The 72089-nt window shown below is 45.3% G+C and overlaps 3 long non-coding RNA genes across 3 annotated transcripts in view; all 3 read right to left on the bottom strand.

Moving 5' to 3' along the window:
* The window catches only part of LOC107966669 (uncharacterized), a 5219-nt gene extending 3998 nt beyond the window's left edge, over nt 1-1221 (bottom strand). The window contains exons 1-2 of the long non-coding RNA XR_001706570.4: nt 1121-1221; nt 831-947 (exon numbers count right to left, since the gene is read on the bottom strand). This is a non-coding gene — a long non-coding RNA (uncharacterized LOC107966669). The remainder of the gene's footprint in view (nt 1-830; nt 948-1120) is intronic.
* Nucleotides 1222-36211: 34990 nt separating this feature from the next.
* LOC129136099 (uncharacterized) lies at nt 36212-50269 on the bottom strand. Its single transcript, XR_008537374.2, has 3 exons — nt 50182-50269; nt 48574-48622; nt 36212-36298 (listed from the first exon to the last, which is right to left on the bottom strand). It is a non-coding gene; the product is annotated as an uncharacterized LOC129136099 (long non-coding RNA).
* Nucleotides 50270-59932: 9663 nt separating this feature from the next.
* Nucleotides 59933-65352, bottom strand: LOC129136100 (uncharacterized). The gene is made up of 3 exons (XR_008537375.2): nt 65150-65352; nt 64955-65024; nt 59933-60880 (listed from the first exon to the last, which is right to left on the bottom strand). It is a non-coding gene; the product is annotated as an uncharacterized LOC129136100 (long non-coding RNA).
* Nucleotides 65353-72089: the final 6737 nt, after the last annotated feature.

Raw genomic sequence — 72089 nt, 5'->3', positions numbered from 1 at the left:
TCCCAGCCAGCCTCGGAGCCGAAGCGTCCACCAGCTTTCCCGAAATAGCGAAGCTCTTCCTTCCCTGCCTCCCCTGGAATGACCCCGGGGGAAGGATACTCCATTTCCTACGCCCAGATTGCTTTATTTATGACCATCCAATGAGTCCATATTTGGAGAAAAAAATATCACCACCATGTGGAATGAAATCATGTAGCTGTAAATAACTGATGTAAGTGTTTAAATTAAAAGGAGCTCACGATAAGATTGTGTATGTATGGAACTAGGTATAGACGGGGAGTATGTGAACTGGACTCCATTCTGTGACAAGCAGGGTGACCCAGGACAGGACAAGTGGGGCTCTGACAACTTCAGGGGCCTTATGGCTGAGGAGCTGTTCAACACCATTCTTGGTCAGATTCTGCAAACCTGGATGAGGATAGCCAAGGAGTTCAGCTCCTTAAAAATACAAAGTCACCGCCGAATCACATTAGAATGGAGCCCATGCCACATATTGAAGGAAACATTTTCATGCTTTTTCTCCATTATCTACTTATTAAAAATAATTTATTAACCTTGCAGGTGACTTTGTCTTTAAGCACACCACTCCTGTCAAGGAGAGCCTTGTGGTCTCATTTTAGACCCTGTTGGCAGCCCTGGTAAAAGAGTCAATAATTTTTCCTCATAGGTACACATAAATGCATTCTAGAGAAGTCTTGTGAAAACCTAATCAAATTTGCAACACATCAGCATGTTTAGTATTTAAGATACTTTGTACAGTGAAGAATCACCTTATAAACCAATAATTATCCTGTGATCCTGCAATATTGCTTAAAATGAAACCTGCCTACCTGGGTTTCAAAGCTTATGTTTCCAGAACAGTTTAGACTTCACAATGAAGATCACTCCTTCTAAAACATGACCCTTCCAGGTCAAGCCATTCTCACTCCACCATGAAGCACTTATGCCTGAAATCCAAATGGAGAGTAAGAGTCAGTGAAAGTCACTCTCCTTCTGTTGGAAATGGAAATTACTCCAGAGACACTACATTTTGGTTCCACCATTGGCTGAGGCTCAACAATTGCCAGCTGGATGATGAACCAATGCTTGGGAGTCAGGAGATGGTATATTCACAACTGACCAAAACCTGGCTTCTTTTCTTTTCTCTTGAATGCATGTCAGTGGCCTCCCTGGGCTCGCCGTCTATGCCACCCTGCAGGGGCACATGTGCGTTGCAGGCTCTCAGTCAATATTTTATGATAACAATAGCCATCATTGTGAGGATCCCCCAACAGCACTGGGTGTTTTATGACACAACCAAAAACTAGGCACTAGTGCAAATTTTAACTGGTAATTGGGAAATGTGTTAAGATGTTTTTATGATCAATTTGTAGATCAATATTCTAAGTATATTTGGAAAAATACATTATCCATTTGTGCAATACAAATACGTGACATGGTTTGAATCCTCTACTCCCTTATTGGTTGTTGTCCACGTGATTTCTTGCAACACAAGTTTGTTAACATTACTACAACAACGGTGCTTCCCTTATTTTCTTTTGTATTGCTAAAACTTTTGTTAATTACATTTGATGCTTTTTTTTAATCACCACAGAAGTGTGCAAAATTGTCATTCTTTCATTGTGGATTTTTTCTTTTAGCTGTTTTGGCCTTGAGTTCCACCTTGTCTCCTGTTCATATTCACACTCCTGTCTCTTTTTGTTTGGATTCATTCACTATATCATTGCCCATTGCCTTATTTTTAATATTTTTGGATTAACTGGGTACACTAATGCAGTATTTAGATTTTACTCTTAACCAAATGTGAGTCTGTGATTCAAAATAAGAGTTCATCCTGATCATTTTATTAACATGATTTATATGCTTAATTTTATTTCTGCTATTTTGTTTTATGGTCATTTTTAATACACCTTTTATATTGAGGTTACTTTTTTAACCTGACTTTTCCCTTGTGATTTGGAACTCACATCTACTATTTTCATTCTGTTAGTAATGACATTTAATAAGTATGCACTGGAATCTACTTTCTCTAATTTTCATTATCAAAAATAGGCCTGGCATAGTGGCTCACACTTGCAATCCCAGTGCTTTGGGAGGCTGAGGCAGGAGGATCACTTGAGCCCAGGAGTTCAAAGTTACAGTAAGCTGTGATTGCACCACTGCACTTCAGTTTGGGCAACAGAGCAAGACCCCTCTTCAGGAAAAAAAAAAAAAAGACAATATAAATTGATCCTTCTCTGTGTGATATGAGGAATATACTCCACTTTTACATCTTGTCTTCTGGCCATTCAATTCCCAATTTTTAGTGATACAGTAGGTTATTTGAACTAGATACCTATTACTTAATTAATATTTTTAACCATGTGTCCTCTTTTGGAAATTATTTTTGGCATTCTTGTTGTGTTTTAATGTCCTATTGAGAATTACATTAATTTTGTTCCATAGTTTATGTTTGTTTTGGGGGAAGAGGTTATTTGTTTATTTTTATTAGTATTTTATATCATGAATTCTCCATTTTTGGATTTGATATTTTGATTCCTCACTCAGTTGGCTTAAAAATGACTCACTAAGATGTTTCTTGTTTGCATTTTTTTGTGGCTGTTGTCTGTCCAGACCCTCACATGGGGTCTGAACTTCTCAAGTTCACAAGAGAACGCAGCTCTTCTGCACTGGGATCTCAATGTCTGCATGGCAGCTAGGGGAGCCAAAATGGGAGAATGCAGGACAGACACTTCAATTTAAATTTCAGATAAACATGAAATAATGCTTCTGGTATAAGAATGCCCCCAATAGTGCCTGGGCATCCTGCATTTTATCTGGAAACCCCATGTGGGTCACCATACTTTTCTTGGTCACATTTCTGCAACTGATGATCATTGTCTTCGTGTTACAAAGAAACAGGAACCAAGTTTTATCGCCTTGACCCTCACTGAATTTGTAGGGGCTTTTTCTTGAAATTAAAATAAATTATCAGGGTAAGTCTAGGCAAAAAAAAGCCCTTCATTATTTTGTCTAGATTTCTGAAAAGTCTTTCTTTAACTTGGGAAAATTTCCACCAAATAGTTCTTTAATGATAGCTCCACTTTTGGAGGTTCTTTCTCTGGAATGCCTAATATTTATAAATTAAATATATCTCAGCCCATGCTTTTCCTATATTTTCTCTAATTAACCTTCTCTTATCCTCTTCCTCTGACTTCTGTGATGTCAAATTTGACTTCTCTCTTATAAAACCTTTTTTACTGAAAGGTCCATTTTGCTCTCCCCTTCCCCGTTTCCATTTCTGAAATGAACATTTTTTAAATCATCTCACAGCCTTCCCTACCCTGTTTGCTTTTTTTCTTTATGGTTCTCTACTCGAATTTCATAGAAGAAATGCTCATTTGAAGTTTATTGGAAACACAGATCAGAAGTGTTCTCAAAATTTTCCCATCTCTTTCAGAAACTATATTTTATAGGAAAATATTTCCCCTGATTCCTCAGAGTGCTTCCTCCTTTTGAACTGTGCTATCTTCTCATTGTCCTGGTGATTTTCATCTGTGTGCTCGACATTACAGAGGGAGTGCAATGTTTGTCCAGAACCATTAGTGGGGATCCCGGTCTGAGTTATTCCGACCCAAGGGAAGGGGCAGGGAAGAAGACCGAGTTCTCAGTTCTCTATGCTGATTCAGCAGCCCCGGGAGCCAGGAAGCAAGCCGTTCTGAGATGGCCTGAGTGGAGCGTCTCTGCCCTTGGTTCTTTTCTCAGTTTGGAAGCCACTGGGAGTTTCCTGGAAGTGCCCTTGTTCTCTGCTGAGCGCCAGCGAGGGTCACCCCTGTTCTTGGCCTGTTCATGGCTCACAGCCCATGACAAGTGTCAGCTGGGGTTAGTGCCTCCCTGGCTTTGTGAAAGGCAGAATCTCTACCTACAAATCTTACAGCCTCCCTCTTCCCCTCTGGGCCTCTCTTCCGGACAGCGCACATGCCAGGAAAAGCTACTGGGCATTGGAGAGAGTCTTCTAGACCTTCCCCGTGATCCTTCCCAACTACATTGTTCCTTCTTTACATGTAAGGAACTAAGCTAAGGGAACTCTCGACATTTCCATCATGCGGCTGTCACCCTACCCTTCCCTCAGCCGATTCACATTTCCCCATTCATACAGTAACAAAGCATGTCAGCATGTAGTTTGCTTAGGATAATTTCTCAGATTTCACAGTATGAATATTTCGCTGAATTTTCTCCCTTGAACAGAGTCCATTTTTCCTTTTTCTGGAACAAATGATATGTAAAAAACTGTATGAACCCCATTTTCATTTGGAAGCTGTTCCATGAAATATATTGTCTAATTTAACAATGGGTCCCATTGTCAAATTTATTCTCAATACCAAGGCCAGCCATAGATTATCAAAACTTGCAGGCTGGTCAGCGTTCTGTGGGCTTCTGGTGAGATGTTTTACAGATAACATTCTGTATAGGAAGCAATCATGGCTTCATTCTATGATAGGCAAGGTGCCAGGAAATGCTAAATCAAGTGGCAATCGAGTCCCTAAAGAAAGTCATTTCTGATTTATGGTGATAGCTCCAACAATTCTGCTGAACTTTTTACACACTGAAATGACTACTTAGTTATGTTTTCCATTGGAGCAGAGAACAGCTGGCCTGCCAGAGACCCAGCACAGCAGCTGGAATGCAGAAACTCTCATACCATTAACCCCAAAGCCTGAGAAAAAGATTTCTTATTTCTGAAATGTAAGCGCTTGTTTTCCCCCAGCACATCTGACACCCTGAGTCTGTGGTGGCATTCAGAAAGTGGGAAGCAGCCTGAACTGGGCTGGAGGCGAGGGCAGGAAAAGAGGAGTCAGGCGCTAGCGCAATGGGGACTGAGCACTAGCAGGAGCTCCCCAAGGGCCGGGGGTGGTCTGCGTTATTTTTTAATTTATCACAGTTTCAACAGACTTATCTCGAGCAGTCTTGTCTTCCAGCTGCTGGAGCTGCCTGAAACCCTCTAGAGTGTGTGTGTGTGTGTGTGTGTGTGTGTCCACGTGCACGTGTGTGTTTTCTTCTGTGTTTGTATATTTTGCTCCTGGAGCTTTAAGAAGAGCCTAGATTAGTATTGTCCAATAGAGTGTGATATAAAGCACATACATAGTTTCAAATGTTCTAGGAGCCACACTAAAAAAAAAAAAAAAAAAAAAAAAAAAAAAAAAACAGTAAAGAGAAACTAGTAAAATCATGTAATATAATTTATTTAACTTAATACATCCAAAATATTATCAGTTCAGCATGTAACCTTCACATAACTTATTAATGGGATCGGTTGCTTTCTTCTCTTCAGGCCAGGTCTTTGAGCTCGTGTGTGTCTGCCGTGCATTTCACACTCACAGCCCACCTCCTGTGGACTGGCCACACGCCTGGGTCTCAGTAGCTCGTGTGCCGGCAGCTGGGATGGGGGCAGGCTGGGCAGTGAAGAAGAACAACCTCCCCCTGTTCTAACTCATTCAGCTCTGCTCGGGTCTTCGTATTTCCCTGGCCCTGAAGCTCCCCCTCTCGGAGGCGCCCCTCTACCAGCCCCTTGAAGAATCGTGTGTGAACCATCACTCCTAGCCCTGTGCTACCAGCCCACCTCACTCACAGGTCATGCAGAACTTTGTAACTAAAATCCCAGGACCTGGAAAATACATGTCTGGGAGCTCCCAGACATAACAGAATCACTTCTGGACTCCCAGGAGAAGGCCATATCTTTCCCTTGGTCTTCCCTGCCCACTTCCAATCGTTGTCTCACCCTGTTTCTCCACAAACTCTCTCCTCTTTTCCTCTCTGCTCTCCCTTTCCAGATTGAGCAGGATGGTGGTGGGGCTGCTGGGGGAGCATTTCTGGGTCCTGTCCTGGGGAAACAGCTTGCAGAGGGGAGGCAGGGAAGGGCAAGGCATGCTCTCACTTCACTGTCAGTCCTGCAGCTAAGAGTCTGAGGCTGGACCACCGCCTCTGCAAGGGACAACAAAACCGGGCTGGCGGCACTCCCGTGACAGTTCCCAGACACCCACAACCCAGGCAGGTGGCGCACCTGAGTAAAGGTGTCTGGGTATCGGATGGGACTGGTGGGCCTGGAAAACACAGGCCCCACCCAGGACATTTAAATTCAGCTTTTAACCCTGTGCAAGCCAAGCAAAACCAGTGGGAGCCAAAGAGTCATCAGCTTGTGGTTCCCAAGAGAGGGACGGGTCCTGGGGACTCTGTTCACAGCTTGTAGGTATCGAGGGACAGCTACCTTGCCTCCTGCCCCACCCTTTTAGGGATCTGCTGTCTATAAACTGCCGGATGTCAGGTACCTGGTTCATCATCTTCATTTTCATGCACGTCAACAGCCACATCACTGACCTTCCAACAAATCTTCCAGCCTTCCCGACCCTCAGTCCTCGCCTCTAATGGCCCTATATTCCATCCGGAATCGGACCCTCAAGTGAAGTGAAATGCAGCCTGTAACTCAGAGAGTGGCAGGTTGTCTCCTCTGAACCGGTGTCAGGTGCTACTTTCTCCGCAACCCTAGGCTGTAGGCACTCAGCAGCCCCAGAATCTGCAGGCTTAGCCCTGCCATCCAGAGAGCAGTCCCTGCTGCTGCTCAGGGGGGCCATGCAGCCCAAGACGAGCCTAGACTCCCTCACAGTCTCTGCACTGTCAGGGTCCCCTAAGCTCTGCCAGGTCTCCCTAGTCGGAAGGCAACATGTCTGTCTCCATGTTCCGAATTGCATCCAGTCCACCCGCAGAGCCTGGAGCCCTGCCCAGAGGTCCAGGTGGAAGGCATGATGCCCTGTGCAGTCCTGCCCAGACCCCTTCTCAGGAGGTGAGACTCTGCCCTACACATCCAGCAAGGTGCTAAACAGATCAGGTGGAACGAGAATGTCACTTCACTGCCTCGTAGTCCACCTGCAGGTACTGGAAACTGCTACCATTGCCCAGACTAGCAGAATAGATTTCACCTTCGAAAGCGACCCTGGCCTGGATCCTGCTGCTTCTGCCACATCTATTTCCAGCTTCCTCTTCCTACTGGCCTCCTTCTGAAATCCCAACATGATGTCCTGCCAAGTCACACAGGTAATGGCCATGCCGGCTTCTTAAGCCATCCATTTTGTTTCATGTCTTTTCCTTCTTGGGATGCAATGAGCCCAAGTGAAGAGAGTAAGTGCTTTTGAGTCTGAGGAATTTCATCTTGAATCTGGCTCCAAGATTTAATCATTCTGTAATTCTTGGGCAAATTGCTTACCATCTTTGAACCTCAATGTTTTTTCATCATTAACAGGTAATCAATCCTACTTCATAAGGTTATCAGAATGATCAAAACAGATCATGTAGGTAAGACGCTTAGCACACAGCAGACACGGCTACCTGCTGGCTACTGTTTTGAGTGGACCTGCACTTTGCCCATGTTGTAATTGCCAGCCTCTTAGCTCTTCCCTGTTCCCAGTTGCCATTAGGAGACTTTGACCCCCTTTGATCCTGTTCACAGCCTAAACGCCACAAGTTGCTATTTTCCAATGGGCTTGTGTAGACGGTCCGGCAACAGTCCTGCCCATCCCCAGCTGCCTTGTCACAGCCTCTGCCTGTGGCTGGGACTCATCTGAATCTTTCGCACATCCCTCACTACCTCCTGCCAAGAAGCCACATCTCATGTTCTGGACGTCTGGATTTGGGGGTCATGAGGCTCAATCATCAGGAGGGCCAGAAGGCGATAAGGGAAGAATCCAGTTTCCGAGGGTCTCCAACATGGCATAAGCCACTGTGGGAAGGAAAAGATGGTTTCTCCAAATACAGGCTGGGTGGATGCTGTAAGAGCTCACTGTCAGGATGGTCTTTCCAGCGGTGCCTCTTAATGGGTGCATCATTTATTGAAACCCTATCTGAGCTGTCTGCTTTTGCAGCTGTTGGATATTGTTCTCTCACTCAGTGGTCATTCAAGAGCTGAAACCTTTTAGGTAATTGATGAACATCGCAGAATGACTGACACTCAACTAGCTCTTAAAACCAACCCCTGTATCACCATCGCAATATACAAAAGTTTATTTCTCACACAATATTCAATTTGAGTCAGGCAGCCTCCTTCACCTTGCTCTATGTGACCCAGGTCCATGGCCTCCCAGGTCAAAGCAGCAAAGACAAAGGAAGCTTGTGGGCTCCCACCTGCTCAACCTGGAGGTGACCCTTCTCACAGCCGCCCACAGGCCACTGGGCGGAACATCTGACCTGACTGTGAGGGAGGCTGGAAAATGGGGGGAGCACAGGGAACGTGGATGAGCCAAGCGCTCTGCTCTGGCATTCACGTGGGAGGGGGTATGGATGTTTATGGGCTGTGGGTGCATGCATTGTATGTGTGTGCTGTGCTTTTCACACTCCTAAAGTGCCAACGGCTGCTCCTCTACCATTTCTCTGTTTTTTGTTTTTTGGTTTTTTTTTAAATCATTGTGATGGTCCAAATCCCCACATGTCTTGCACAAAGCAGGTGCTTTATAATGTCTTTTGAGTCAGCTCACTCAGACTCTGATGAAAGTCTCTCATAAGAGGAAAAATAGAAATAGGTGTCATTTATCAACTCTCCTCAGTTTTAGGCTCAATGCAAATAAGCACATCACGTGTATTGTTTCATTTCTCTCTTACAGTTACTCTTTGAAATAGGTGCTATTTTTTTATCCTTATTTTACAGGTGAAGATATAGGTTTGGAAAGGGGATATAACTTTCCATGGTCAAAAGCAAATAAACTGAACATCTCAGCCAGCCCATCTGCTTGGAGCCCTCTGCCTTAAAGCCACATCACTCTCTGAGATGAAACACCAGCCAGACAGGGTGAAGACAGGAGCGAGCTCCAGGTTTACAAGTGATAGGATTCCTGTGGATTTCTAGTTCAGACTGAAAATCCATGAAATTTAGAATAATATGGGGATAGTTTACAGACATGTGAACTTTTACTGTGTATGTTTTACTTACAATGCAATACCTAATACTTCCACTGCGACATCAGCAAACATCCTTAGCCCTGTTTGCCACTGCACCACAGAGCTTTTCATGCAAACTAACATTACAGTATGATACAAAGAAAACTGTTTCTTCTTAAGATATTTACAATGTGATCAGGTTTATTTAAATAAAGTCCATTTTATACCAGCTTTAGAATTGTCATTAATTTTAAAAGGCAGTAATATGCCATCAAATTCGTTCCTAATCTTTTACAAGTGTTATTTTTCCTTGCTATTTTCATTTTATCATTATTCTCTCCAAAAGTCTGCAAATTGATTTTGGGGAAAATAAGTAGATATACCACACTAAAGTTGCAGACACCTAAACGCCCATGAAGACTTACTTTTTTTACTCAGGTCAGGCCTAATGTCAGCTGCACAAAACCATGAGGCTCAGCCCTGGAAAGAAGAATGTTTCCACTTTTGCCCTCAGTCCTTCTTCACTATTCAGCTTCTGCATGAATGTCCCTGTGTGCTTTCATAATCTCACATTATCCTAGTATTGTGCTTCTATATTTTTCTAATTTCTAATTTCTAAATTTTCTTTTCAATAAAACTTAAGGACTGCTGAGTTTTTATCCAGGACCAGGAAAAAATAAAAATCAGCACTCTGACAATAAAAGTTGCTTTGAGATTGCATCCCATAAGTCACGCTTGTTCGGTGTCCAGGGATACTGCTGTATTTCCAGTGATTTCCTTCAATCACTGTCAAGAGGAAGGCTTGGATTTCCAGCGTACATTTGCTCCCAGAAAGCCGGTGCACAGGGGAGCAGCTTGGCCCCCGACCATCTTCAACTATGGTGCAGCCCTGCAACAGAGCGGGGGAGGCCAGACAGAACTCACTCCTGAAGTCAAACCCCCAAGGTTTGCTCCTGGAGCCTCTTCCTGTGTCATTGTCATTAAACTGTTGTGATGCTCCGGTTGTCATTCCCAGAAATCCAGGCACTTGGTCATCTGTGCCCAAGTCAAATTGCTTGCTCTGGGGCACACCTTCTACTCAAGGAAAAATGAGACCTCAGGAAAATCCAATCCATCCCAGACCAAGCTTCCAGCCCAAAATAGTGTGCTGCTGCTGAGTTTCTAGACGACATCTTACCTTCTCCTCAGAGGTCTGCTCCAAGGGCCTTGACCTGGCAGCCCGCTTCATGGAGTGAGCAGGCCACGCATGCAGTACATGGAGCTTAGGAAGTGCTTGGTCATCTTTCCATTCAGGGTGAGTTTGGTTGCAGCTTGAGTAGGTATAGCTCCACCTAAGGGAACTACCAGTCAAATAATTAGGGCTTAGAAATCCTCCATTTCACCCTTCAATTGTCCATTCCAGGGCACCAGCTGAAATGTAGAGGAAGCTTCAGGACAGGCTCACCTGGATGGGAGCATGCCCCTGTTTGCCCTGTTCACTTCATTTTCAGGATTTTTCTGGCCCTGAGCTCTGTTAGTGGCAACCGTAACTCATGCCTTTCCCCTCCTTCAAGCCTCCAATCCCACCAAAAAAAAAAAAAAAAAGCAATGAGACATCTAGAACAGGATAATAATATCAATCATTTAATATTTGAGCAATGCTTCACAGTTGACAAAGTGCTTCCTGTGTATTTCCTCTTTTGACCCACATAATAACAGTAGGAGGATTGTAGGGAAGACATTAATAGTCCCATTCTTCAGATAGAAATAAATGCATTGTGCCTTGAGAACCCTAATGCTGGAAATCACAACTCAATTGACCTTTCCTCTAGAGGCACCCAGTGCAACCCAAGTCCTCTGACTTGGAAGCATGACATACTCTACTGGTATTCACAGCACATGAGGCCCAGAAGGTGGAAGCAGATCCCAAAGCAGTTTTGCCCATTGCAAAGTTCATAGGTCCGGTGGTCTGGGTGATGCTGGGACGTTTCTTCTGGGGTGAAAGACATGCTGTTGCACCTTGTACTCCCTACCACTAAGACGGCATCTGGTTTTGCCAGGCCTCGTGGATTTCCGATGCCATATAAACCACACCTGGAAGTACTGATCTGATCTATTTATCACATTACCTAGTCAGCTGCCAACTCTGCATGGGGCTCAGAGCCAGAAAAGGCTGTACTGCAGGCCCTGGCTGTATGTAGTTTGCCCCTAGGCCACACGGCATCCGATGGAGCATGCCTCTGCTCCAGTCTCTGGAAAGCCCCAGTAGCAGAGCTGCAGCATGGGCCCCTGGGATCTGGGCAGGGCTGCCTCTTCTGTGGCAGGAATTACTCATATTTGAAGAGCAACTCCAGGCACAACGCTGGGCTCCACAGGAGCTCCTAGGCACGGCTGCATGCAGTCGGATGCCCCCTGTGCCATAAGCTTGGGTGGGCACGGCAGCAATCCTTTGCACACAGGAACTGGGATGCTCAAGATCCAGCCCGAGCAGACCCAGGGGAAGAGAAAATGATGTGCACTGATGGCCCAGGCTCCCGCGCCCCTGCCTCCTGCATTGATACCTTGCTCTCAGCTGGCATTGGCCAACTCCAGGGTTTCCCTGCAATTAGCTGCCATGGGACGGAACTGGGCCTGGGCAACATAGGGCAGCCCTGTGCGTCAGCACCAACCAGCAAAAGTAGACTGCCCATGCCTGCTACTCACGAATCCCTGGAGGACGAAAGTGAAGGAAATTCCTCCCTGTTGGCAGAGCTGTGGCCACACTGGAAGTTGACCAATCTGTATGGAGAAGGCACATGAGGTGTGTACCCACACAGACTCCTGGAGGAGCCAAGGGGCAGGGCTGGCCACCCCCATGACCCCTGGGGAATGTGCACTTCCTGCCACAGCAACCTTAGGTTTGGGCTGATCAGAGGCCCTGGGTTAGGGGTGGCAGAGGGGGTGGAGGTGGTGGTCAAGGGAAAAGCTTCTACTAAGTGAGCACAACAGGGCTTCTACTCAGCTTAAATTCGTGACTCTCACCCAGTCACCTTTGGGCCACAGATGCCAGTGAACCAACAGGCAAGAGGGAACTGGTGAAGGGCCTGGATCCCGATGGCTGTGAGGAGCTAGAGTTTCCACTTCCTAATGGATTCAAGGAGGAGTCTTATATGGAGTGCAGTGATTTCCTGGGGTACCCTTTGTGGCCTCCATATCCAGTGAGGATGGTGAACAGGCAACTGCAGCCCCTGCCCCCTGACAAGGGCAAGACAACCAAGGCCTTAGATATTCTGGGTAAGAAGGTCGAAGGTCAAAGTTCCCAAATCCAGAAGCTACCCAGATCAGCCCAAGCACTGGCTAGTGTGGGGGACTTTCAGACCCAGACGTGGAGGAGAAGTCTGCAAACACTGGTTATTGCCACACAGTCAGCTGCACTAGTGGAGACGGGAGCTTGTTTCACCGATACTTTTAAGTTAAATGTTTGCAGAGGTTATAGCCAGGCACTGCCTTGAAACTGATGCTGTGGCAGATTGGACTTAACAGATAACGTGAGTGGGTGTGACTGTCCCTGGGTGGACTTCATGGAGCGTCTCTGGGGCACACCCCATCAAATGCCCTCAGCTGCACCTGCCACTCATTCCAGCTATGCTCTGTAGGAACCAGCCCCTCCATGCAATATGACCTGGAGACAGCCACCCTCAACTCCATGCCGTGTGCCTCTGGTGTTCTGCCCCAGGGTTTCCCTGTGAACCTGCTTAGTGCCCATAGGTGCACAACACAGAGTTTAGGGGGATCACACCCTATGTGGGGCTCTTTGAGCAATGGGGGATGGGAGCCGGTGCATAAACATTTCCTTCTTTCTCTTCTATAGAAAAATCCCTGAGACCCCTGTCATGTAGCTCCTTCGCTGTCCCTGGGATCAAGCACACAGTTGCCTGCAGCAGTGACTGACACAATGACAGACTTTGCACAGCTCTTCTTCTTTCCCTATTTCACACCCCCGCCTTGCTCCTGTGTCCTGGACACTGTGCTCCAGGACAGCACTTTCACTCCTGCCTCCGTTTCCGGCCATGCTTTCTGGGGAAACCAGATGTAGTCATTTAATTTTAGGTGTCAACTTGACTGGACTAAGGGATGCCCAGGTAGCTGGCAACATGTTATTTCTGGGGGTGACTGTGAGGCTGTGATTGGAGGAGATTAGTGTTTGAATTGGTGGTCTGAGTAAGCAGAGCCACTTCACCAGCGTGGTCAGGCACCAGCCAGCCACTCTGTTGAGGGCCCAAATGGGGCAGAAATGAGGAGGAAGGGCATTTGCCTACTGTTCTAGCCGGGACTCCCACCCTCTCCCACCCTCAGACATCAGTGCTCCTGGCTCCTGGCCCTCTGGGCCCAGACTGAATTGCACCAGCAGCTTTCCTGGCTCTTTAGCATGCAGATGGAAGATCAAGGGACTTCTCAGCCTCCACAGTCACATGAGCTAGTTCTCATAATAACTTTACCTATATGTGTACATATATCTCCTAGTTGCTTGTGTTTCTCTGGAGAACTTGACTACTGTACCAGGCCAAGTCATGTTACCCATTCCTAACTACCACTGAATTTGACGTTCAGGTCCTATACCTTGAGTTCTCAGTCCCTCCATCAGCTCATTTCCAGTGCCTTCACCTCCATTCCACTTTATCAGCTTGCCTCTGGTGCTTCCTAGACCACTGTCATCGCCCATGACTGCCGTATTCATGTGTCCAAATGTAGACATCCCTCTCTGTTCCTCAGCCTTCCCTCAGTCCTTTCAATCGGTCCTTCTGCACCAATGGCTTAGCATCACCAACACTTTCTGGCTTGGGAACCATCTCCTTTCTTGTTATCTAGCAGCCTCCTCTTGTCTTTTATTTGTTGGTTTTTTTAAGCCAGTTAAGATTCCAGAGAACAATATTTCTATCACGCTTGCCAATTTCCCAATCCCCTTATTCTCCTATCTCATTTCTCGACAAAATCCCCTCAGAATTAATACAACTGCTACATTAGTCCATTTTCACACTGCTGATAAAGACATACTCGAGACTGGGAAGAAAAAGAGGTTTAATAGGACCTACAGTTCCACATGGCTGGGGAGGCCTCAGAATGGAGGCAAAAGGCACTTCTTACATGGCAGCGGCAAGAAAAAGTGGGGAAGAAGCAAAAGTGGAAACCCCTAGTAAACCCATCAGATCTCATGAGACTTATCCACTATCATGAGAATAGCACAGGAAAGACCAGCCTCCATGATTCAATTACCTCCCCCTGGGTCCCTCTCACAACACGTGAGAATTCTGGGAGATACAATTCAAGTTGAGATTTGGGTGGGGACACAGCCAAGCCGTATCATCTGCCAATTGTTTTGTGCTTACATCCCAGGTGTAATCACTGTTAGAGAAAAACCACAAAGCTGAACAATTTGGAGCCATTATAACAGCTCGCCACGTCTATTGAAAGTGTAATCCTCACCAGAAATTATTCAAAGTGCATTACATATGATTATCTCTTTCTGTGCCCTGCATCCTGCTGGAAAGCTGCCCAGAAGCCCTGCCCTCCAATCTCTGAAATGCATTCTCAGAAAACTTTCTCTCCTGCTGCTCAGAGAAAATAGAAGTCATCAACTGAGAACGTGGTAGACGTCTTCCTTCACATTTCAGTATCATTCAATGATGATTCCTTTCTTCTAATCCAAAGACTCTCTTTGGCTCCCTTAACCCCATCCTCCACTAATTTTTATTCTGCCCCTTTGACACCCTTTCAGTTATCTCCCTTATCCCTCTGCTCATGCTTCTTTTACATTTTGAATGTAATAATATTGAGGGGAAAAACAAACTTAGTTTCTCCTATACTCTCACAAAGCAGAGTACTTCTGACACCAGGTTCTGTAGGGGATTTTTCCAGCACACCAGGCAAGTAACCAGTCTTGCAGCAGTGGACACCAGCTGTGAGTCCTCCAATTCGATTCCGACACTCTCTCCCTAGTGGTAGCATCAGATCCCACAGGGTGAGGGCTGAGACCCACAAGATTGCCCCCTACTTCTGATGGTGATTACAAGCCCCAGGTTATTTTACCTGTGCTTCTGACAGACTGGCTATAAATTGGATTTCCCATGATTCCCTCCTCAGTTTAGTTAATTTGCTAGGATGGCTCACAGAACTCAGGGACACACTTATGCTTAGCAGTTTATTACAAAGATATTTTAAATGATACAGATGAAGAGATGCATAGGGCAAGGCATGTGGGAAGGGATGAGACGCTTCCATGACTGCCCCAGGCACCACCCTCCAGGAACCTCCATGTGCTCAGATATCCAGAAGCTCTCCAGACCCAGTCCTTTGGGATTTTTATGGAAGCTTCATCACATAGGCATGACTGATTACACCACTGGCCATTGTTGATGGACTTAACCTTCTGCCTGTCTCTCCTCCCCAAAGGTCAGGGGTGTGGGGTATGGCTGAAAGTCCCAACACTCTAATTATGCTTTGACATTTCTGGTGATTGGCTCCATCCTGAAGACATCAGTCAATCATTTGCACATGAAAAGCATGCCTTTGGATATTCCAAGGGTTTTAGGTATGCCAGGACACAGAATGAAGACCCATATATATATTTCACAATATCACAGTTGTCCTTAGGCTAGTTCCCTCTCTTCTGAATCATTTTTTTTCTGTTGATTTATTTCAAATGCATGGATTCCATTACCATCTCTTAAGAAAATGATTCTCTGATACTTCAATAAAGCTGGAGAATGAAAACAAAAAGGAAGAAAATGATTCTCCAGTTAGATGTTCAACATAGATGTCTCTCCAAAACTCAGACTCACTCAGCATTTTCATTCACATCTAACAAACCCATATTGGAAAACAGAACGATCTTCCCATATAAACTACTTCTCTATCTCTATCAGCATCTAACAAGCCCTACAAGTCAGCAACAGGACCTCACCTTTGACTCTCTCTCACCTCCCCCTCTATCCCCATACCTTCCAGTCACTTACTTCTTAAATATCTTTGGAAACTAATCTTCTGCTCATACCCACTACCATTTCTGTAATCTAGATCATTATCATCTGCCTGCCTGACTGCAAGAAACTTCTAGTTAGTCTCCTTGCCTTCATACATGGCTGTGATGGTTAATATTGGGTGTCAATTTGATTGGATTGAAGAATGCAAAGCATTGTTCCCTGTGGCAGCTGGGTAGGGTGGTGGTGTCTGTGAGGGTGTTGTCAAAGGAGATTAACATTTGAGTCAGTGGACTAGGAGAGGCAGACCCACCCTCAATCTGGGTGGGCACCATCTAATCAGCTGCCAACGTGGCTAGAATAAAGCAGGGAGAAGAAGGTGGAAGAAACTGACTTGCTGAGTCTTCTAGCCTCCATCTTTCTCCTGTGCTGGATGCTTTCTGCCCTCGAACATCAGACTCCAAGTTCTTCAGCCTTTGGATTCTTTGACTTACATCAGTGATTTGCCAGGAGCTCTCAGGCCTTTGGCCACAGGCTGAAGGCTGCACTGTTGGCTTCCCGACTTTTGAGGACTGGCTTCCTTGCTCCTCAGCTTAGAGATGGCCATTGTGGGACTTCACCTTGTGATCCTGTGAGTCAATTCTCCTAATAAACTACCCTTCATATATACATCTAGCCTATTAGTTGTGTCCCCATAGAGAACCCTAACTAATGCAATGCCTGTATTAAATTTAAGTACTTCTTCAGGCTCATGCCAAGCCTTTTCTCATGTTTATCAACATATATTGACATGTGTCTTTAGGATTGACTCCTTATCCCTGAACTCCCCCAAAACATGCTCTGCCATGAGCTTATTTTCAATAAACTTTTGTTGAATGAATAGATGGCCATTAAATAAATTAAAGAATTACTCCATCAATGAATAAGTCAATCAGTGTTGTCTACTTTAAACTCCTTGAGACTGAATCAATTTCTATATTTTGTTTACTTCCCATCATAAAAGCAAGCATTAACTTGAAATTACAATCATTATTAAATTGATCAACTGAGTGCATGCATCTCGGGTCTGGATAATAATCCTAAAGTCTTTAGACATATTTTTGAGCCCACCAGACCAGAGGTTTCTATGCTCAAATTTGTTGGACTTCAAAAATGCAGATATCCCATATATCTTCATCTTCATTTTGTTTCCATAACTTGAGTTTTGTAGCCTACAAAAAGGGTGAAAGTAGAGCCTGAGCATCCTGAGACAATGAGTTTAGAGGCCTGGATTCTGGGCATGTTGGCTGAGCTGTGTCATAGACAAGATGTGAGGACATGTCCAACAAGTGTGGCCAGCAGCAAGGGCATGGTTACAACAGTCTTTAGGCTCTTGAGTCTAGAGGCCTAGCTGTTAAGAGGCAAGAGTGAAGGGCTATAGCAGAAATGAGAGGACCTTGGAGGAGAGGCTGAGAACGTCAAGTGTAGGGAGGCCAGGGGGCCTTAGGTCTGGGGCTCCGCCCTAAGATGACTGTGCTTCAATCTCAGGTTTTCATGGTCCTGAGAGTGAGAATGTGATTGGCTGAGCTTGGCTCAGGCTCCTCTCCCTAGAACCAATCAGCCATGGCCTGCAGTGGAGTGGCTAAGCACCACTCACACCCTGCAGGAGTTGTGAGCTGGATAATGCCCCACTTTCTGTATTCTGCACATCCCAGAAGTCTTAAGTTTTTATTGAAGCTTGCTTAGCCAATTCAAGCCCAATTTCAGTGATGCAAATCTCACATCTATTACACGCAAATAATGTGTGGGTCCCTTTTCTGTTGATGTATTTAGAAACACAGGATCATGGGCCAGATCAAGTAGCAAATGAGTATTAACACTGGAGGGTCAACCAAGCTCTGAGAACAGTTACAAGAAAACAGGATGAAGGCAAAGACTTTGCTCCAAAAGGAGCAGCTGAAAGGAAGGGGTTGCTGTCTGCAGTCCAGCACAGAAAAGGGCTGAGCTGGGAGCCTGGGAGCCTGAGCTGTCTCTCACATGTGCAAGTCTGCAGCAGTAAAGAATCCAGAGCATTCTCAGTGACACCAGATCAGCCTGTCACCATTTAGCTCTGACATGCCCGAGTGTGAATTCTCCATAAAATGTCACAGTGCAGAGGGAATAAGAGTGATAGCAGACCCGGTGACCTCCCCAAATCATACTGCCCATCTCTGGAAGCTGCTGGGAGGCATGGGCCTCTTAGCAGAGCACAGTTTAATGTACCTCATGGGATCTACTCCCACACAGCAGGGTAGAAAATGTTTGGGAAAGGAAGGCTTTTTACTGAGTGCCCAGCACAGATGTATTGCATCAGTGGCAGTGCTGCCTGGGGACTTCCCTCACCAGTCTGCACTCTGAAGGGCAGACATTGTCTGTCTGGGCCATGGAGTCACCCATCCCAGGAATTTGGTCACAACCACAGACTTCTAATTTGTAATAACTGTCATTGTTCTGTAGCCCTGCAACAGAGCCCAAGTGCATATGGCACGATTTCTTTTGGATAAAAAGTGTGGCGTCTCAGAGAAAGTGGGATGTTTTACCAGAAAGCACTGCCCTGCAGTGACCACCTTCACTAACTCTAAGAACCTCAGCTCAGTGTGTGTGTAGTAGTTGGTAATGCTCAAAGTGGCTTTTTTATTGTTGTTAATTTGGATTTTTAATTTTATTTTAGGTTAGATTTGGAGGTACCTGTGCAGTTTTGTTACATGAGTATATTGCATGATACTGAGATTTGGGTTTCTAATGAACCTGCCACCCAAGTGAACATAGTACCCGATAGGTAGTTTTTCAACCCTCCCTGCTTTTGGAATTCCCATTGTTTATTGCTCCCATCTTTATGTCCACGTGTAGCCAATGTTTAGTTCCCACTTATGAGTGAGAAATGCACTTGGTTTTTGGTTGGTATTTGGTTTTCTGCCTCTGCATTAATTCACTTAGGATAATAACCTCTGGCTGCACCCAGGTTGCTGCAGAAAACATGATCTCTTTCTATTTTATGGCTATAGTATTCCATGGTGTATGTGTACCACATTTTCTTCATCTAATCAACCCTTGATGGGCACCAGGGTTGATTCCATGTCTTGAAGTGGCTTTAGTCTTCTCACCTAACCTTGCACTTCTCTGTGAGACAGGTCAGGCAGGCATTCAGTGGTTTGCTCACTCAGTCAGCAAACATTTAGCTAGCATCTTTGTGGTTGCCTCCCTGGTTCTCACCTGAAGTAGAACCAAGGCTCTAAGTTCCCTCCCTTGCTCAGCATGCTCTATGCCCAAACACAAGGTCTAACACATTCGTTTAACTCATATCCTAAGGAGACACTCAAAATGATGGTTAAGTAAAAAAGGTGGAGAATCAAGAAAATTCTACCCACATTATTTTGGTTATCAAATTCAAACAGAACTGACCCTGTTAAAAGGTAAATAGTCATTCCTCAGTGTACACAGTGGGGGAGAATTGGTTCCAGGACCTGCCATATATACAAAAATCAGCACAGACTCAGGTCTCCACCATCAGCCTTGCAGAACCTGATTCTAGGAAAAGTCAGCCCTCCGTGAAATCAAGTTTCACATTCTGCAAATATTGTATTTTAAGATCTGCCTTTGGTTGAAAAACAAATTCACGTATAAGTGGACCCCTGTAGTTCAAACCTATTTTGTTCAAGGGTCAAAAGTATATTTAAAATCACATCATTCAATATTAAGTGAAATTTGAACTAAAGAAGGAAGAAGAGTAGAGAGAAGAGAAGGAAATAGAGGATGAGTAGGAGAGGAGGAGAAGGAGAAATAGAAAGGAGGGAAGAAAAGCATGCAAGATGCAAAAGATAGTTGAAGTGAACACTGTAGGAGATTGATTCCAAGAAAACAAAGAAGAAAATAATGACAAGAAAGACAAAGGAACATAAATAAAGAAATAAAAGTGACAAGGGTGAAAATAACAGAGACAATCAGAAAACTAGAAATTTAACATAAAAATAATTATATATCTAAAGAAAAGACTAGAAAAAAATTGTAAGACATAAAATTCAACTAGGATCTTTTCTACAGTGAAAGAAAAAATAAATATAATTCAAAGGTTTACTGTACCCTGATAAAAAGAATATAGGATGAAATACACCAAGATTTGTCCAAAAAAGAACCACAGATACTTTTGAGAAAGTAAAAGCCAGTATCCTAAAAGGAAAACTATTAACTGACTATCAGACACTCCTCAGAGTTTTCTTCTTACTGGAATGCAATGAAACAATCGAGATTTGAGGAAAGTAGGACTCAAGAGCTCTATTACTCACAGCTGTCACGTGTCTACGGCAATAGAAATACATTCTAAGATAGCTAAGTCATCCAAATGTGGATGAACCACCAACTAATAACATAGCTTCAAGACGCATGAGGCAAAAACTGTTAATAGAACTGTAAAGAGAAATAGAAAAAGTCACAGTTAGAATCTAAGATTTGCAAATTCCTATCTCAATAACTAATAGAACAAGTAGAGAGAAAATCAGTAAGGATATAGATTTGAACAAAACTATCAATCAGCTTTAACCTAGTTGACATTGATAGAACACTCTACCTGACAAGCATGCACATCCTTTTCAGGTGTACCTGGAACATTTGCCAAGGCATACTCTTAGCCATAAAGTCTCAGTGAACGTAAAATCATACAAGTCATACAAAGCATGTTCTCTGACCACATGGAACTACTTTAGAAATCAGTAAAATAAAGGTATCTTTTAAAATCCCCAATTATGTAGAAAAAATAAGTAACACACTTCTAAATAACTCAGGGATCAAAGAAGGAATTAAAACAGAAATTAGAAAGTATTTTGAAGTAATTATAAATGAAAATGTAACATATTAAAATTTGTGATATACAGCTAAAGTATAATTTTATAGCACTAAATGCCTGTATTAGAAAAGAAAGGTCTCAAATCAATAACCTCAGCTTCCAGTTTAAGAAACTAGTAAAAATATTTCAAAATACATGTTGTATACAATAAATATATACAATTTTTGTCAACGTTTAAAAAATAAATTAGAAAAAATATTTTCTTTTAAAAAATAGTTGTTATTTTTAAAAGAAACTCCAAATAAGCAGAAGACATGGAATAATAATAAAGATCAGAGTGGATGTCAATAAAACAGAAAAAAGAAAAACAATATAGGAAATTAATGAAGTCAAAAGTGGGATCTTTCAGAAGACCAATTAAATTTATAAACCCCCATTCAGACTGATCAGGAAAAAAAAGAGAAGACACAAATTAGTAATATCTGGAAGCAGATCACACATCACAACATATTTCAAGAATCCAAGACAGTGAAGATGGGTCCAAATGCATAAACCCCCCAAAAGTGAGGCTATGTAATGGTGTATCTACACCCAGAATGTGAGAATGGAAAACAATGCATGTTCCCTAGAAAATGATGGTGCACATCTCCATTTGTTGGCCCACAAAGGGGCTCCCAATAGCTTAAGCTTAAAGAGTAGGTCGAAGAACAGTGGTTTTAGTCCGAGGCCAATCAGGAAAAAGTATTGACATCTATTTCAAGAGGCATAAAGAAATACCTGAAAAAATGCTAATCTGAGAGTTAACAATGGCCATCTTAGGCTATTAGGACTCTGGGGATTTTTGGCAATGAGCTTGTTTCATTACACAATAAACAATAAAGCTATTTTTGAAAGTTTTTATTTTCAGATAGAAATTCATGTTATTGAGGGTGTGGGCAGTGTATTGCATACACTGTAGTATTACAACGTTTTTGGAATATGATTTGGCAGAAGCTACTAAAAGTTAAAGTATGTATCTGCATTAACCGGGAATCTGATCTTATATAAATAATGGCCTTAGTATGTGAGGACTGCTGCATAAAATTTTGCAACCATGAACTCTAAGGTGCATCATTTTCCTGTTAGTCATCATGGATTTGTATATATTTTATAACAGTTTTCTGGCAGTAAAATGTCTTGGGGGATGCCTTTTTCTAACTGTCACCATTTGGACTAGCAGTGGTGCTCAAATAATGCAGGGATTTTGTTACACAGTTATTTGTACAGACCAGAAGAAAGAGGAGGAGAAGAGAAAGGAGGGAAAAGGAGAAAAAAAGGGAAAAAAGAAGAAGTAGAGGAAGAGGAAGAAGGAAAAGATAAAGAAGGAAGGGAAGAGGCTCAGAAAGACCAAGTTACAGAATACTCATATTATGGAATATTATGAAATAATTTTAAAAGAATATACTAGATCTATTTGAATTGACCTGCAGTGATGTCCAGGATTTATTTGGGGGGACAGAGGCAAACTGCAAAACAAATGAAACAATAAGTCCTTAATTTTGTTTTGGTGGTTTTTTTTTTAAGGAAAGAAAACATCCTTTACATTTGCTCATATAAGTTTTATGACAGCTAAGAAAACTGTGGAGGAATACATACCAACAGTTAACTCTCTTCTGTGGGTTTGGGGATGTGGGCATTATGTTTTTTCCTTATTTTTTAAATTGTATGTATTTAAGGAATACAGCATGATGCTTTGATATTACGTATTTATAGTGAAATGGTTACTACAGCCAAGTAGGTTAACATATCCACCAATCATCTCACATAGTTACATTTTCTTTTGTGTGTATGTATGTGACGAGAGCACCTAAAATCTACTCTAGCAAATTTTCAATATACAACAGATTTAACTCTAGTCCATTTGCTGTACATTAGGTCTCTAGACTTACCGTTTCAGATAACCGCAAGTTTATACCCTTTGACCCATATCTCCCCACTTCCCCCACACCTGCTTCCACCTCTGGTAACCACCTTTCTACTCTGTTTCTACGTATTCATGGTTTTTCTTTTTTAGACTCCATATCTAAGTGAGATCATGCCATATTTTTCTTTCTCTGTCTGGCTTATTTCATTTAGCATAATGTCCTCTAGTTTCATCCATGTTATCATACATGGCAAGATTTTCTTCTTTTTAAAGGCTGAATAACATTCCATTGTGTATATCTACCACATTTTCTTTATCCAGTTATCCGTTGATTGACACGGCTTGTTTCCATATCTTGACTATTGTGAGTAATGGTGCAATGAACATGGTAGTACAGATATATTTACAACATGGTGATTTCATTTGAGTATATACCCAAAAGTGGGATTGCTGGGTCGTATGGAAGTTCTATTTTTATTTTCTTTAGGAACCTCCATACTGTTTTCCATAATGGCTGCACAAATCTACATTCCCACCAACAGGGTACAAGGATTCCCTTCTCTCTGTGCCTTCATCAACACTGGTTATCTCTTGTTATTTTTACAATAGCCATCCTAATAGGTGTAGGATGATACTTCATTGTGGTTTTAATTTGCATTTCCCCAATGACTGGTGATGTTGAGTACCTTTTCTTAAACCCGTTGGCCATTTTTTTGTCTTCTTTGGAGGAATATCTTTTCAGGCCATTTGCCCATTTTTTAATTAGGTTGTTTGTTTTTTTTTTTGCTATTGAGTTGTATGAACTCCATAGGGATTTTAGCCCTTATCTGATATGTGGCTCGCAAATATTTTCTCCCACTCCATTAGTTGCCTTTTCAGTTTGTTAATTGTTTCCTTTGTTGTGCAGAAGACTTTTAGTTTGATGTAGTCTTTACTTGTTTGTTTTTGCTTTTGTTGCCTGTGCTTTTTGGAGTCATATTTTTAAAAAAATCATTGCCAAAGACAATATCAAGGAGCTTTTCCCCTGTGTTTTCTTCCAGGAATTTTATCGTTTCACATCTTACATTTAGGTCTTTAATCAATTTTGAGTTGATTTTCATGAAGGTGTAAGATAAAGATCCAGTTTCATTCTTTTGCATGTGGACATCCAATTTTCCCAACACCATTTATTGAAGATATTATCTTTTCCCCATCTTGTCTTCTGGGTGGCCTTGTCAAAGATTAGATGACCATGTATACTTGCACTTATTTCTGGACTCTTTGTTCTGTTCCATTGGTATATACAGTATGAGTGTTTTTATACCAATACCATACCGTGCAATTATTACTGCTTTGTAATATAATTTGCAACCCAGAAGTGTAATGCCTCCAACTTTGTTTTTCTTTCTCAAGATAATTTTGGTTATTCAAGGTCTTTTATCATTGCATAAAAATTTAAGAATTTTTTTGATTTCTATAAACAAGTCATTAAAATTTTTATAGGATTGCATTGAATCTGTATATTGCTTTGAGTAGTATGGACAGGTGGACATGATTTTTTATGTATATATTTCTCTATTGCATAAATTAATACTTTGAATATGTATCACTCTTTTGTCATCTAAAAAAATTTAAAATTTGAAAGCAAATTACAACTACCTAGGCCAACGATCTTTAAAGTTTTCTTCAGAATACTTCAGAACTCTATTGTCCTTTTGTTTTTCCAATATTCAGTTAAACTTACAGTTATTCCTTTATCTATGCATCCACCTGCCCTCAGCCCACACTCCCAGCCATCAACCAAACATTTAGTGTCTCCACCCATCCTGTCTGCAAGGAGCTGGGGACTCAGAACCTCCTGAGGAGTTGCTGGTGATCCCACAGGTAGCAAGGTAGACAGCAGCAAACAGGCACCCCACCACCTGGTGACAGCCTAGGGTATTGGAGCTAATTAGTGCACAGCAAGGCCCTGCTTTCTCCCGTTTGGTAATCAATATACCATTGGAAAAGTGAGTGTGGATTTCAGGTGACAGGGTAAATCTCAGGTGGACTTGTCATTTTGGAAGGATTATTTCTCAGTGACAATTCAAGGGACCAGCTATGTTAGAATCCACTGTGAGTCCAGTCAAATTCTTTCAGGCAGCCAACTGTCTCAGTCTCTCAGACAGTGTGTTTTTGAAGGAGCCCAGGTAGAGGATTTTTTAACACAATCAATGTTTGAGAATCACTTTTCTATAGACTCTGCAAACCTCAGGTGGAATCATATATTCCAAAGTGCTGAATGAAAGCTTCCAAAGTGTCCTCCTGCATCTACAGTCTCTGGGGCAGAAGGAACCAGCCCAGTTAAGGGGAGCTGCTGCCCCATGGGCGAGGCATCAAACCTGCTGTTTGCAGGCTGGCCTGCATGCACAGAAGCTCAGGAGCCATGGTCACCAAGAGGTTCAGGATGGCTGAGCTTGGAGACCCAGCAGAGGGAGATGAAGGAAAGAATGCAGGCTGGAGACTGCCCATTTTTCCCTCTCCTGGTGATCGCAGAGAACTGAAGTCACTGTCTTTATGTTTAGAGAGGTGAGTGTATGGAAGTGGGTCAGGGAGAACACAGCATGGTGATTTATGCAGTCAGTGCTGCTGCCCTCGGCTCACCAGGGAAAGCTTCAACGTGCTGCTCAGAGAAGCGGGCACTGTTTTCCTGAGACCCTGAACACCCATTTCCCAAATTTCAGGAGGTGGACCACAGCCCTGAAGACTCAAGCTTTTGCTCTGGAAAGCTAAGCCATCCAGAGAAGTCTCTGTGTTTGTGTACAAGCAGAAGAGGGAGAATGGTGTTTTCAAGACTGGGAAGATGCCCCGGGCAGGCAGCAAGAGCAGGTGAGCCCTGGGAACCTGTCCCCATCCAAACCAAGGTCTGGGGGTAGCTAGGGCTTTGGAGATTGGGGAGCCAGTCCTTCACAGCTGCATGGAAGCTGGAAATTACCCTCTGCTGCTTCTGAGCCAAGCGGGAAACCCTCCTTCAGGCCAAGAACAATGTGGTATGAGTGGCATTTCTGTGGTCCCTGAGCCACAGAGCCCTAAAGATGAAGGAATCATGAAGCCAAGAGGACACAGCAGTAGCTGTGATGCTGATCACAGGCTGAGGAGCAGCTCCTGCCTGTTTCCAGGGCTTTTGGGCTCCAGGATCCCTGCATGATCTAGTTGAAGAGGAAGGAACCCTGAGAACAGCCAGCATCGTGTTTCTTCTTAACCCTAGGGAGCAGATGCTCGGAGCCAGGTGTAATTTGATTTGGAAAAATAAAGAAATGTGATGCTTCTTGCATCTGAGTGTGGAGGAGCGACTCGTAACTTACACCCTCCACTTATTAATTCCTCCATCCACGTGTGAGCGATTTTAGATCACCTTAACTCGGCTGCTGAAAGCTGCACCCTCCTTATCATTCTAACACCCAGCATACTCGAGGCACCTCTTGCAAGAGCTAAAGTTTATATAAATATTATGTCTTACGTTCTTATCAAAAATCAGTTTTCCAGTATTTATATTTTAGATTTCTTGCCACCCCTTGCAGGTGGAACCAGGAGGGGTGGGGTAAGTTCTTGGCCAGAAAATTTTTAAAGTGGCTCCCAAGAGGGTGAGGAGCTGAAAAATAAAGAACGCAAACCTTGAATATGTTTGCAGCAGCCTGAAGCAATTTTGTAAAGTAGGGTGAGAGGGCTTGCCAAAGATACAGGCATGGAAATTATTTCCCTTTTTAATGCAGATAGATGAAAATGAGAAAATTGTAATCCTAAGAGGTAATGCACCCAAATGGAAAGGTCTCTTAGCATGCCCACTAGTTATACGCTTCAATTTTTTTCTAGTAAATATAAATATACATATATATAAATTAATAAAAAATTCCAAGGGACCAAAGAAATACAAAATAAAATAAAACAATTGGTCTTTTCCACTCTGCCTTTCAGCCCCTCTGGTTGTCTTCCCCAGAGGAGAACGTTACTGTTTTCTTCTCTATCTTTGCAGAAATATTCTATACACATCTAGTTACCTACATATATAAATATATTTTAATACAAATGAGACCTTACTGCACACACTGCTCTGGGCCTTGTTAGGTGGACCATACTTTATTAAACCAGATCCCTCTTAATGAACATCAGAACATGTCCAATAGTCCAATATTACCAGTGATGCTGAAATAAATATCAGTGATGTATTTCCAAGTCTTTTTAGAATACCAAATGCAGGGTTTACCTAAGACATAGGAAATGTTTTTAAGGGCATTGTTCTGGGTTGAGTTGGCTCGTGGAAGAAAATATGAGAGCGGTGTTCAGGATTCCCTCGGGAGCAGAATGCTGGCCCCTCCCCAGCTCAGACCCATGCCCAGCACTGTTGGGGGCCATTCATTTCTCCAGGACTGTCCTGGGAAAGGTCATACTGGGATGCCTTCATTAGTTAGGGTGGAAAGATATTTCATCTTTAAGAGGAATAACTTTCCTCTTCACAAGTGGTCTAGAAAAAAGAAAGTAAAATTGAAGAAGTGGAAAACACATGTCAAGATGAGGCAAAATCCAGAATCACTTCAGACCTGAGCAGGGAATCACAGCTCAACACACAGAGAGAGAGAGCGGGGACCACCAAGGCGGCTAGAAACCTGAGTGAGTGTTGGAGAGGCGGAGTGAACTTTTGTAACGGGCTCAGCTATAGGAAATTCTTGGGACACTTCCTTTCCCAATAAAACTTCGCATAACAAAGCTGTTTTTGACAGGGTTGAAGTTTTTGTGGAAGGGATACAGAGGCCTTCGCTTTGCAGGTGCAAGAGATCCCCAAGATAAGTCCACTGGCGTTGTCGAGGGCATTTCATTTGTGGCCCAAGGTTGACACAGTTCGAGGACAAGGAAGAAAACTAGAGAAAGCCTTGCCCTGGGAACAAGAGATCCTCCAACCAAGCCCCATTCTCCCTCTTTTTCAGGACAAGGTCCGTCAGGACACAATGGGGTTATGGAGAGGGGAGAAACAAAGGAAAAAGCACTTTATAATCATTACCTCATTTAATTCCTGCAGAAGGGGAGGGAGAGAGCATTGTTTCCATTATGTGAACCACATTCCAGAAAAATTGGAGAATAGTAAAAGAGAGAGAAAAAAAAATCAGCCCTAATCCCATAATTGAAGCAAAGTTATTGTTACCATGCTGGCAATTGTTTTCACCCTGACATCTTAATGTATTTGTTATTATTTTTATATAATTATGGTCAAAGTGTTACAAATGTATAGCGTCCTTTCTAATTTTTCATTAACCATTACAGCATATACAATTTCCATGTTGCCAAATTCTCCAAAATCATCACCTTCCTAAACATGAACCATTCATCGCCACAGTGTCAGCTTTACTTGGACAGTTCCTTATTGTTGAACATTTGCATTGCTCTTGGGGCTTTATTTCTGCATTATTTTAAATAGTAGTACAATTTCAGATTGTTTTGTTAAGATAAATTTCCCCAACGGGTAGGGGAGTAAGGGGCAGGGGAGAGGAAGTGAGTGGACAACCATCCTAAGATGCCCTCAGGAACTTGGAAGTAAGATTTCCTTTGAGAGTTCTTCTGCTGTAACAGCTGACCCATAATCAGTGAATATAGCAATTTGAGAAGTTACCCTGAAGGGGTAGAGGCAGCCAAAAATGAAACAATGTTGAAGGCACCAAAGTAGCTGAAGAATGTGACCATCAGAAGAGGGTGGGCTGGCCCGAGGAGCCCAGAAAAAGTGTTCATATCAGTTAGAGTGTTGGGGGGGATGCTGGGTAGCCCTAGTTTACTCCTATTTTCTCAGTATCATCAGTAACAACTCCCTCCCCATCTCACTCTCAAAACTGTCTTATTTCAGAAAACAAATTACACAGTCCTCTCCTATGGATGACTTGGCAATGGGCAGGCCTCTGTCTTCCAGAGGGACCAGATGGATGCACCCTATTTTGCGCAAAAGATTTGGAAGAGGACAAGTTGCATCTGAGAGAGAGGTGATGGTTACTGGCCCCAGGAGTATGGGTGCCAAACCTGCCTGGACACATGTGCTCCAGTGGGACAGGGCCTCTGGAGGTACAGCTGAGAAGGAAGCTGCAGAGAAAAGCATGGCACGGCCAGGAGCCAGTGGGGGGACTCTGACCACCACATCAGGGGAAGGGTCACCCCAAAGCCTCCCCTTGCCTGCTGGGGCCAGCACTGCCCTGTGGCTATAACACATGAGAACTGAAGGACCAGAGCCCTCCTCTTGGAGAGAGGGAGGCTCACCAAATGCTTTCTGGACTTTGCACACCACCCTAAAGGCGAGCTGACCTTGCAGTGAAGACGTCTGCGTGCCCACCAACACTGGGGCAGTGTGCTCAAGGAGGTTTTGTGACATCTGGGAAAATAAAGGAATGCAGTGCCATTGGCTGGTTCTGAGTGTGTGCAGCAATTCAGGCTTGACAGATGGGTGCAGCAGCCTGCAGGTCCCGCACGGCCCCAGGTGCAGCCTTTTCCCGCTCTGATGCCACACTCACCATAGCACCCTGTGGGCGTGGGAAAAGGACCCCCAGGCAGATCCATGTCTCCTTGTCAATTAATTAGGCTCTATATTTTATACGTTGGTTTTATGAATTTGGACAGCTCAAATCAGTGTACAGGGGTTCACTCAACCCTGGGATGGTTAAAAAAAATTGAGTTTCTGAGCCACAGAATGAAGGGCAGACCCATCCTCAAAACACATGATGACATTTTTTTCTTTCATCTGCTTTTGGTTGCTCTGTATTTTAACTTTTAAGTTAATCTGAAATTTGCTTTTTCTTTAGGACTAAATTACTCTTTCTCCCCAACTGCAAGCAGGTTATTATCATGTGATTTGTGGAAAATATTTTTATTTATGAGTATTTGTGTTGCTTTATGAACCATATAGCCTATTCATTCACGAGCCAAGGTCTTTGAATTATTTATTCTGTTTCATTGATTTGTCTATTCATAACCAAATTATTTTGAGCATTGTATCCTGATAAGATTGTTTAATAATTATAAAAACCAATCTTTTTATTCAAAGATCTATGTTGAACACTCACATTATTATTTTCACTGTAACTTTAGAATTTGTTCTGTTTCTAAAATAGCCAGGAGGATATTGAAATGACCTACACCAAATGTGTGCATTAATCTAGGAACAACTGATATTTTCACAACAGTCATTTTCGTATTCAGGAATATGATGTTGTTCAAATGTGTATGTTACTTTTTGTGTACATTTTATATGCCAATAAAGTTTTGTAACTTTCTTGATTGCAATCACATTGATTTTCCTTAAAAATACTCCAAGGTGTTTTATGATATTTGTTGTTATTCTTTATATGTTTTTTCTCATTAAATCTGCTTATTGCTGGAGAGGTATGTAATTTAACAACCATATTACGGATGACAAAACTGGGGCTCAGGGAGGTTCATAAATTGTTCAAGATTTATGAAGCAATTAAGCCGGGGAGCAGCAGCATGAAGCAAATGAGGACAAACCCTGACACCCACACGAGTGTTTCCTTATCCTTCTCTGTGTCTGGGCTCTTGGCAGCCTGTGGTGTTGGGAGCAGGCCTGGTCCCTTCTCCCTTCCATGCTGACCTCCCTCCCACGTCTCCGTGGAGACTGGCTTTCCTTCCCACTGTGATGCACCTTCATCTCCAGCCCATTCCAAATCGCCCTCCTTTTCTGAGAATGCCTGCAACTCTGTCTCCCACAGGAAATGTTCATCATGCTCACCATCCTTGCCTTTCATGTTTTCCTTGAGACCACTGGGGAAGAGACCTCAGTGAGCAGAATGCACAGCCATGGGGCAGAGGTCTGAGTGTGGGGATCACCTCAGAACATAAGACCAGATCACAGACACCCGAGTCACCAGGCTGCAGCCTGCACAGCTGGACACACTCGCCATCTGCTAGGGGTGCCTGGGGCTCTGCAGGTGTCCAGCACCAGGAATTGGAGGCTCCCCACTGGCTGTGGGGCGGGAGTGAGACTGGATCCTCTGCTTCAGGTAATCCACCCAACTTACATTTGATTTATACCCACGGGACCACGGGCTTTTCCTGAAGGAAAGCTGCAGTGTGTGGCCTCCCGGGCTGACCACCCTCCCCTGGCTGTGGTCAGCATTCTGAAGCCGGTACCAGTGGTGGGCCAATCCCACTCAGTGGTGATCCCACTCAGCCGTGGCTTTTCAGTCAGTTGCTCCTACGAGGAAGATGGGCACAGCGTGGTTATCCCATGTCCATGGAACTTCCAGTTTTGGGAGACGAATTCTCTGGGTCTCTTTGTCACCACTCACAATTCTCTGTGCAATATCTTACTGTAATTCAGATGAATTAACTAAAGCGTGGCAAAATGACAAGACTGGCCAGAGCCCATGGGGAAGCTGAAAAAGGGAAAGCCGGCCTTGAAAGCGGCAGACTGCAGTCTGCCGGGGCTGCAGGTCAGCTGCCCTAGGCGGCCGTCTCGTTTGGGATTTAGGTCTGAATCGCCATTTAGTGCTGGGGACTTTGTGCCCCCTCCACTCAGGTTTGCTAGCTGTGGTGAAGGAATCACTGTCAACCAGGGTCTGCGGGCATTCAAAATGGAGCAGAGGCTTGGCCCCTGCCCTCCTGAGATGTGCCAGAGGCAGGCACCTGGGAGTGTAACTTGAAGGAGGGGCGAGAGGCACTGTGGGTCTGGTTCAGCTTCCCAGAGGGCCTCATAGGAAAGGTGTGGTTCAGAGGGAAGCCTAGGGAGGGCTTTGCATAGAGAAGGGCAAGGAGGGTACTGTTCTTTCTTAGGAAGAATCAGAGAGCCACTGAGCCAGCACATGCTCTGTCCCCAGAAGCCCTGGTTCTCTCACCTCACTCTTCCACCACCTCCCTCCATAACCCAGCTGAAGCCACTTTCCCCTCACAGAAGTTCTGTCACTGACTTCCCAGAAATGAGAACAGGCACGTTCACGACTTCAGAAAAAAGGACTCTATAAGCACAAATGATGGGAGACTCTCGGCCCCGATAAAGATGTTTTTCAAAAGACCAAAGAGGGTAAATAACAAAAGCACCCATGGTGTAAGGTCCAGGCGCTATTTTTAGGCCGTCCTTCGTGGTTCAGGACAGACGGAAGATGGAAGAGGTGATGCTGGCCGCCAGTCCTGCTCTGTTTTGGTCCTCACCCCCGGAAAGCACTGAATCCTTGATTGTTTGGTTAAAAACATCCCAGAGTGGATTTTGTTGTTAGATGCTCTTGATCTTTTAAAATTTCCTGCATGTGCTATTGACTGCACTCCCGGCCTTGATAGAAATCCAGACAAAATTGTCAGCCTGTGAGCTGTGGCTTTGTCATCAGCAGGCTCAGCCATTCTGGCGACAGGGGCAGGAGGCTGCGGGGCAGGAAGTCGGGCTGTGAGCCAAGCCTGAAGTGACTGGAGAACAGCCTCAGACCCACCCTGGCCTCTCGTCTCTCCGTTCCTGCTCCTGCACCAGGCGATGGATGATATTTTTATGTAAGAAACCGGAGGAGAAATCCTGCCGCAAGCACAAAACAGCCTTACACAGTGAGTTATCAGAAATGCCACTAAATGTTGCAGGTGGGCATGTGCAACTTGAAGGAACACATGGCCCCGGGCTTCACTGGGCCCCTTCACCACCCAGCCCTATACCTGAAAGGAAGGGCCTACCAAAACGCAGACGGGTGAACCCACCACAGCCAGATTTCTCCATGTGTCCTAACTTCTGCATAGTCCAAGCTGAGTCAGCCTCACTCTAAGGAGTGTCGTGATGCGAGGTTCTCCTGGAAGGAGGGGGGTTATTTCAAGACCCTCAGGATCTAAGTGGGGCCTAGCACATGACTGGCACTCACCGACTGGTGAAGGAGAAAGAGAAATGGCGAAGGAGAAGGAGGGAATGGAGGAAGGGGAGAAAGAGAGAGGCAGGAAGGGGAAACCAGAAAACAGGCAGACATGAAGCAGAAGAGCTTCACCCACCCAACCACAAATCTCCAAGCCAGGGCACTTCAGCAGCCGGCAGGGCTGGAACCGAAGGGGTGACAGCAGGAGGTGGCCTGAAGCAAAGGAGTGGAGAAGAGAGGACTACAAAGTCACCAAGGATGTCCCACGCTCCCTCCATCAAGGCCTTCTTACAGGGGCCTTCTTGCTGCTGAGTCCCTAAAATGGAAGAACCACAGCATGGCAATGGCTTGGAAATGTTTGCTCACGGCATTTAACAACCAGAAGCGGGGCTGGGCGCGGTGGCTCACGCCTGTAATCCCAGCACTTTGGGAAGCCGAGGCGGGCAGATCACGAGGTTAGGAGATCGAGAACATCCTGGCCAACATGGTAAAACCCCGTCTCTACTAAAAATACAAAAATTAGCCGGGCTTGGTGGCCTGTGCCTGTAATCCCAGCTACTTGGGAGGCTGAGGCAGGAGAATCGCTTGAACCTGGGAGGCACAGGTTGCAGTGAGACGAGATCATGCCACTGCACTCCAGCCTGGCAACAGAGCAAGACTCTGTCTCAAAAAAAAAAAAAAAAAAAAACCCAGAAGTGTTTGTTTGTGCCATTCATTTTGTTTCTTAGCATGTGGACTTCATCTAAAGGAATGTTTAACTCTTTCTCTTCCTCTTTAGCTCCCCAAGGGATACATTGTGATCTACAGCTCTACCCTTAGTCCTGAAGGAAGTTAAGTAAACTCTGGAGTGGGAAGACTGGTGTTTCTGTCTCCTCAGCTACGTAAACACACCTTCAACTGTAACATGCTGCAACTATAAAATACAGTTTTATAACAGCCTGTTTCATGTTTCACAGCCTGACTTCCATTTCAGTTTGTGGGAGGGTTGCTGAGGGAGGTGGGCCGGGAACTGGGGAGAATAGACACGCGTAGTTCATCAAGGTGTAGTTTAACTGTAACTGCTGAAATAAAAGATGAGAGGAATACCAATTTTCGTGAAAGGCAGACATAAACACAGCCCTGTCAAAGCTCCAGACATGTATTGGCCTTAAATGTGTGCGAGGTGGGCTCCCGTGACAGGCCACACCGTAGCATTCCTCATGACCAGTTGTGCAGTTATTCACAAGACAAGACGAGTGTGAGATGCCTCATCTGAGAAGGACACGACGGAAGTTGCCCCGTCCTGTGTGAACCAGGGTCTCTGAAACTCACCCTTGAGTTAGAAGAAAGGCAATCGAATCCGAACACCCCTGAACAGCACTATTAAAAAAAAAAAAAAATCTTTTATTTTAGCAGAATCTCCCAGTGGCCATTCTAAGAAAAAAAATGAAGAGACTAATCTTCATTTCCATGGGTAGAAATACAATTTGAGAGCACATTTTACCTAAGGGTATTAAATTATTTGACTACTCTGAAAACCTTTCCCAAACCTTAAGGATTTTAAAAGGAGGGAGTGCCATTGCCTCCGCTTCACAGAGGGAGAAACTGAATGACAGGAACGGGAGTTTAGACAAGTTCACCAGCATTCATTTGAAAGAGTCAAGGTTAAACCTCAGCATTCCCAAGAACCCAAATTTGACAGTGCTGGAAACTCAGGAATTCTGATTTCTAAAGATCTACTTTATCAAAAGGTAAAAAATATAAAGAAAAATCCCCCAATATAGAGGATTGGGATCCCAATAGTTAAATACATGTTCTGCATGTGTACAAACAAAGTCAGAAGTTTAGAAAAAAGGCACGTCAGAAACTGTGACCTCCCTTGCCAGTGTAGCTCCCATGAGTAGCATAAATAAAGTGCTTGAGAATCCATTTTAAAGAATTATTTAATCTCTTATAAGCCTGGAGTTAAGTATTCTGAAATTCAGTGCAAACTCATCTATATTCTTGTTGAGAATACATTTGTTTACACTAATATCAAACTTGTAAGACCCCAGCGTCTACATAGTTTTGGAAAATTCTTTCATGCCAGAACCAGAGAAGTCTCAGGCTTCCTTTACAGCCACAATTCCTGGTCACCCTGACATTAAAAGTGTCAGGTTTTGAACGTGAACAGGGCTGGTCATTTTATCAGTATTTCAGGACTCAGCAGTTTCTTTCTTTTTTCTTTTCTTTTTTTTGAGACGGAGTTTCGCTCCTGTTGTCCAGGCTGGAGTACAATGGTGTGATCTCAGCTCACTGCAACCTCCATCTCCTGGGTTCAGTTGATTCTCCTGCCTCAGCCTCCCAAGTAGCTGAGATTACAGGTGTTCGCCACCTCGCTCAGCTAAAGTTTGTATTTTTAGTACAGACAGGATTTCACTATGTTGGCCAGGCTGGTCTCGAACTCCTGATCTCAGGTGATCCACCTGCCTTGGCCTCCCAAAGTGCTGGGATTACAGGCATGAGCCACCGCTCCTGGCCCTGGGACTCAGCTATTTCTGAACATAAATCCAAAATCTGAAAATTCTCGTTCCAAAGAACTAGATTTGTTTGTGTTCATCCCAGCAATTTTCTAAGCTGAAGACGCTTCCTTACTGTGCACTGAGACGACACGTAGGTCAACTTGACTGTTTTAATCAACCACAGGCTCATCTAATTTTCTGTGTCACAACAGGTTTCCAATGTAATACTCTTATCTCTGAAAACACTGTATTTTAAAAACAAAACAAAACAAAAATTGGTCATTGATTTTCCAAACACAAAGAAACTATCCTGTTAGGTATTTTCTGTAATTTAGTAAAAGTGGGCACTTGGGAAGAGCTCCCTGCAACACGCGATGGCCCTGGTGAGGGCTGCGATTCAGTCTGGGCTGTCAGCTCTGATCTCACAGTGCCCACAGCACTCGGCCACCACCGCTTCCTCGAAAGGAGCATTTAACTCTTTCTCTTCCTCATGAATGCATCAGTGGCTAACGGGGGAGGGCACTCTGGAGCCCTTCATGGAGTCTGTGGGGAAATCTGATTCTCTCCACGTTGCAGAGGGGTTTATGGAGGTCCAGGATCTGGTGAGCTGCCCCATATCACACGGCTTGCAAGTGGAATCCTGTCTGAAAGACACCAAATCCCATACTCTTTCCACTGTATTGCTTTTCTATAGAATGGAAGAAATTGAAGTACACCTTCCATCAAGTGTCCGCCATTGGCTCCAGTTTGATTTCTGAGTCTAATCTACATTACGTATAAACCCATCTACCTAATCCATATTATATGTAGAAATACATCCTCACTGGCCTCATCGCTTTCATCCCCAGTGCCTCCCAGGTTGAATCACAATGAGCCTGGCTCTGCAACTGGCTCTTAGCTGTGGTCTCCGCAATTCCAACCTTGCTCTCTGCCCCAATAAGCATTCACCACCCAGCACCCAGCATGATTTCATAAACACATAAATCAACCCACCACTCCCTACTCAATGCTTTCTGGTGGCTTCCCAGGCCCTCAGAAAGAAACCCAGATTTCTTAGTGTCCCCGTGGTACCCTCTACTGAAGCAAACACATGACCCCAGCCACTCACGCATGCATCTGATACAAAGGGCCATCTCATTCACCACGCTCCACATTCTTTGCAGTCCCAAATGCTCCAACCTCATTCACACCTGGAGACCAGTCTTTCCCTGCCTGGTGTCTTCTGGCTTACTTTCATGCCATCCGGTTCTCAACTGAAATGTTCTCATGGAAGCAGAATGGTCTGGAAGCCAGGTCCTGTGATTTTGCATCACATCCTCTTGCCTTCTCTTCTTCACTGCACTGTGGCTCTCTAACATTGGCACTCTTTCCCTCGGTTCACTGTTTCCCACCACGCACTGTCAATTAGAATGTTGGCTCTCTGCAAACAGGGCTGTGTCTGCTCCGGGACTGAACTGTAGTTGGAAAAAACAGATGTAAAACTCATCTGCTGAATTTCCTGATGCTCCATAGGACTGTCCTCCCAACACTGGACCAGCCTCCTCCCCTCTAGGTGGTCTCTTCTCCAGGTCAAATGTGCCTCGTGTGTGAGCTGTCCCCCAGGCCATGTCTAGACTCTACCCCATGTGAGGGCCTCCTGAACTCTGCAGACTCCAGATCTGAGCTCAGCCCTGCAAGTGCCACATAATTGGATGATGTGACTCCAGGGAGAGCCTTGAACACATGGGAAGGAGCCCAAGGTTAGCAAGAGGAGCCCGGTTCTGCAGGAAGCCTCGGCGCAGTTCAGCTAAGATGGCTGGGGTCCTTTTGCTGCCTCTCACCCTTCACTCTACCATTCCTGGGGCTGGAGCTCCTGGATGGTAGGAGCTCTCTCTGCCCCAGCTGCTCCAGCCAGATCCTCCTCTCCTGGCCTCATCCACACAACCTCCAAGCCTCCGTGAGTGGCCTTATTGGCGAAGATAAGACTCCAGGCTCAGAGGAAAGCACCTACTCTTGAGGCTGAGAACCAAAAGCAAGGGCTTCTCTCCAGGAATGTGCTCTTCAGAGGGAAGGTTCTGGCAAGGCAAGGAGTGCCAAGCTCACCCTTAGCAAAGCGGCTCCTTGGAAGGTTTCTATAAACCTCTGGCAGGCCTCTTCCCACTTCTCAGGAGGTGAGCTAATTTCTTGGTTGAGTCAATGCAGTAGAAAGTCAGGATGGTTTGATATCCATCTGACTTGGAGTCAATGTAATTTGTCAATTCAGAAAAATCAGTCTACAACAGGATTTGTGACCTGGTGAATTTGACTTTTCTGCCTCAACAGCCACGTGTGGCAAATGCCCCCTCCCTCTCGGTTTCTGAATTCTACTATCTAGGAACTAGAAAGGCCCTTAGGTCTCAGAATCTACCTTATACAGTAGAACCCATATAAGAGTCCCCCTGAAAAAGGCAGGATGGCATTGGGAGCCCAGTCTCCTGGGTCCTGGCCATGGCTCTGCCTCTACCCACAGGAAGTTCTGTTCTGGTCCTGCACATCTCTGCATCTGTGACCACAGATAGTTACACCCTATGACTTCTGAGGCTACTTTCAGCTCTGGGATTTCAAACTCAGGATTTATAGTTATAACTGGTTCCAGGCCCACATCCTCAACAAGGTCTTTTTGATGGCCCTGTCTAAACAAGTCCTTGTCTGCTCCTCTGTGGCTGCACACTGCTTGCTTCCCTTACACCCTCACCTGCCCTACCATGACTCACCCACTCCGTGTTTGCACTCTCTGCCTCCTGCGCAGTTCTCCAGGCACTAAGATGCCAGGGAGCCAGTACTCTCCTTCAAGGCCACAGCCCCAGGACTCAGAGAGTGTGCCTGGCGCCAAGGAGGTGCTGGACATTTGCTGAGTGACCTGATTATAGCTTCTACCTCTGAGGATGCGTTTGTGGGAAATGGCAGTTCACCCCTCACCAGGCTGGGGATGCCGTGTGTGAGCCTAAAATATCCAAATTGAGCTCAAATCAGCCTCAGTCCAGTTTGGACTCAGGTCTAACTGTTGACTCTTCTAATCTTATTAGCAATTACTCAAATTTTTAAAAAAGCATAGAGTTTCTTTGGAATCCTGTTTTAAAATCCTTCCTTTTTAATTTGGAATATAGCAGCTTGGGAGAGCTGTAAGTCGAGAAACAAAGGGATTCATTCTCTGGCCAAGAAATGTTCAGAAGCAACAATGGTCATGTTTATACTAAAATAGCAAAAAGAGAATGCTTAAATTAAACCATTATTGATTTAAATTCATGAAATAAGATAATTGATATTGAATATTGAAATTAAAGACTCTGCATTTGTGTTCTTCTTAAGTCTACCTGGTGGAGAACATTAATATTTGAGTAATATTTGCCTTTAAAGAGTAGGTGGGTGATGAACCCTGACAATAGCCTTCTTTCTATATCAAATATGACTTTAACAAAACAAGTTGGACTGCATTAGAATCTGCTTACATAAATGGAGTTTGTAATTTTTTCTTAATGATTTGAGATTCTATAGTAATATCATGGCCACATGTGGATTTGAAGAGCTATAACTTTACAAAAATCTAACATAAATTAAACTTCATTCTATATTTATTCAATACATATTCTTGTTTCAGGAGAAAATATTTACTGGATCATACCTTTGTGAGAACCATTCTCAGTAGCAGATTGTTATAATGACATGGTTTCTTGCTTTAATGAAAAATAAATGGTATCATTTAAAAAAAAAAAGAAAAAAGAAAAAAAAAAGCTCTCCCCATTGGTGGTCTGGGAAGGGAGCACATGGTGACGCTCAGCAGCTGTCTCAGCTGCAGCCCTCCCGGCAGGGTGGGGCAGAAGGCAGGCAGTTCTCTGCTCTGAGGCTACAAATGTGGAGGCAGCAGAGCCCAGGGAAGTCAGGTACCCTGGCCGCTGCCCATGTACTCCAGCCACTGTCCCGGGGGCAGTGAATGCTGAGACAGGGTCCAGGTGGAAAGCTGGCATGGCTTGGATTTCCCCAGGGCAACCCTTGTCACCATGTCATATTCTGCCAGGCAGCCTGCACCATCCAACAACATCTAAGAAATGGGGACAGTTTGGGGCAAGTGCAAGTTTTTTGTGTGTATTTGGTGTGTTTGGTTTATTTAATTATTTTAAGCTAAGTCAAAGTCAAACTCTACTCTCCCATCCTCCTGAGCTGTCATTTATGGAAATCGCGATGTCCCCACAGGACCTGTGTGTGAAAAGATAAGGCCATGTGAGAAGAACTTCGCCCATGGGCATCCCTCTGCGGGCTTGGCCGATGTAGGGCTCTGTGTCCACCCTGCCCTGAGGCACAGCCCTCCCTGGCACTAGGTGACCTTGGGATGTTGTCCTCCTGCTCTCCGGTCAGCCTTGCACTCTCCTCTCAACTCTGAGACCAGTAAAGGAAGGGAGTCCACTTGAGTGGAAATGCTGAGGGCGTGGCCCCAGGGGCAGGTCAGGGCAGGCCAGCCGCATGTGCAGAGCCCCAAGTCTCCAGTGGGGCCGGGCAGTTGGCAGCTCCAGGCGGCCCCCGCGGAGCGCCCATCCTCTGTGGTCTAGAAGCACGTTTGCCTCACATGGCAAGCACTGCTGCCTTTGTTCTCCTACGACTCCTCGGAGGCTGAGCCCTTGGGAATGAACATGCACAATAACAGGTTGCAGAGGCCTGAGGATTGTTTCTGACAACAGCAGCTCTCTGTGACCGTGGCTCCCAACTGCATCTTCCCCAGGCATAGACCTGGGGAGGCAGTCACCCCTCAAGTAAGAGGGTGACAAAAACAAAATGAGTCAAGCCACCCCACCCACCACCCTCCCCCTGAGGCAGGTGCATGTTCTCAGCCCGTTGACAAGGCTCTGTAGAAGTTAGTCCCTTTATGCAAATTGGCCTCGCCGTCTGGCGTCTGTGTGTGTGTGTGTGTGTGTGTGTGTGTGTGTGTACAATGGCATTGACCTGAAAGTAAAATCCAATAGGTAAGAAACATCCTATTCCAACCATGACAGACCCTTCCTCCAATGCATGTGGGTGGAGCATGGTCACCATCCCCAAGATTTCTGGTTCTCAGTCTCAAAATGTGGGCTTAGCAATCTATGGAGTAGCCTTTCCAAGCATCCCCTGTGAGCAAAGACAGAGTCTAAAACGAACATAAAAATGAGTGTCCATGTGGGTGTAGAGTTTTCATGATCCAGGACGGCGCATTAAAAAGACCTAGAGAGATTCAGCAGTACTGAGGCCTGGCCCCACCACAGACCAATGAAAGCAGAATATCTGGGGAGGGGTCAGGCATCTTTATTCTTTGAACTCCTCAGCTGATTTTAAGAGGCAGCCGGGGTGGAAAATTCTGGGTCAGGCCTTACAGAGACTGGAGTCCACGGCTCCTCCAGCTAGCCTGATAGCAATTCTATCCGCACAAGAACCATCCTGTCCCCACACACTCTGTGTCGTCCAGCCAGTGGTTCTCAGACTTTGATGTATGTCCAAGTCACCTGGGAGGATCATAAGGACCATAGAGCCCCAGGTTCCTTGAAGTGGGTGGGACCCGGGCCCGGGAATTTCTCAGAGCTCCTGGGTGAGTCTGATGCCCATCCAAGTGTGATCACCAAGGGCCTTGTCCTTACAGAGAGTAGAAGGTGGCTGAGCAAGCACAGTAATTGATGGCAGTGCTCCTTGCCTGTGTCCCAGTAATACCAGCCAGAAGCCAGCTGAGCCTCCTGCAGAGGTGAGCCAAAGTGAGCCCCCCACTCCTTCACCTCCTCCTCCCACACACACCAGAAAGCCATTCTGGAGCTGTGCCTGTACAAAACCCAGTTTCCTCAGCCACTGTGGCTCCGGATGGGCTTCTGTGCTCTCCACCTGTCATCCCAGGAGCACTGTCCCGGGCTCCACCTGACTCAGGGAGAGGTCTGTGCCCTGTGCTCTGAAATGCTGGGTCTCCAGATACTCCATCCATGAAACAAACAAAATAGGGTGACTCTGTGTCCTCAAATGGGAAGGCCCCAACACATGCTACTTCCTGGCCCCTTGAATTGGTACTCTCCACCAGAGCCACCACCCAGGCTCTGTGGTCCATGAGGAGAGAGGCTCACAATGGGGCCTCCTCCAAGGAGAACAAGCTCCCAGGAGACCTCCCCTCAAACCCAGGGCTCTGAGCTGGGTAATGTCCAAGGAGAGGCACAAGAACGGTTGGTCAGGGACTGGAGTCTCTGCCTGGCCTACCTAAGGGCATCCTCAGCTGCAGGTCCCCTGACTTGATGAACAGAACAGGGAGGGGATGCCGCTGAGCGTCCACCCCCGCAGCCTATCTGTTTCATTCCAGCCAGACAGCCCCTCCAGGGCCTGAGATGTAACTCTGCTTCCTTCTAGCCTGAAGCCATGGAGGAGGCCGGGTGGGGGCAGGTGTGGACAGGTCAACTCTGGCCAGACAGGGCCCTAAGGTGCCGCCTTGCCGGGGTGCCCGGCTCTGACTCTGGGACAAGGACACCAGACCACACCAACCACACTTGCCAGCCTGCCCTGTCTGCTCTGAGCCACCCCCTTGGCCCACTGCCTCTTCCCTCTGCCGGACGCCTACCTCTGACGCCTCCCCCACAGCTCCATGTCAGCCATATGCTGTCTGTCTTCTCATTAGGACTTTAGGCACACTCCAGACAACATCTCTTTTTATGAGCTACCTAAAAAATTCCTCTCCAGCAACACCAAGCCACCAAGGGGTGGCCAGCAAGGCAGGACTCTCCAGGCCAGGCCAGCAGGGCTACCTGGGAGGAGGCTTGTGGCAGAGGGGCAGAGGTGGGCTACTCCCAGGCTGCATTTAGGACTATTTTGCAGATAGGTAATGGGGAACCACCCACAAGGATAGAGTTTGAAATAAGAAGCAAGCTAAAGCCAGGGCTTTGGGAAATGGAGCTCAGATCCCCAAAACTTAGCATGTAGAAAAACATTTTTGAATCTTACTGGGCATAAGACTCACCAGGAAGAGATAAAAATGCAGATTTCAAGGCAGCCGAGGAAGCTGCTCCCTCAGCAAGCCCTGCTAGGCCTGCGATGTGTTCCCAGGAAAGATTATGGAAGACTTGAAGAGAAAAGCAGAATCCAGGCTTGGGTGAGGTCGGACAGCCAAGGCCAGAGCACAGGGTGGAAACCAGAGAGGTCCTGAGGTCCGAGTTGGCGGGAAGTATAGGATAGGCAGGAGGGCTGTGAGTGGGACATGGATCCTAAAGCCACAAATCTCTGGGCATGACTTCCCGCGATTCTGAAAGCCTCCAGCTTTTAGGTCAACCCTTGAAATGTGAGCAGGCCATACAGAACCTCGGGGCCTATGAAATCTTCCTCCTTAGAAATAGACTCTTAATTTAGAGTTGAGAGTCCACCCAAGAGGAAAGAGCTAGATTTATTGCTGGCAAAATATGAAGGATGTAACATGATACCTCTTCAAGTCTCCTTATATATTTTCACAGGCCAGGCAGTAATTGCCTCCAGAGATGAGGCCCTGATGGGTTAGGGGAGGGACCCTGCCCACCCGCCCGCCAGCTAGGAGGAGGGAGTCTGGGGCCAGGTACAGCTGTGGTAGGGATGCAGGACAGAACGGACTCACAAAAAGAAGTCGTGGCGGGGTCCACCAGGCCCAGGAACTGGCAAATAAGGAAACCACCGAAACAGAGGGAAGGTGGCAAACAGGGCGGAAGGGAGCCGAGAACTTGCTCGTTACAAAGGCAGGAACCCTACTCTGTTCCCAAAGGCCTGAAATCTCTCCAGAGGGTAGCCGTGTCCACACAAGGCTTCCTCTGGGTGAATCAGGCACGATGAGGGCCCAGGATGAGTCACTCTCGCTCCAGCCTGGTGTCTTCTCTTTGGGAGCCTTTCTGCAGACAGAAAACTGTAGCCAAATTAGGACACTCTAAGGATCCGAAGGCACCAAGACCTGCTGGCCTGCGACCAGAAGAATCCAGATTTTATGCCTGATTTGGGGTGATCCTTAAGTCATCCGACTCTCATTTTCCTCATGGTGAAGGGTGTTTATCAAAGCCCAGTGACTTGTGAAGACCAACAAATGGTGCCTATGTGATGTCAAAGCTGTGCTGGAAGAAGGGAAGGGTATTCTCTCAACTAGTGGTTCAGGAGAAAGAGGCATGACCCCCACAAGCACTCGGAAAACTTTCATCCACCAAATAATCACACAAGTCATGCAAATGAACACTGTGGGAGGTGCCTCAAAGGAAAGAACATGCCCCTGCCCCTGCCCCTGCCCCTGCCCCCGCCCCAGCCCCTGGGGACACCGGCAAAGCTTCTGTGAGGAGTTCACCTTTGGACTGAGGTGTGGAGGATAAGCGCATGCCAACAGGCCAAAGAAGGGGTGGACAGTCACGGGGACAAACAGAGCACTATGCAGACGCCTAGAGCAGGGGTTCATGGTGAGCTCAGCCTCATGAGAGGTTGCAGCCAGACTGGGGAGGGCTGTGGACCAGGTAAAGATCCAGTCATTGTTCTGCAAAAAAATGAAAAAAAAAAAAGGCATGTGAAGCATGTAGAGCCACTGAAGGATTTTAGGCAGGACAGCAGCACAGTGAAGCTTTGAAAAAGGCCATGCCGGCCAGATGCAGTGCAGGGGGAGGCTTGCAAGTTACAGGACCAGCGCAGAGAGGCAGCCTGGCCATTTCCACCATGCAGTCTCGAGAGAGCTGCTGCAGCTCCAACTGAGACACTGGCTATGGATACAGGCGAATGTGTCTGAGAACACCTGACAGGCAGAATCAGCGGAGACAGACTGCACTTGGGGTAGATGAGGGTTTGCTGTCTCCAAGGCAATATCCTAACAGGAGGAGCACGGGAACAAGGTGTGACTTAGAGCTCCAGATTCAGGTTCTGTTTTTATTATATCAAGATGCAGGTGCCATCTACATGGGAGCTTCAGGAAGGTGATTGTCTGTGTGTTTCTGGAGCTGTGAAGAAAGTTCTAGAAGGAGATTTCTATGTCAGCTGCACACAGGAGCTCACGAAGCCAAGCTCCTGAATGAGGTGGCCAGAGGAGAGCTCCGCATGAGAAAGAGTGACAGCTAGGACCGAGCCACAATTGCCCCCCATAGACAATAGCCATGAGCAGTGCGCAGGGGAACCAGGAGAGAATGGGGCCTGGAGGCCAAGATGGTGTGTCAGGAGGAAGAAACCGTTAGCAATGACAAAAGCTGCTGAGACCCTGGAAAAGAGAGACAACAAGAGAACTCCAAGGGCTGTACTAAGAGATCATCCCGAAAATGCTGAAAAGTCAAATAGGCGACAGACTGTAGGGACATTGGGTTGCATGTGAAAACAATTGGGGTGAGTGAGGAAATGCTAACGCTTTTGAATATGTGAGAAATAGGATTGGAGCTGTGCTCAGGGAAGATCATGGTGGCTTGAAAGGAGAGAAACAAAGCTAGGAATTCCATTCTCCATGTTTATACTGCCATCTTGTAAGAAATAAGGCAGTGTAGGACAAGGCTGGAGCAGTCCAGGAATTGACAGGAATGATCAAATCATGGCCACTGAGCTCGCAGGAACTGAATTAAGGGGTGACTCCACAGACACGGAAAGGAGAGCAGCTGGACTTAGTGGCTGAATGGGCCACTACAGGGTGAAGGCATAGACAACTAAGAGACTGGCGGGAAGAAGAAGCAGGATCCATGTCCCTGTCATAGCTGGATGGCCAGGGATTCTGTGCTGAGCTGTTGTCAAGGGCAGCTGTTTCAGGTTCCAGTAGAATGTCACAATGTGGAGACACCCATCAGTCACTGTTACCTGCAGACCTGTGCTCAGGACACAGGGCAAGTGGGTGTGGGGCCGGCAGAGACTGCAAAGTCCACTCAGAGGACATGTGCGGAATGTACAGAGGGGCTGTGGAAACACAGAGCCCAGGAGGAAAGGACAGTGGACAGCAGGAGTGACCAGGAGAGACGGAGAAAAGGATGGATGAGGAATGGAGCCCCTGCAGAGAAGGGCAGAGAGACTGCTCCCACCATGAGTTTAGGGGGAGATGCAGGACAAGGTTCCTGCAGTCCCCTGGGTTTGGAGTGCACAGTTTCCACTTGTGTGTAGGAGTAGGAGCCAAATGGAAAGGGATGGAGACAGAGGAGGAGGGCAGAGGAGAAGCAGCTCAGGACCACACCATGTGAGGATAGAAAGAGGGCTGGGAGCACAAACAGCCCCGGGGCTCAGCGCAGGCTACCAAGGGAATTCTTCAGTTATCTGTTTTGGCTGCTACTCTTTATGTGTGTGAATATGTGTGTGTGTGTTTTCCGAGCTTTATTGAAGTATAACCAACAAATAAAAATTGCGTATTTAAGGTGTACAAGGTCATGTTTTGATACATGCATTGTGAGATTATCGGGAACAAGCTAATCACCATATCCATCACATTTTTATAAGAATACTTGAAATCTATTAGCAAATTTCAAGGATATAATGCCATGCATTATTAGGTCTTCATAATTTAGCTAATAACTAAAAGTTTCCTATCGTGTTTTTCAATAAGGAAGATGGGTATAGAAAAGTCAAAGTGGCCAATGAACATGGAAAAAAGGACAAGATTAATAGCAGTAATTACCCAACATGCTAATTAAGAACTGAAACATTGTCCATCTGTCAAAGTAGCAAATGCAAACAGTTTCTGCAGACACATCATTTGGGTTAAAGACAGGACTGTGTATCATAGGATGGCATTTTTCCCTGGCTCTGTCGCTGCTGCCATGGTGGCTCTCCTGGCCCCTGCTGTGGGCACATCTGGACACAACCCCCAGCCTCCTCACTTCCCTGTGGTGTGGGTCGCTTCCTCTAGAGCTGCAATTACATTTGAGCCAGAGTCAGACACAGAGGCCTCCGAGCCCTGAAGATGCTGCAGGGTGTGCGAGGCTGCAGGAAGCTGCCTCAGGACCTGCTTGTGCAGGTGGGAAAGCAAGCTCAATGGCAACTCCATGATGTCTTAGAGATTGCCTCTAATGTTACAAAGGGGAGAGAGACCGAAAGAGCCATATCTGAGGTCCAGAAACAGAGCCAAGTGGGCACTGTAACTCAGGATGGGTCAAGGGACCTGGCCACTCACACACAGCTGGCAGGTGGCAGAGCCGGGATTTCATCCAGGCTGCCAAAACCCAAACACAGACCCTTCCTGCAGCACGCTCTGCCTCTCTAAGTCCACCCTGCCTATGACCAGGAAGGCCGGGTGTCCTCCCACCCAAGGCAGGCAGTGGTGGGAGGAAGTCAGCAGAGAGACCAGGTGAGGGCCTCCAGCACAGCCACAGCACAGCCCTGCCCATGTGAGCCCATCGGACATCAACACATACCACGTGTCACGTTGTGCACAGCCAGCCCCTGAGCAAGGGCACAGCAGGGCACCTGGTTGCAGAGCAGTGTGGACAGGCAAGGGCACACTGGCCCTACTGGGGAGAGCAGGCAGCTGAGGAGCATGCTGGGGCCGGGGCTGCCACCAGCCAGCCTGGGCCAGGGAAACTATTCAAACCTTTTTTTTTTTTTTTCAGCAAAAACAATGACAATTTTCTGTCCATTGTCATTTCCTAAGAACACTTACGGGACAAAGTCTCAGCTGCAGTAAACAGCCTGGGAGCCAAAGTCCTCTGGCTCCAGTGAGCATGTTAGGCATGATTCATCTGGTGAACATTCTCTTTCTAAAGAGGGAAGGCCAGGTTAAACAAGGGTTTGCACAAAGCTCTCTTCCTGTGGCAAACAAAAGCCTGGGCTGGGCCAGCCATCAGTCCAGGCTCAGGAGAGCTCCCTAACCAAGTGCACATGTGGCTCCCATGAGACCCTCCCAGATGGGACTTGGGGAAGATCTGATGATGATGGTGATGATGGTGATATGGTGTTCTTCCAGAAATGCCTAAAATGTGCCAGCAGAGTCTTCCCTGGGAAGCAATATTGTCCTGGCAAAGCAATGGGATCAGGAGGACTTTTAGTCTCGATCAGAATAGGGAGGAGAAGGCACCTTTGGGAATAAATGAAGCACCATGGGCCCCAAAGAGAGCCAACATGCAAATCATGGCCTGAAGATGACCCTGGAGGGAATGGAGCTCAGGACCACTGACAGGACACAGAGAGGAGGCAGCAGAGGGATGGGCAGCACTGTGATCCCGGCATCCAGGGCAGTGATGCCAAGCAGCAATGGCCCTCCTGTGCTCGGCAGTTACACGAAGGCCCAGATCAGTGCCAAGCGGGTGGTCTACTGGGCAGGCGGGGTCTGAAGGAGACATTACTTCCTGCCCGATCTTGTTAGCCAGGCTCACATATCGGACCAACCCCCATCTCACCTTAAATTGCAATCCACATCCTTCTCAGGAAATAAGAAACCCCTCAGTCTGCACAATGCTTTCTTTGCCATGATTTGTATCACCCATGTCTTGCTCTATGATTTGGGGATTATGTCCATTGTTCGTTGGCTACACCCCCACTTCTCAGTTGGAATATGCATCAACTCCAGGAGGGCAGGGAAACTTTTTCTTGCTCCCTGATCTCCCCCTAGCACCTCGAGCAGTGCCTGGCACACAGCAGGTGTCCACAGTACTTGTCGAATGTAGAAGTGAATAAATAGCAAGACAGAGTCACCCGGCTGGCTTGGACCTGGACTGGCCAAGCTGGTGGTCTACACCATGATTTGCTGGATAATCCATGCAGCTTTCCCTGCATAGACACAGATGCAGCCCCTCTGTCCAAACATGATGCTCCCTCTGTCATTGATGGGAACCAGATGGAGTCGCGCCTGTAACATGACTGAGCACTGATTTCAGTAAAGTAAATGAATTACCAAATTGTAGTCATTATAATCTATCTTCATCTTAGTGACACACTTGGCTGGCTGCTATAAACCAGGATTTGAAGAGTGAATGTGAATTTACAGACCTCTCAGCTCTGCCCACAGGATCCAAATCTGGCAGAATTGTCATCTCTATTGAACTATTACAACTGAATGATGAGCTCTCCTACCCCCAGATTTACCGTTAATATGTGGTAACCCAACTATAGGAGCCATCTGATAATTCATCCTAGTACATCAGATTTGGAAAGACCTTTAGGGTCATCTAAACAAATTCCATCTGCTTGAAACGAATGCCACTAAATCACACTACCACTCTGCCAAGACTGGGCCAAAGTCCAGCTCACACAACTCACCCCACTCAAACAACAGTCCCACACAAAATGGAGTATCCACTCCTAAATCTGAGTCAGCCCTGAAAGGTCTGAGGGGTTGAGCAACCTAGCTCAGGCATGACAAGTGACTTTCAGAACTATTACTCAAACTGAAGAGTGTCTGACTCCAACCCATCACTCCCAACCATTATACTCACCACTGACTCTGTATTCTGGAGAAAATTGTCAATAAAGATGTAGAGGATTGGTGACTCCTAGGTCCATGGCACCTGAACTCACCAATCTTAACAACATTGAAAGCAAGAAGGCCAGACATTGTTGCTTCCTGATGTGATGAAGGTACAACAGGAAATGCACAGCATTCATATAAAGTGGCTTTGCCAAAAAAAAAAAATGTGAGTTTAATCAAGCATTGGATATAACCACCTGCAGGAAGCATGGAAGATAAATCTTCAACAAGAGGGCATTTAGCTAAATCCAGAACATAATCCACTGTACAGAAAAATGACCCATGACCAAGTTTTTTCAACAAATAAATGCATTTTTAAAAGAGAGGGAGAAGTATTACAGATTAAAAGAGACCTAAAAGACACCTCACCCAACCACAGTGCGTGGACCTTGTCTGCATCCTGAATCCAGCAAAGCACCTGCAAAAGGACAATGATTTTTATATTTAGCTGAGATTCATTTATTATGACTGCAGTATACTATTCCATTCTATACCTTTTTCCTTTTTTTATTTTTATAGATTTAGGGTGTACAAGTGCAGTTTTGTTACCTGGATAGATTTCATAGTCATGAGGCCTGGGCTTTTGGTGTAATCATCACTTGATTAGCATACATTGTACCTGTTAGGTAATTTCTCATCCCGCATTGCCCTCCCAACCTCCCCGCTTTCTGAGTCTCCAACGTCTGTTATTCCACACTCTATGTCCATGTTTACACACTATTTAGCTCCCACTTATAAATGAGAACACACAGTATTTGACTTTCTGTTTCTGGGTTGTTTCATTTGAGATAATGGCCTCCAGTTCTATACATGTTACTGCAAAAGACATGATTTCATTCTTTTTTATGGCTAAGTAGTATTCCAGGGCGTGTGTGTGTGTGTGTGTGTGTGTGTGTGTGTGTGTATTATACACATTATATATATAATATACACACACACCATATTTTATGTTGTAAAATATATCCATATTTTATGGTGGATATATATATATATATATCAATACCAATATGGTGTGTGTGTATATATATACCATATTGGTGTGTGTGTGTGTGTGTGTGTGTGTGTATATATATATATATATATATATATAGAATTTGCTTCAAAATACTCCAGGAAAAATAAAACACAGAGTAAAGGGGTAGATGAAGTAAGAATAGCTAAGTACTGATCATTATTGAAGCTAGGTTATGAACAAGTAAGGTTTCATTAGACTATTTGTTCTACTTCTACATATGCTTAAGATTTTCCATAACAAAGTTAAATTTAAAAAGAATTGATGACACCCGGGAATAGAATCTTAAACCCCAAAACAACACTGTACTCTATATGGAAATGGTCACGCTCTCCCTTTGAAAAGCTTTCTCATCACGGGAGATAAAGTTACCAACTTAGAGAAACCGAAGGGTCTCAGTGAGACATTCCCCAGGAATATACCACAGAAAGCAAAAGCATAATGGCTAAGAGATAAAGCCATGGAAAATTTAAGAAAAGATGTATGTTTTAAAATATTAGTGAAACATTTAAATATACATAATGAACTGGGAAAGTATAAAGTACATGTCAAAAAAATCTTAACATTATCATTACATTTAAAATATCGTAAGCCTATAAGAAAAAATAGACTATTCCCTCTGAAAGGGCAAAAGATATGAGCAGACAGTTCGTGGAGGGAAAGGAAAGGTATAAAGACAGTGAATATGTATAAGGAGGGAACAAACAAGAGGACAGGTTCACTTGTAATAAAATCAGCACATAATTAAAAAGCACATGAAGGTCTACACATTATTGACAAGACGAGCTCATTGGAGAACATCGCATAGTCCTGCCGTAGTTGAGGGGGAAATGTTCTTCCGCCACACGGCTGGTTCACACTCCCTATTTATATGTAGCAAAAGCTCATTAATGCCCTTTGTTTCAGCAGTTCTTCTTGCAACTATTTATTCATGAGAAGTAAAAATAAGCAAAGGTTTGTCTTACCTACAACAGTAAGTACAGGCAGTTTCCTTTGGCGCTGTGTAAAAATTCGTGCGCAATTCAAGATGATGAGCCCTTGGCTTGAAGTCAGAGGCCTGAATCCTGGTGCTGGCCTACTTTTAGGACTTGGTTTCTTCTTATCCTATGGGCTAAAAGTTAGCACTTAAGTCTACAGCTACTGAAAAACTGGAATAGATCTAAAAGACAAAGTGTTTATTTTTGCTAACATATATAAGTCACCTATTAAAAACCTGCTTATTCAGTAGATACCATTTTGTGCATAAGACTAAAATAATAAAAATAATGATCTTCTTCAGTCTTGAGTCTTGAATCTCAGAATCTTCCTCTGTATAGTGAACACACTGGGATAGTTTTAGAAAACACATCCATTGGCCAATACTCTCAGTTCTAGTCCAAAATGAAAAGCATATCCTTGTGTGATCCAAGTCATAAAGGTAGAGCCAGTTTCCCTAAGATGTATTCTTGGAATTTTCCAGAAGATTAATTTTTCTCAAGCCTTAGATTGCTGCAGGATTGACCTCATAGGCTAACATCCATAAGAGGACGTTACTAGTTGAGAACCCATGGACTTAAAGGTGAAACTGCCTGCAGCTTGCTTCTATCTGAATTTCACCTGAGGTGAACAAATCTGTGCCAGAAGGAGTTGCCCAAGTCTCCATTCTAGAGCAACAGGGCTGTTTTGAGTGCAGTTATGAAGGAGGAAAAGCAGCTCCATGCCTCCATGGAAACCCAGCCTGAAGATCTCAAGATCCTGGTCCCTGGAGAGGCAGATCCATGGCACCGAACCCCACACCGTACAGCCCATCTAAAGGTCAATGGCACCTGTTCGAGAGATATTAAGGAGGAGCAATGGTAGACAAAATCAGAGCATCTATGAGCTGACTCCAGGGGCGAATTTGAGGAAAAGCTTTGGCGTTATCCAGATTAAAATTGAAGTTAAATGCTGCAGCGTTTCCAGAAACATGAGGCACTGGTTTGTCCCCAGGACAGGAAATACTGATGTTGACTTTCATGATGGAAACAATGACTTCTGCCCACTCTCCACCCTCCTTTCTTACATTTAGAAAATCTGGCATTAAAATGAAAGGCAAACCAAAGAAGAAATGGAAGGTGACAACCAGAGAAAAGACCATGTCAGCAAAATCCCGGCTCCAAGTCCTGAGCCCTGGTAGTGAGGATGCATTCACAGGTTGACGCAGAGGGTGGTATTAGGATCTAGGAACAGATCAGGAAATATTTGAGTAAAGGAAGCACCTGACCAGGAGAGCCAGGCTGCACTTGGAATCACTGGGGAAGGAGAATCTTGGTTACGTTTGCTTACCAGGATTACCCTGCTGTGGGTTAATCAATCCTAATAGGATGCTGAAGCGTTTTTTCAAATTTTCAATTCAGAGGCCCATTTTAAAAAATATGCTCACTGTTGGTTAAGGCACACAGCTGATTTTGTTAATATATATGAGGATCCATGTCTAAAGAGCTCAAAGTTATTATTAAACTCATAACTACTAAATTAACAAGCACATATATAACATAAACATTCTCAAATACACGACTGTGTCATGTTTAAAACTCTACTTGTTCTCTGAGCACCATTTTATGCAAAACTATCTAAGAAAACAGCTGCCAATTAAATTGGAATAAGATAAAGTCAACCTATGCCAATGAATGGAGCAATATTGGAACTATTTTCCAGAACTAACTTGATGATCATTCAACAAGAGATTCTGGCAGGAAAAAAGAATATATACATACACACACACACATATACAGGTTCTTTTCAGAAAATGTCTCAAAAATGTGGTCCTCATCATGTGAACAAAGTGTTCGTGTGTGTGCTGCCTGATTTGACTCCCAACTTTCTGCCATTGCATTGGTGTTTGGGGGGTTTTGTTCTCATAGTACAGAAAAGCTTTTAATTGTTAAATATGTGCAAAATAAAATGCAAACTGCACAACTCAATTACTTTCCTTCAAACTGATGGCCATGTTTCTCAGTGTCTGTCAGTTGTTTTAACAAAAACTGTTCTCATCTGCAAAGAATTGAAATTACCCTTTCAACATTTGTTTTCCAAAATCCCTGCTCTGTTTTCTCTTTGAAATTCAAAATTACTAATATACCATACTGCAAATATAAGTGCCTTTCTCCAGAAAGCTCTAGTGGCCAAGTAGAAATGTTTCCCTTCGGATCAAGGAAATGGTATTTTGTGATTAAATTAGTTTGAGCAACACAGCTCTGGGTGTTTTATATCGCAGAGCTGTGATTTTCTAGCAGATGGCTTCGACATTTTTATACTGAGGCAAGTTTTAGTTTTCCAACCTCAGTTAAAATCTTTAAAATGTTTGCTTTAGAAGGAATTACTACACAATGGGAAAAGAACCATATGCAATACCTTATCATTTAGGAAAAATATTCCATTTTGAAACTGAGTTTCATTAAGGCCTGTTTTGTGTAAGCAGGCTGCAGGTTCAGTTGCTACACACATTGTTAGGGCCCTGCAAGTGTCTGTTTTTCGTTACCCTCCCCACATAACCCAGCCCTCTGAACCCCGGCGCCTGCATCTGTGCGCTTACATGCTGTGATTCATTACAATAACAGGAATTTGCTGCTGTTATGATTGAGATAAATCAGCTTTGTGGTCTGGGCAGCCATTCTGATAACCATGGCTCCACCTCAAATTTGCTGCCTGGTCTTAAACCATCTGCAATACAGTCTGGTCAACGAAGCAGACACAGAGATACTATATTTTCTTAGGAATTAAAATAAAATAGATACTATGGACCAGGAATTTAACTAACACCTTTCCCTACATTAACTAATTTAATCCTTACAAGATCCTTAGGGGTTAACTCCTTCTCTTATCTGCCTTAGATATAATAAGGGATTGCTTGCCCACAGCACCCCAGTTGGTGTGCAGCTCAGCTTGATCCCTGGGTCCTAGCTCTGAACAGCTGTTATGACATGCTGTCACCTTGCCATCTTGGCTCCAGGGTGAGAACTGGAGTCCCCCACTGTTCATTTCTGTAGCGGGTTCTGAAGGTAAGGAAAACCAGACTTGGTCTTCCACACTCTCTCCAACCCAATCACCTGTGTGCACCTTGGGCTGGGTCCATCACTGGCCATGGCATAGACTGGTCTCTTGGCAAAGCTGAAGGGAGGTTAGCCAACCTGGAGTTTTCTACCTAGTCACCTCCCACTAGCAATGGTAACTGTGACTTCTCTCTCTCTTCTTTCTTACATCCTATTTTCTTATTCTTTTTCTTTCTTTTTTTTTTTTTTTTTTTTTTTGAGACATGGTCTTGCTTTGCCACATAGGCTAGAGTGCAGTGGCATGACCACAGCGCACTGCAGCCTCCACCTCCTGGGCTCAAACAATCCTCCTGACTCAGCCTCTTGAGTAGCTGGGACTACAGGGGCATGCCACCATACCAGCTAATTTTTTTTGTACATATGGGGTCTATGTTGCCAAGGCTGCTCTCAAACTCCTGGACTCAAACCATCCTCCCACCTTGACCTCCCAAATGTTGGGATTACAAGCATGAGCCACCACACCTTGCCTATTCTACCTAGTTTTATATTTGCCTCCACAGCAAAGAATTTTAATATGTTCCTTTGTGTAGTACAACTGAAAAATTTACTGTTTATCTAAAATTCAAATTTAACTGGGCATCTTGTGTTTTATTTGCTCACTCTGGTCACCCTAACTAGGTGATCGCCAATGCAGAATGCACTGGACTCCTTAAACAGCAGGACAAGGTCACAAAGGTGGAGGGCCTGGTCCCTGCTGCTCCCCAACTTCTAGTGCCCTTTCCCTTCTCACATGGAGTCCGCCTGTCACTCCTGCTCGCCTGACCTAAGACTGTGGCCATCCCTTTGCCGCCGGCTGGTCTCACTCAGATGTCCCTGCTACATGAGCCCTTCCCTGCCAGCCCTGTCTTGCACACCCTATATTTTCATTTATTTCATGTTTATATATTTCATCCCACCCAATTAAACAGCAGGGACCTGGCCCAGGGCACTGGGGCAGCCCCATCTAGCTCACAGTAGGCTTCCTTTTAGCAACTGTGAATGGATGAATCCTCCAGGAAGCCTGAGCATTCCTTGATACACTAATGAGGCTTCTGACACATGGTGCCTAACGAGGGATGTTCCAGTGGTCTGACCAGCCATCTTCAGGTGTGAAGTGCCTCCAGCCATGCCAAGAACTCCTTGGACAGCACGCTGACACTGCACATTACTCTTCCTCTCAACTCCAGGGCCAACTGGCAGCTTCTCTGTCACTTACCACAGTTGCCTTGCATGTCTGTGTTATCTACCAGGCCAGACTGAGTTCACACAGAGCAGAGACCACTACCCCATGCCCCTCACCTCATGGAGTGAGCATCCAAGAAGCGCAGACTCCGTGGTGGGGGTTGCATGGTGCATGTGTTCAAGCACTCACATGCTCCTCGGAGCTCTGCCCAGGCCAGGCTGGCCAGCATCAGGTCATGACAGATGGGGCCTCACAGACACTGTGCAGACACAGTGTAGACATGGCAGTCAGGATGGAGCACTCATCCCATGGGGCTTGATGCTGTAAGCCAGCTGTGAGGGCAGGAAGCAGGAGCTTAGCTGGAGTAGCCACCAAGGTAAGGCAGGTTTTCACTGGTGAGGCCAAGTTTGACAACGGGATAGAAGAGTAACTAGAGAAGGGTAATGTAGTTCTTGTGTTTCCCAGGCCTCTCAAAACTATCTGAAGAGTCTACTTTTTGCCAGGTGCTCTGCTAGTCACCAAAATACAGATGAATAGATGTGACCCTAACCTTGGGGGGCTTATGGTTTTCTCCCACGCTCCTCTCAACTATCACCTTCTGAAGGACGAGGATACACATCCTTTGTCACCTTGGCTGCCTGGAGCCTAATAGAGGATTGGCCTCGGTAAGAGTCATTGTTATTGCTCCATGTTCCTCTAAAAGAAGGGACTAGAACAAAAGGGATAGACTCAGAAACGGAATTGGGCAAAATCACATAAGCAAGAAGCTTTCAGTAGCCTGAATTCTCCAGCAGTGGAACGGGCCTTCCTTTGGGAGGATGCGTTTCCTTTTTCTCAACGTGGCCAAGCATGGGTTGGGCCACCTCTTAACAAGAACCCTGTAGAGGAAACTCAGGCACATCCGCCATGCCTCTCAGGCCTCTCGTGACCCAGGAGGCTCCATGTTTCCTTGGTGGTGATGTGGTTGTTTTCAGAGTCTTTTCAAGAACTCTGTATTAGCATTCTCCAGAGAAACAGAATAATAAGATAGAGAGAGAGATATCTATATATAGATATAGATAAAAAGAGATTGATTATGGGAATTGGCTCATGGGATTGTGGAGGCTGAGAGACCCCACGATCTGCCATCGACACCCTGGAGCCCAGGAAAGCCAGTGGTGTGATTCAGCCCAAACCTGAAGGCCTGAGAATCAAGAAAGCCAACAGTGTAGGTTCAAGTCTGAGTCTGCAGGCCTGAGAACCAAAAGTGCTTGTGTCTGCAGGCAGGAGAAAAGGGGCAACCCAGCCCAAGGAGAGAAAGAGAGAATTTTCCCTTCTGCCTTTCGGTTCTTTTTGGGCCCTCAACAGATTGCATGGTGCCCAATCACATGGGTGAGGGCAGACCTTCTTACTCAGTCCACTGATTCAAACGCTCATCTCTTCTGGAAACACACTCACGGGCACACCCAGAAATAATGTCTGACCAGCTGTCTGCATCCTTAACCTGGTCAAGTCAACACATAAAATCAACCCTCACAGTATGGATGATATGGAGATACTAGGTGATTCCCATAACGTTTATTAATTATTCTGCAAAAGAGTCAGGAATATGGATCCTTGGTCTTTCTGATGATCAAAATATTTATTCACTGACACCGTACCTAGCGAGAAAACATTATCCAACAATCTGTCTCCTCCTCTGGCTCAACTTCTCACCCTGCTCTGCCCTCCATCTGCATCTGATATCTCTGTAGAGGGACTCCATTCCCTCACAACCCATATCCATGCAATGGAAAAACCCACAGGAGCAGGAGAAGGGGACAGATTGCGTTCCTGCCACAGTTCTTCTCCCTTGAGGCGACAGAGGCTCGTCACATGTCGATCTGTGGTCGCATTCCATTCTGGTGACACGTTTGAAAGGACATGTTCTTTTAGGCACAGTAAAATTGAATCTCATCTCCACATGTGGAGCTAAGTAGGAAAATTACCTTAATTAAACGCAGCAGAATTCAGATTTATTGCCCACCACATGGAGTGCTCTTAGTCTCTGAGGACCGAACCTGATATTCCAGAAAAGCCATTTTCCACTGGCGCTGTGCACTTGTCCACCTATGGCCTTCAGATGCACAGACTCGAGAAGAAGAAATGCGTTCCACAATTTTCAATGTGGTAAAGAGATTTACAGTTTAATAAAAACCATAAGGCCAATGCAACTAGTTGAAAAGTGAACGCAAAGTCAAATTACGGTTTAGGCCACATGTCCTAAGCAAGTGGGTTGACTGTTTGGCCTCCTCCCTGACCTCACTGGAATCAGAGGGTCTTCTTTGTTCTAAATAAACTCACGCTTTGGTATCCTGTAGGCTGTTTTCAGCTCCAGGTAGTAAAAACTATTGACTGTGGGAAAGAGATTAGAGAAATAAAGCAATAGATCAACAGTACATAAAACTGAAACCCTGAGAAGTAGATTGTTTTCCCTAACAAATAGGTCTAAGCTGGAAAAGAGGAAACACACAGAGGGCCCGGAACACAGTGAATGGCCCAATTGTGCAACAAGCAATTCAGAAAGGCAGGCAGCGAGGCTTACCCATCTAGCAGGCGCTTGTGTGGGGCCAGAATTCCCTCTGAGTCATTAATTTTAAACAGTGCTAAAATGCTAGAATTCTCATTGCACATGAAATGGAATGAATGCTCTTGGAGACAAAGAAGTACTTCAAGGATGCCGTCGATCCTTACTGTATTTGCCTTGACCATCGTTTTTCCTTGGCTTGTTTTCTTCGTTTTAACCTGAGCAATCTTACCAGTTCCCATCATCACCACAACCACCTCTCATGCAATGACCCAACTGCTGGCTTCTCTTCAAGGGTCCAGAGCCCCATTTCCAGTGCTCAACTGGGTGCCCCCACTTGTCTACTGAACATCTCAAATGGGTCTCCCACAGGCACCTCAAATTCCACATGCCCCCAACTCAACTCAGTATCTTTTCCGCTAAGCAAGCCCCTCCTCCTCTCTTCCCTGTGCCCATCAACTCCATCCACAACCCCAGTCAGACAACTCAGCCAGAGGCTCTCATGCTGTGCTCTGCATGACCACAGCTTCATGGCTGTGATGTACCCACTCTGTTGGCACTGACCATTGCCCAGCAGCCTCCCTGTGTTGCAGCTTCCCGCATGCAGTGCAAGAGGGCCAGAGCCTATGACCCGGGCTTCTCCTCTCTCCCAGTATGCATCCCTGTGTGCACAGGTGAGCTCCTCTTGCAGAGTTCCTTACTGGACCCATCCAGGCTGGAGCCGCTCAGGCCCCACAATCCTCTCCCAGCCTGAGGCCGGCTCCAAGGAAGACCTCCAACTTGTTCAGCACTCATGCCCAGACCCTGGCAACACTGATCCCTGCTGTTGTCTGCTTGTTGGAGTGATGCCTGCCCCACCAGCACTGTCTTGCCCATAGCCACATTCCCATATTTGTCTCCAGTAGCCTGTGCCTATCCTCGATGCTTGTCCCTTGAACAACACAGGTTTCGATGCATGGATCCACTTATACTCAGATTTTCCAACCAAACTCTGATGGAAAACACAGTATTCCCAGCAAGCGAAGGCTGCTTATGCAGAGGCCTGCCTTTCCTTACACACGGGTTCTGCAGGGCTGACAGCGGGACTTGAGTATGCATGGAGTTTGATATACTCGGGGGTCCTGGAATGAATCCCCACCCACACCAAGGGAGGACTGTATGAAGAGGAGACTTATTCAGGGAAGTGGCTCACGTGGTTGTGGAGGCTGAGAATTTCTGCAATCTGCCATCTGTCAGCTAGGAAGCAGGGAAGCCGGTGGTGACATGCAGCCTGAGCCCTAAGGCTTGAGAAATGGGGAAGGCGGTGGCTGATGGCCTAAGTCCCGGTTTGGGTAGGGAAACCTGAGAACCAGGAGCACCAGTGCTCAAGGGCAGGAGAGGATGGATGTCTCCACTCAAGCAGGAGAGGGTAGATCCATTTTTCCTCCACCTTTTTGTTCTATTCAGGCCCTCAATGGATTGGACAATGCCTGCCTGCGCTGGTGAGGATGAGTCTTCTTATTCAGTCCACGATTCAAATGCCAGCCTCTTCCAAAACACCCACACAGACACACCGGATATAATGCACTGCCAGCCATCTGGGCATCCCTTAGGCACACCACATTGACACATAAAATTAACCATCATAATACCTAATTGCATGGATTGTATAATTGTGTAGATAAATATGGATCATGTAAGCATTAACAAAAAGAAGACAGAAGCAGTATTTCCAATGTAGAACTCAAGGTAACACATTAAATGAGAGAAGGGGATGCCACATTAACAAAAGGCATGGTCTCTTTGCCTGGAAGCCTGTCCCAGCTTTTCATGGGGCTGGCCACCTGTCCTCTGGCCTTGGCTTCAGTGCACCCTCCCCAGGGAGACCTTCCTGACCGTCCCACAAACAGTCCCATCCCCTCCATACCTTGAAAAGGCTGCTCATTTGTTTCCTTCATAGCACCAACCGGGATTCTTTTAAATTAATACTTATTTATCTGCTTGTTTATTGTTTGTTTTGTAGCTATAATGTATGAATCATAAAGTGCGGGAGGCCACTAGATTCTTTTATCTGCTATTGTATTTCTAGTGCTTAGCACAGTGCCCAGCACACCAAAAGCATTTAATAAATATTCCTAAAATGAGCACCACTGTATAACATCACAAATCTAGGCACCCAAAAGTTCCAGAAATATCTCAATAAAATATATTTTAAATGCAGAAAAATTTAGCAAAGCTACATGAACCAGTACCAGTCCATGGCCCATTAGGAACCAGGCCACACAGAAGGAGGTGAGTGGCAAGTGAGTGAGCGAAGTGTTATCTGTATTTACAGCCACTCCTCCTGGCTCACATTACCACCTGAGCTCCACCCCCTGTCAGATCAGTGGTGGCATTAGAGTCTCCTAGAAGCACGAACCCTATTGTGGTCTGTGCATGCGAGGAATCTATATTAGGTTGCACACTCCTTATGAGAATGTAATGCCTGGTGATCTGTCACTGTCTCCCATCACCCCCAGAGAGGACCATCTAGTTGTAGGAAAACAAGCTCAGAGCTCCCACTGATTTCTACATTATTGTGAGTTTTACCATCATTTCATTAATTACAGTGTAATAATAATAGAAATAGAGTGCACAATAAATGTAATGCACTTGAATCATCCTGAAACAATCCCCTACCATCATCCATGGAAAAACTGTCTTCCACAAAACCAGTCCCTGGTGCCAAAAAGGTTGGGGACACTGAATTTCATTCAACAAACATTTACTTAATTCCTATATGAATCAGGTTCTGTTAAGTAGTTGAAGCTGAGCTGAGGACGAAATGGACAATTCTGCCTCAACAAACTTGAATCGAGATGACTCCAGGACTTGGCTAACACAACTACCATTGACTAAATATGATATATAAACATATGCACATGGCAGAGTGTGTATATATATTACTCTATTCCAACAGATAATATATATTTCATAGTATATTTTTGGAACACTGTCAAAATTTGATCATGTTTGAGGATAAAAAAGATATTAATGCTTTATCTAAAATTAAAATCCTCCATATTATTTTCTCTAAACACAATGTAATAAAACCAGACTTTAATAACAAAACAAGAGCCTACAATTCTAAGTATTTGGACATTCAAATAAATCTGGACCTACACATGGAAAACGAAATTGAATTACAATTAGTATGCCCCCTACAGAAACCTGTGGAGTTTGCTCAATGTAGTACATAGAGGAAAACTTATAGAATTAACTGATTTTTTAGAAGTCAAAATAACGAAATAATTGAATTAAGCGCTTGACACAAGGATATAGCAAAATGATAATAAAATTTAAGCCAAAATAAATAGGAAAAAATATAAACTCAAACATTAAAGAAATAAAGGGGGAAATCACAGTGGAGAAGTAAAAATAAACAATTGGTTATTTTTAAAGTAAAGATAAAACAGACAAACCTCTTTAAGTCAGGCCAAGAAAAAAAGAAGAAAATCAAACACAAACAGCATTAGCAATAAGAAAGGAAATATAATCACAGACCCAGTGGAGACTAAATAATTACGAGAGAACCACACTCAACTCTGCACAATAAACGTGATCACGTAAATGAACTGGGCAATTTTTTAAGAAAGCCTACAAAAACAAAATTAAGTTAAAATGAGAGAACTGAATAGACCAGAGGAACTCCATGGGCTCAGATATGCAGGTGGCACCAGGAGGTCCCCTGAGCCCAGTTCTTGGACATGGCCCTGGGACTTCTGTCCCTGCGGCCTCTGGCCACCATGTCCGGTCCTCTAATGATGCCTCTAAGAAAGGTTCTGTGTGTCCTTGCTTCTGACGAAAGCTCAGGCCGGTGCATCTGGTTCTCAGGATCTGGGTCATATGCCTTCAGTGGGAGCTGGGCTCTGCAAAATAAAGGTGGGAAAGGCCCTGCCTAAACACAGGAATGGAGTTCAGAGACTCATCACCCAAAAAAGAAACACATGACCACCACATGAACACAAAAAGTCCTTATTGGAAATTAGAGTGGATTTGAATTCACATTTCAGCAACCTCATTTCAGTGCCAAGCAAGCTGTAACATAGACACTTCTCTAGTAGCTCAAGTTCAGCACCATGGAGGAGCTACTTTGAATTTTATATTTCACCCCTATCACATGCAACACTTATTTACTGAGTGCCAAATATGAGCAAGGTGTAATCTCAATGGTTTATTTACACGTGTCCACCTAGATGCCTCCTAAGGGGACCTCAAAGTCAGCAAGCCTGGAAAGTGACCGCTGATCATCGACCCTCCATTTAGGATAATAAGAGCACCCACTTTGCATAGGGATTATAAAGCTTAAATGGGACTGTGAGAAGAACATGACTAGGGATAACTAAATATTCGTTATCTTTATTAGTATCCTCCTCTGCCTCCAACCTGAGCCTCCCATGACCCCTCCCTCATTATAAACTCACTCAAGCCAAGTGCAGCCTTTATCCCTGAAGACCCACCTCTCATATCACCTGCTCTGTACAGAGCAGTGGCCCCAGGAAGGGCAAGCCCCGGACTCTCTGCACTCCCAACACTGCTTCAGGCCTCCCTGACCTCTCACACCTCTGTGCTCCCCAGGCACAGAGCTCCAGCCACACTGCCCTCCTTTGGTCCTTGAACACCCCAAGCCCATTTGTGCCCCAGGAACCTTTGCGTTTTCCTGATAGTTTCTGCTCCAAATCTTTACCTGGCTGGATCCTGTTCATCCCACAAGTGTCATCCTATCTCTCCTGTCCTCTGAGAAAACTTCTCCCATCACCCTAACTGGAATGCAGCTCCTTTCCCACCCCACCCTTTACTGCCCCTCCTCATCTTATTTTCTTCATATCACTGCCTGCAATGGGTCTATCTATCCTCCCATTAGAAAGTAAGCTCAATGATCTAAGATCTTAGCCCCAGGACCTCAATAAATAAATAAAAAATTAATGTATGGATAGATGAATGAATGGATGGGTGGATAGATAGACAGGTGGATAGATGAATAGGTTAGTGAATGGATGGATGGGTGGGTGGGTGGATGGATGGATGGATTGATGGATGGATGGATGGATGGATTCACGAACCATAGGCACTTCTGTTTTAAAACTTAAAATCCAAATGACTGTCTGCTTAATATCTGTGTCCTAATAGAACGAGTGCTGAAAGACAGAGGGTGTCCTACTGATTCCTGTCTACCTAATGCCTAAAAGTATGCCACCCAGCTTTCTGCTGACTTAATTTAATTCATTCTATGTTGCCCTAAACTCTTACTGCAATGATTCTCAAATTTACCTGTTCAGTACAGCCTCTGCTTTTCCTACTCTCTCCACTTTCCTTGTAGCAAATTAAAGATGGTCTCCTTTGTCATGTCTCCCATTGAGAAGTGGGCTCTGATTTCCTTCCCCTTGAATCTGGGCTGGTCCTGGGGATTTGCGTGGCCAATAGAATGTGGCAGAAGGGAACTACAGGACTTCTGAAGCCAGGTCATAAGGAGCCTTGCAGCTTCTGCATGGGTCTGTTGGCAGTCTCATTATTGGAATCCAGTTGCCATGATGTGAGGCAGGATGCCACATGAGGAGTCTATGTCTAAGTCTATGCGTGAGTTCCAGCATCAACCTGCAGCCAGGTGAGCAAGCCATCCAGGGTGCCTAGGCCAGCTGAGCCTTCAGATGAATACAGCCCCAGTCAACATATGACTGTGACCACCCAGCCAACCACAGAACAACGGGAGATAATAAATTCTTATTAAACCACTAAGTTTCTGCATAGTTTTCTAGGCAGCAATAGCTGAAGAAATACTCTCTAATAAATACCAAAATAAAGATGCAATGAAGAATAGGCCATTATACACAATAGAAGAGAAGGAACACTGGGAACTAGGTGTTCTAGCCTTAACTCTGCCACCAGCTAGTTGTTTAGGATCACGTAACCTCTCTAGGTCTTTTGGGAGAGAGTATTTTAATTTAAGAGATGAGGCCAATCATATGTAACCCTAAGTCTTTCACCCTATGTGTGCATTTTTATAATTTGCTTTTACCAAACTTTATTGTATAACTAAATAAAGTAAATAACGTATATAATTTAATTCAGATTTAATTCAGATGTTCTCGTAGTATGAGTAAGGAAGTAAAAAATAAGTGCTACCAGCATCACAATTTTGCCTTGGGTTGGTCCAGTTTAAGAAGCAAAGAAAAAAGTGGGACCCCAGAGAACAGAGCTGGAAGGCGTCTTCAAGAGTAAAGACTCCAGCCTGCTGTAGAGATCCAATCAAGAAAATGAGTTGCCAGTAATTAAAATGTGCCTGTTAGAAATAGGACGGTGACCCAGGGTCAATGACAGGAAGGGTTTGGGGGTTGCATTGTTTTGCTTTGTTTTGTTTTTCTTCTGAGTTTAAATGAAGGGTTTGATGATGTTGGCAAGTTGCTTGCTTCACAAGGAGAGGGTCAGAACTCAATGAGGGCTTCCAGCTCAGATATCATCTTTCCAGGATTTTGAGCTCTTCCCTTTGTTTCTAAAGCAGAAATGTGATCACATGGCTCCCCTGCTGAAAAATTTATCGTGCTCCTATTGTCTGCAGCAAAAGGAACAATTCAAATTTCTCCATCTGGCCCCTCCTGCTTCCTCACGACCCACCCACCCAGCCCCCACGCCCCCCACGCCCCGACACATTGAGCACCAGTCCTTACTGAGGTGTCTGGTCCTTCTCCCTCGGGATGCTCTTCTCCCAGATGGAGAACCAGGTAAAGATATGCTTCTGTCTTACCCCTGGCCCACATCCTGTTGAAGTTCCCTGACTGCAGATACAGCAACTTTGATTTTGGAAATGATTTGAGAGCAGCTTGCTGTAAAAGCGCTCTACTTTGGGCTGGCAGCTGGACTTTGCCTTCACCATTTGCCATGCAGGTGAGCCTTGGACTTAGCTGGTTCTTGGTGTGCTTGCCACAGACTTGGTGACGCCCCATCCCTCCGCTGACAATCGGAAATTCTTCACTTCCTGCCAGGTGCTTCCCAGCGCGCCCTGCTGCCAGGAGAACGGCGGCAGGCAGGCGTCTCTTCAGGATGCCCTTCCAGCTGCCCGAGGGCCCCGCTCCTCCTCTGCCCTTAGCATCAGGGACACGTCCACTCCCTCCCAAGCCTCTGCAAATGCTCCCTGCTCTAGGAATGAGGTGGAGCACACAGCACTTAGCACAAAGGCCAACCTTCCACAAGGAGTAGCTGTTTTTACATCATTTCCTCATCCACTTTTACAATTACATGAATAATTCTTAAATAAGTAATATATACACATGACAATCAAAGGCACAAGAGGTCAAATCAAAGGTCGAGAGGCACATCATTCAGTTTCTGACTCCACATCTGTTTTATCTGCCATGCTAGTGTGTGGCATGCATAGCACTCATTCCTGGGTTTTTTTAAATACTCAAAGAAATTTTATTTTCTCTTTAGTTTGCCGAATAAATTCAGCACATCTTTCTTGGCATTGCAAATCACGTATTCCTGATGTGGACAGTCCCAGTTCTAAGAACTATGGAAGCTTATTATGTTTTTTTTAAGCTGAAAATATTCTGATTTTTAAATGTCAAAAAAACACAAATGTATAAAAGGTTTATGATGAAAGTCCCAGTCCTATCTTTAGCACTGGGTTGCCCAATTACCCAAGACCCTCCACTGGGAGGCAAATATAATTTTTAAAATATTTTTTAATATTTTGCTATTAATAAACTAAGATAGCCACCTGTAGTTGACCATGTCCTCCTTTTGCCACCGCAATGTCAAAATGCCCACTTCTGTTTTGGCACTAAGATAATGCAGTTCTGATTTTCTGCATGAGTCTCCTCTGCCATACTGCAGGCACCTTGACCGCAGGGAACACTAAGGCATCAACAGATGTCTCTGGGATGATGTTGACAGAGCCGTTCCCCCACAGAACTTAATAATCAATGAGACAGATAAACTGCACATACATGTGGAACTTTGGGGAGCCAAGGGTCAGAATCCACCATACCCACATCTCTTCTTCCACATCTCTTCTTCCTGTTTCCAGAGAAGCAACCAAGGCTCATACCAGCCTCTCACCCACTTCAGACACACCTCTTGCCCTCACCTGTGGGGCAGGTTTCCCAGGCTCTGGGGCCACTGCCCGTCTGGACAGGAAGTACCTGGAGGAGAGGTCCGGGGGTGGAATGCTTTGGCCAGAGGAGCAGGCTGGCTCCAGGCTTGTCTGCTGGGGGCGGGATGATTCCTTCGGACTCATGGCATCTGGCCTCTCTGGCAGCAGATTCTCCCTTTTCTAAGCCTGCCCCACCCCCTCATGAATCTCTGGATTTCTCACATTGCACCTGCCTCAGACCACAGGCCACTTAATGACCTCAGAGACTAAGTAACCACCATGCCAACTAAAATGTGACCTGCATGCCCCTCCCTTGGTTATGATTTAGGTTTTACCCCACAATCCCTTCTAGTTATTTGGTTTCTTCACCTGTTACTTGTCCCTATCACCAAAATAATAATAATAGCTAACAGTTAAGATGAGGGAAACTGAATCAGGCAAGGTTTAAGTGGCCTGCCCCAGGTCACAGGCCAGGAGACAGAGCCCCAGCTCCAGGGCCTGAGCGCTGAGTTCTGTGCAGCCAGGAGAAGCTGCTGCACATGCCGGCAGGTGGGGAGGGGATGGCAGACCTGGCTTTAGAAGTGGAAGTGCAATTTAGGATCCTATTGGATGACAGCCAGGAACACACAGACCCTGCCCAAATCACAGCCACCATCCTGTGAAGCTGCTCTGAGAGAGGAACACACTCAAAGGACAAGTCAGACGGGAAAGTAACAGTACTTCAGATGGGGAAAGTAACACTACTTCAGATGAGGAAAGTAACAGTACTTCAGATGGGGAAAATAACAGTACTTCAGATGAGGAAAGTAACAGTACTTCAGATGAGGAAAGTAACAGTACTTCAGATGGGAAAGGTAATAGTACTTCAGATGGGGAAAGTAACAGTACTTCAGATGGAGAAAGTAACAGTACTTCAGACAGGGAAAGTAACAGTATTTCAGATGATGGGGAAAGTAACAGTACTTCAGATGGGGAAAATAACAGAACTTCAGAGGATGGGGAAAATAACAGTACTTCAGACAGTGAAAGTAACAGTACTTCAAACGGGGAAAGTAACAGTACTTCAGATGGGGAAGGTAATAGTACTTCAGATGGGGCAAGTAACAGTACTTCAGACAGGGAAAGTAACAGTACTTCAGGGCAGCTGCACTTTTTGTTACCCATCCTCTGTGCAGGGCCTGCATCGGTGCTGGGTAAGAAGGTCCAACCGCAGCTCCAAGGGACCTCCCCAACTTACTCCCGTCCCTCCCTCCCACCCACCCTTGCCCAGCCCCAGGAATGCCAGACTCCAGCCAGACACAGCAGAGAAAGTGACCAGGTGAGACACTTCACAATGCTGACCACCTGCCCAGAGTGTGGACTATCTCCTCCTCCGCCGGGAAGCATGGGGAAGAGAGGACACCAATGGGAATCAGTCAAAAGAGGCTTCTAGAAAGTTTCCAATAACTGGCATTGAGTTTGTCCTTTCCTGTTCTCTCAAAATGTTAGAGAAGACAAACATAAAATACGTGGGTACAATATGAAGTGTAGAGGGCCTGGAAGTGAAACCCTGCTTCTGCAGTCTGAATGTGCCTGTGTCTTCCACCCCACAGCGCCAGCCTCCCTCCAGGGTACTCCCAGCCTGCTGAGGGCGACTGACCCACCTCTCTTATTCCCAGCCCCCTCCAAGGTGCCCTCTGGGTGCATGGGGAAAGACTCACACGGTCCTATGGGGGTGGTAAGCAAGGTAAAGAGTTCCAGAACCCATGCCCTGATGCTGATCAACTATTGCAGAGTCCGAAACAGTTTCCTGTGTGGCACTGCAGTGGCAGTCCATCCTCCCTGTGCTCAGTCCAGCCAGCATCCCCTGCTGCTGAGTCAGCTGGCCACAGAGCAGAGAGCACCCTCGACACAGCCTCACCCTCCTCTGCACCTGGCCCACACAGTGAACCCACTGGCTCTCAACTCATCTCCTCCCCACACAGGAGCCCATGGTTGGGCAAGGAACATTTCCTTGGGTGGGCTGACCCTGAGGAGGCAAACTAAACCCTGGACCCAGTGCCTGGTCAGCAGATGAATTCAAGGTAACTTAGTGATGAGTCAGGGGGTGACCCAGGCACTGGTGAAGTGTAGGATAGGCTCTATTCCATCCTGGAGCACCCACGTGCACAGAGCTGAGGGAAGGCTCTGCCTGCTGTGGCCTGCCAAGGGCCCAGGGCCACTTACACTGACCTGCCCCAACTGGAGCCTCTGCTTCCAAAATAAAACAAAAACAAAACAAAAAAAAAAAAAAACAAGAATGTCTCCTGGGCTGTGGATCCTCCATGAGGTCCGGCTTGTCAATTCTCCTTTGAAGGTGAACAGCAAAAACTACACAAACTTACAACAAAGACTATAAACTACTAAACACACACAGCTCTACTATTTCAAGGGGCTGGTGGAGAGAACACTGAGGGCGGGTAAGAACATGTTAAAAATCAGCTCCCACCTGCCAGCATTCCAGCCATCTCACCAGGAGAGGTGGTGAGATGAAGTCATCAGCAGTGGGAATGTTGAGCCCACCCTGGAGCTGTGGCAGGATAAAACACCCAGGGACTCTCCAAGGCAACCCATGGCCTCCACCTCACTGGGATTTAGCTGATATATTCAGAGGTGGTCTTGGTCTTGGGCTCCAAGGAGACAAGAAGGTGGATCAGCGGTCTGGGTGTGTGCAATCACATTTTCTGCTGCAGTCAAGATGACTGTGGCTCAAATGCACCCTTGTTCCTGCTCCAGGAAGATGATGGGGCCCAAAGGAAAAAGCAGAGATGTCTGGGTTAGCAGAGGTGAGTTTTAATATTGACCCAGCCACTGCTGAGAACCTTGGGAAGGGGCGAGGAAGACTAGGAGAGAAGCCCCTGGGCATTCAGGATCTCAGCAAGGAGGCCAAGAGATTGAGCAGAACCAATGGAGTGGTTCCACCAACTGAGTGGAATCCAAGTCAAGGAGACATGGATGTTTCCAGTTGGATTCGGAGGATGGAGGAATAGATGATGACCTTGGAGAAGCGTGAGGATTGGAGTTGGGCATTGACCCTCTCCACACCAACTCCCACCCCCAAGAGCTGAGACTCAGAGAGGGCTGACTGCTAGACTGCACTCCTATAGTTTTTCCCTCAACAACCACCCAGAAGGTGCCAGCCCCTGTGCTAGCCATGAAGAAAAAAAAGGGTGAAGACCAAATGTGACCTCTCTGCCACCGTGACTCTAGGCACAGCCACCCTGGCCCACATCCTGGGCTTCCTACATGGTGTCCTTGATTTGGGTGGCTCCCTGTGCACCTGCCCATTCTCTCTGATTTTTTTTTCTTTCTCAACTGGAAGGATCCATGTTCTCTGAACATTTTGTCCTCTAAAACTAAATGCCCTGGTAGAAAATAATTTGAGGGGCAACATTCTTTCCCTGGTCACGCCCGGCACTGGTGGATCTGCCCTCTGCCCTCGGCGCCCCTTTCTCAGCACATTCCTGTGTTTCCATAGCTGACAGCCCCACCCCAGCCCTCTCTGTTCTCACCTGGCAGACAGGTGGGGGCACTCAGGGTAGCTGAGGGGTGGAGACTGTGCCCACCAGGAGTGACTCCTGCATATTCAGAGGCCGCCTTCAGGGGCTGGCAGCCATTGTGAACACCAAGGAGATGATCCAAGTCCTAGTCCAAGACCACACCCTACTCCTTGCCCCGACACGGCCCACTCAGAGGCTCGCTGCTTTCACGTGTCTTCTTTTACTTCTCCTCAGGTAGCCCTGTAACTATGGTTGAGTGCGATTATGCACATGGCATAATTATAATGCATATCTGCCTCCCTCTACCCCAGCACCTTTTGCCTGGGTCCTCACCAGCTCCCACACTGGCCTTGACTTCCAGAGCTGTCTCACTATGTGTGTGCACACATGTGTACACGTGTGTGTGTGCGCATGCACACAATTCCATCAGATTCTGAGGGGTAGAAATCCTCTCTCTGCCAGATTCTGGTTGGTAGAAATCCTATATTTACACCTCAAGTTCAGCACATAGACAATGCATATAGACAAGCATATAGAAAGCATATAGACAATGTAATGCTTTCCTTTTGGACTTCATTGAACCTTGAAGCTTCTCATTTCAATTCCGGAAACAGAAGTGTGGCTCAGATGATGGGCTCCAGAGCCCTGAAATGAGCATGTGGTGAGAGTGGCTGCTGATGCTCCAACTGTCTTCTCGAGGGCCTGTGGTGTGTGCTAAGGGGGCTACAAACAGAACAGGAGATGTTTCTGCCCTTTTTCTCAGCTGGTGACTGTCATGACCATTTTCAGTCACCTCGGCACATGCAGGGCCTCCAGTTACACAGAAGCATCGGCTGGAGCAGCGTCTGCTCATGTATAAAGACAATGTCAACTGGACAGCTGCAGGGCTCAGGACTGGGGGACACCTGTTGCCCCTGTGGAGGGAGCTACTCTAAAACTTAGGGAACAACAGAAAGATTTGAGAATTTCGGGACTCCTTAATGACTCAGCAGGGCTGCTAATAGGTCATCATCTCCCTTTCCATAGCTCTTTAATTTTTTGTGTGGAGTAGAGTTCTGGAAACATTGGATCTCTTCTCCTTGCCACACAGACTACTTAAGAGACGTTGATCCTGTATTTTAAATTGTCTGTTGCAAAGCTATAAGCTTTGATAATTTTTGTATCCGTGTAGCTGTTGTGAGTTCTGAAAACTTGAATCATTATTAACTATCAAATAAAAGAGCCAATGAGAACACTTCTGGCATCTCCCGGCCCTTGTAATTGTTATCACTGTAGATCTGACATGTTATTCATTATATTCTCTCCATCATGCGAAGGGTGGTTGTTTTTATTGTTCGTTTCTTACACACATGGAAACTAAGGATTAACTCACCCAGGCTAACAGAATTGGCAGCTAGGTTTTCTTGCTCCTAATTTCATTATTTTTCCATTTTATGAACAAATTTGCTTACTGTAGAGTAAATTTATAACTTTCACTAGGAGGGTATCTGTTACACAGTGGGCAAGAGAGTCACAAGCAGTTTCTGTGTGGGTGAAAACAGAGCTGGAGATGGGCAAGTATTATTCCATGTGGGTTTCTTTGGAATAATCTCTTTATAAAGGGAATTAGATGGCTTAAAAGACATTAGATGTCACCTTACCTACAAAACAGTGCTCTATCTTGAATACCCGCTGTGGATGTGCCACTTTACAAAGCAACATACCTGCGTTTTGTCAGTTCTAATAATCAGGTCTTCCTTCTATTAATACATCTTGGCCTCCATTTGGACAAGATATGGTACATCTTTTCCACATCACGCAGCCACAAACATTCTTTTACAGTCCTGAACTGTGATCCAACACAGTCCCCATTTCTGTCAATTTTGTATCAACCCCACTTTAAGGCCAGTGGCCAACAACTGTCTCCTAAAACACGTCTGGAAAATGTCCCTTCCACTTGACATAAATCCTTGGATACGTTCACTTGCCCAAATGCACACAAACCTTTCTTCTAGCTTATCATTCAACCTGAGGCAATTAGTGTAAAATGTGTGCTAGATATTGGTTATCATGAAGGTGAATGCGACAGGTAGCGGTGAACAGAAACAGGAAGAGTCCTTTCTGACATCTTGAAACGCTAACATCCAAACAAAATCCAACTCTCCCAGACTAATATTCCCATCAAATAAACTGATTCATTTAAAATAACCCAGTCTTAGAGTCTCATGGAATCCCCAAAAGCAACTGGTGATTACAGCTTTATTTTGTTGTGGTTTACAAACTATCATTTCTAAAACATCCATTCTAAAATATTTCCTGAGATGATTGCCATTGCTCTGTTGTTTAAAGACACCATATTATTAAGTGTTGTTGTGTTTGTCATGGTTGTTTTTGGTTTGGGTTGGGACTGGTCTATCCATCTCGTTTATACTAACGCACTTTCTTCAAGCCTGAGTGATAACCTTTCCAGTGCTAATGAAAGTGGCTGTACCCTGAAGGTCAGGAAATGTTTCTTATCAAAATAAATGTTGAGCTTCAAGAGCCAAGGCAAGGCAAGGGGACATGCGCTGGGGGAGGGAGGTAAGGTGAGAAGAGATTTATAAACAAAAGAAACAACAAATGGGCCCAGGGATAAAGAGATTGTGTCAGGATGCAAGGGTAATTCTCCCAAATGCAAGAGTGCTTTTGGCAAATTATTGGGACCAATAATAGAGAAAAGTCGTTAGACATAAGACCAACATAAAAAAAAATTCACCATGAACAGCTAATTAGAAAATGTAATTTAAGAAAGAGATTGCATTTACTATAACAAGAGTCTATATATCTGGTGAAAAATCGTATGGAAGCAGCACAGAACCATTTTGGAGAAATTTTTTTGACTTTTTTTGAAAGACATAGAAGAGGTCAAGAGTTCAAGACCAGCCTGGCCAACATAGCGAAACTCTGTCTCTACTAAAAATACAAAATTAGCCAGGCATGGTGGCACGCACCTGTAATCCCAGCTACTTGGGAGGCTGGGGCAGGAGAATCACTTCAACCTGGGAGGCAGAGGCTGCAGTGAGCTGAGATCAGGCCGTTGCATTCCAACCTGGGCAACAGAGCAAGACTCCATCTCAAAAAAAGAAAAAGAAAGAAATAGAGAAAGAAAGAAAGAAAGAAAGAAAGAAAGGAAGGAAGGAAGGAAGGAAGGAAGGGGAAGGGAAGGGAAGGAAGGAAGGAAGGAAGGAAGGAAGGAAGGAAGGAAGGAAGGAAGGAAGGAAGGGGAAGGGAAGGGAAGGAAGGAAGGAAAGAAAGAAGGAAAGAAAGAAAGAAAGAAAGAAAGATCTGAAAAACTGTATTGGACACCATGGTTGTAAAGACTTATTATATAGATGTGACTTTTCCTCCAAATAATTCATAAGTGCAGTGAAATTCCCATCAAAATTCCAAGCAGCATTTCCATGGAGCTTGTTGGGGTCATCCTAAAGGTAATTTGAAAGAGTTAAGGCGGCC

Source organism: Pan troglodytes, chromosome 8 (assembly GCF_028858775.2).
Source record: "Pan troglodytes isolate AG18354 chromosome 8, NHGRI_mPanTro3-v2.0_pri, whole genome shotgun sequence".
Classification (NCBI taxonomy): Eukaryota; Metazoa; Chordata; class Mammalia; order Primates; family Hominidae; genus Pan; species Pan troglodytes.
Note: the sequence above shows the minus strand (reverse complement) of the source record. Positions and strands in the feature narration are given on the sequence as shown.